Below are 72089 nucleotides of genomic sequence, written 5' to 3'. Positions count from 1 at the left end.
CAGGTCACAAATGACACTACGAACCTACAGTCACTTTTGGAATTCCATTCTGAGCTTGATATCAAAATTTTCACTATCGGTTGAAATCGCTGAAAAACTAACTTTCGCCAATTCAAGTCTAAATCTACTAGAGACCTCCAAAACACATTCTGAACGCTCTCCTAAGCTCTAAATCACTCAACGGAGCTAACAGAGTCAACTGAATTCCACTCCGGATTTGTCTTCACACAGTTCCGACTACGGTCAAATTTTTAAGGCTTAAACTCACAACTATGGAATAAGTGTCCTAAAACTCCCTGAATTCCATAACCAATCACTCCGGCAAATTCCAAAAGCAGAAACAAGTGTGGGGAAAGCAGATATTAGGGGATCGATGCTCTAATTCTCAAAATGACTGGCTGGGTCGTTACACCCAAGGGCTCGGGTGAGTTTCGGATATGCTACGAGATGATTTTGAACTTAAAAAATCTGGTTTTTGAGCTTCTGCTGTCATCTGGTGCATTCTGCTTAGCGATTGCGAAGCCATTCCTGCGATTGCGAAGAGAAAATTTAAGCCGTGAGTTTTACTCTTCGCGTTCGCGAAGATAGGCACGCGAATGCGAAAGCGAAAGGCTAGCTCCCAGTGCACTATGAACGCGAGCTCAAATCTGCGATCGCGAAGAAGGAATGAGGTAGAAGCTGAAGCACCGAAATTGTGCTACGCGATCGCATAAACCTGTACGCATCGCGTAAGGCTGAGAAAAATTGTTCTCTGCGATCGCATGGCCTTATACGCGATCGCGTAGTGTTAAACAAACCTGGACAAATATTGTTCTACGCGATCGCGAATGAATTTCCGCGATCGCGATGAATAAAAATCTGAAAAAAATAGAACTTAAGTTGGGGAAATAGGGTTTCGACCCATTTTTAACCATTTCCAATTTTTGACCTCGGGTAAGGCGATTCTTGGGCGATTTTTACGGGAAAATATTGGGGTAAGTATTCCTTATCCTATATTGATTATATTTCATGATTCCATACTCATTTATATCTTGAATCCGTGAATTTATGGAGGAAAATCAGATTTTTATAAAATCTTCCAAAAACGAAAATTTAAGATTTGAAGGACCATTTGACATCGGAATTTGATAAATTTTGTATAGTTGGACTCGTATCAGAATGGGTGTTCTGATTTCGTAAGTTTTTTTCGAGATTTGAGACGTGAGTCCCACTATCGAATATTTAAATGAATTTTGGATTTTTATCCGAAAAATTATTAAATTCATATGGAATTAATTCCTACAATTCGTATTGAGTATATCGAATTGTTTGTGAATAGATTTGAAGCTTTTGGAGATAAATTTAAAAGGAAAAGTTGTGGTTGAGTAATTGATTGGAATTTGCAAAGCAAGGTAAGTGTCGTGGTTAACCTTGACTTGAGGGAATAGAACCCTTAAATTATTTTTTATGTGAAATGCATGTGAACGACGTATAAGCGAGGTGACAAGTGTCTATACGTTGTCAAATTAATTGTTTGCCTACTTACTTGAAAAATCATAAAATATTTTAAATCACGAATTAATTGTTATAAAAATTATTTCTCTCATATTCTTTGTCAAATATTAATTCTTGAATTCCTGCATTAATTGTTACATGCTATTTGAATTATGTGTCTTAATTGTTATTTGACATTTAGCATATTAAATATTAAACTGCCTATTTTCTACTTGATTTCCATAATAACTTGCTATTTGTCATTGTTTGTTTCATATTAAATCATAATTATTGTATGCTTGTTGTCTTATAATTTTATATTAATTGTTGCATTTATTAGAAAATTTCTTTTATACGAATTGATTGAAATGGATATATTGGAGGATCGGGTTGCAAGCCGCAACAGACTTATTAAAAGTTCATGTTGGAGAATCGGATTGCACGCCGCAATAGACTTATTTAAAAGTCAATATTGGGGGATCGGATTGCACGCCGTAACAGACTTATTTAAAAGTCAATATTGAGGGATCGGATTGCACGCCGCAACAGATTTATTTAAAAGTCTATATATACTTGATTGAAATAAATATATGACAGGCTTATTTAAAAGTCAATATTGAGGGATCAGATTACACGCAACAATAGACTTATTTAAAAGTCAATATCGGGTCGTGACAGTTGCAACATTGAATATAATGGTGTCTATTAAAGCAGAAAGAAAGCAATACGGTACCTACAATTCTGTGATTCATTTTATGTTCGTTTGATAACCAAAAGTTGATGCCTTGATCATTCAGTTTAATTAATTTCGTTTTCTTTTGCGGCTTTCATTTTTACAGATTATAATATTGACTTGAGCACAAGAAAATTGTCCTTTTCCAATTTGAATTTCTTATACAGATTCTTTAGGTCGTTATTAGGAGGGAGTAAAATCTCATCTTACGCTTTTAATTGTTTGAAACTAGAAGACAACATGTTTCCCCCATTTTGGCAGTTACCTTATTTAAATAGCCCAAACGTCTTTAAATATGATTAATCAACTATCCTCTACCATCATAATTGATATTAATTACTATTAATAAAATATATCCATTTGTGTGTTCTTTTGTGGCATCAAACTTTAATTATCCAATACTTTTCATTTAGTGCTTGTATAATATTGTTATCTTACTAGAGGTAACATATATATGCATGGTTCCTCTCTTGCATGAATACCTATTTATTTGTTGACATTTTTTGGCTTTCTTATTCTTCAAATCTCAAAAGTCTTTAAATACTATTACTAATACATGTACTTAATACTCCATAATTTATGATAGTATTTAAATAGGGATGGAATTGAGAAGATTGCATTAACTCCCCAGCATACTGTCATTATATATAAAAGTACATATAGTTAATATAATTTATGATAGTATTTGAATGTGACGCGAAGGCTTCACTTCCAAACGAGAAGATTGCATGCATATACATACATACATATATATATTCACTCGGCTAAATTTACAAAAATGTTATTTGGTGGATTCACTTTTTTACCGCGCAAAGCGTGAATAAGTTAACTAGTTACTTTATAATTCAACTTTAGAAATTGGTGATTTGACTCTAGGAATTGGTGATTGAACTGAACTAATAGGGAAAAGCTCACTCAGAATTCAGAACAGAGATGATTCTAGGATTTAAATCCTATGGGTTCAATTTTTGAAATTTTTAGCATCGAACACATTATATATTTAAAGTTATGGGTTCATATCTACTATTTTTGCAATTTTAATGAATTTTTACATATAAATTTTTATTCCGCGTCGAAAATTATGGGTTCAATTTCTATAGTCCCTCAAAATTTTAATAGTCCATATTTTTCTCTATTGACACAAAATGTTCCTCGGCCCAAATATATTATATCTAATAGCCCGAAATGTCTATTTTGTATATTTTTTTGGTCTAGTGACAGTCTATTTTGTATATATTTTATATAGTGACAGTCTATTGTATATAAATTGTATAGTGACAGTCTATTTTATATAATTTTTGTATAGTGACAGTCAAAATATATTTTGTATAGTGACAGTCTATTGTATATAAATTATATAGTGACAGTGTATTTAGTATATTTTTGTATAGTGACAGTCTATTTTGTATAGTGACAGTCTATTTAGTATATTTTTTGTATAGTGACAGTCTATTATATATAAATTGTATAGTGACAGTCTATTATATATAAATTGTATAGTGACAATCTATTTTGTATATAAATCCTCTTAATGATTAGCAGGACACAAATTTTATACAGTTTTTGACGTTTTGGGCGTTTTCCCTAATTTCACGATTTAGTTTCGAATTAATTAGTTAAATTAGTTACTTGTAGTTATATTTACATTATGCAATTAATTTGAATAGATTCGGGCCATTCGGAGTTGGATACTCGTGGAAAAAGCGTGGTATCGAGTTGATTTGAGCGGTTTGAGGTAAGTGACTTGCCTAACCTTGTGTTGGGGACTTTCCCCTTAGGATATTTTGATATTATTTGATGTGTGGGCGCCGTGTACGTGAGGTGACGAGTACGTACACGGGCTGTTATTGCAAAAATCTCGTTTATCCTTTTTAAATCATAAATTATTTTCTCTTATTAAATTGCACTAATATGTTTAATTGTTTAGCATAGACTAGAAAAGCATGCTTATATGTTTTAACTGCCTATTTGATATTCTGTGCGCCATGCTTAGTTAAATCCCTATTTTCCTTATATGTGGTTAGTGTAAACTGTATAATTCGATGTCATGCATATCATTTATCTTGTATTGCATATTTAAATTGGGACTACAGACGTATTCCGGGAGATCCCCTTGTCTTGCATATTTAAATTGGGACTACAGACGCATTCCGGGGGATCCCACTGTCTTCTATATTTAAATTGAGACTACGGACGTATTCCGGGAGATCCCCATGTCTTGCCTATTTAAATTGGGACTACACACGCATTCCGGGAGATCCCTCTGTCTTGCATATTTAAATTGGGACTACGGACGTATTCCGGGAGATCCCCTTGTCTTGCATATTTAAATTGGGACTACGGACGTATTCCGGAAGATCCCCTTGTCTTGCCTATTTAAATTGGAACTACAGACATATTTCGGGAGATCCCCCTGTCTTGCATATATATTTTGGGACTACGAACGTATTTCGGGAGATCTCTCAGCACTGCAGATTTACTTTGGGACTACGGACGTATTCCGGAAGATCCCCTTGTACTGCATAATCATTCGGAACTACGGGACGGTATCCCGGGAGATTTCACATTGTGTTTACCTTGTTCTGAGCCGAGGGCTCCCTTGACTGTAATTTTCGAGAAATTTTCCTTAGCTGTTTATCGAAAAAAGCTTACTTATATCTTTTGTTGTTTACTAAATTATATTTACTCCGGTAGGGCTTTGACCTGACCTCGTAACTACTCGACTGAGGTTAGGCTTGTCACTTACTGGGTACCATTGTGGTGTACTCATGCCCTTTCCTGCACATATTTTTGTGTGCAGATCCATGTACGAGCTATCAACCTCGGGGTTAGTGCGTGCTGCTGATTCTAGGAGACTTCAAGGTACTTCTGCTTGCGTCCTCAGATCCTCGGAGTCCCCTTATACTCCCTCGCATAGAGACTTTCTTTATTATCTTCGGACTTTTGTATAGAGCTACATAGATTATAGCAGCTTGTGACTTAGTGATATTTCGGGTCTTGAAAAATTATTTTGTATATGTCGAGTGGTACTACTTTTGGTTATTCACAATTTGCTGTTTATCTTTAAAACGATGTGTTTTCTTTACATTTTTCGTAATATTACGCTTACCTAGTCGTAAAGACTAGGTGCCGTCACGATACATTACGGAGGGTTAATTTGATTCGTGACATCGGGGCTCCAAACCAAACATGCACCCAAGTCCTAAAATATCATATAAACTTGCTTGCGTGATCAAATTGCCAAAATAATACCTAGAACTACGAATCAGACATTAAATCAAAGGAAGTTTACAAGAAAACTTTAAAACTTATATTTTCACAATCGGACGTCTGAATCACGTCAAATCAACTCCGATTCTCACCAAATTCGGCAGACAAGTCATAAATATTATAGTAGACCTATACTGGGGTCCGAAACCAAAATACGGACCCGTGGTCAATAAATCCAACATCAGTAATTTCTTAAAAATTATTAAGCTTTCAAGCTTTTAATTTTTCATTCAAATTCCATATCTCGGGATAGGGACCTCGGAATTCGATTTCGGGCATACGCCCAAATCCCAAATCACGATACGAACCTACTGAAACTATCAAAATATTGATCCATATTCGTTTGTCAAAATATTGACCAAAGTCAACTCAGTTGAGTTTTAAGGCTTTAGTTCACATTTTAATGCATTTTTCACATAAAAATATTCCGAAAAATTTTACGGACTTCGCATGCAAGTTGATGAGTGACAAATAATGCTTTTAAAGGTCTTATAATACATAATTAATTATTAGGTTTAAAGATGATATTTTGGGTCATCACATTCTCCACCTTTAAAACAAACGTTCGTCCTCGAACGAAGTTAGAAAAAGTACATGTGCTGGAGAAAAGGTGTGGATATTTACTCAGCATGTCTGACTCAGACTCCCAGGTAGATGCCTCTACTGGCTGACCTCTCCAGTGCACTCGAATTGAAGGATAACTCTTAGACCTCAACTGTCAGACCTGCCGGGCTATAATAGCCATCGACTCCTCCTCGTAAGTCAAATCTTTGTCCAATTGGACTAAGCTGAAATCTAACACATGGGACGGATCACCATGATATTTCCGGAGCATAGACACATGGAACACCGGATGAACCACTGATAAACTAGGTGGTAATGCAAGCCTTTAGGCTACTTCACTCACCCTTTCAAGAATTTCAAAGGGTCCGATATACCTAGGGCTCAACTTGCCCTTCTTTCCGAACCTCGTTACACCTTTCATAGGTGAAACTTGGAGCAATATTCTTTCTCCAATCACGAATGCAATATCATGAACTTTACGGTCGGCATAACTCTTTTGCGTACACTAAGCTGTGAGAAGTCGATCTTGAATAACTTTGACCTTATCCAAGGCATCCTGTACCAAATCGGTACCCAACAACCGAGCCTCTCCCGGTTCAAACCAACCAACTGGCGATCGGCATCGTCTTCCGTATAATGCCTCATATGGAGCCATCTGAATGCTTGACTGGTAGCTATTATTATAAGCAAACTCCTCAAGTGGCAAAAAATGATTCCAAGAGCCTCCAAAGTCTAGAACACAAGCGCGAAACATATCTTCCAATATCTGAATTGAGCGCTCTGACTGTCCGTCTGTCTGTGGATGAAATGTTGTACTAAACTCAACCCGCGTGCCTAACTCACGTTGTACAACCCTCCAAAAGTGTGAGGTAAACCGCGTATCTCGATCTGAAATAATAGACACGGGCACACCGTGAAGGCGGACAATCTCACAAATGTAAATTTCAGCTAATCTCTTTGAAGAATAGATAACTGCCACTGGAATGAAATGTGGTGACTTGGTCAACCTGTCCACAATGACCCAGACAGCTTCAAACTTTCTCTGAGTCCGTGGGAGCCCAACAACAAAATCCATAGTGATACGCTCCCACTTCCACTCAGGAATTTCTAACTTCTGAAGCAAACCACCATGTGTCTGATGCTCATACTTAACTTGCTGACAATTCAGACACCGAGCTACATATGCAACTATATCCTTTTTTTTCATTCTCCTCCACCAATAATGTTGCCGTAAATCTTGATACATTTTAGCGGTACCTGGATGAATAGAATACCTGAAACTGTGTGCCTCTTCAAGGATTAATTCACGAAGTCCGTCAATATTAGGCACACAAATACGACCATGCATTCGCAAAATTCCATCTTCCCTCACAACAACCTGTTTTGCATCACCGTGCCACACTGTGTCCTTAAGAACAAGTAAATTAGGATCATCATACTGTCACTCTCGGATATGCTCATATAAAGAAGACCGAGCGACAATGCAAGATAGAACCTGACTGGGTTCTGAAACATCTAACCTCACGAGCTGATTAGACAAGGTCTGAATATATGCAGCTAACGGTCTCTCACCAACCGGAATATAATCAAGGCTACCCATAATCACAACCTTTCTACTCAAAGCACCGGCCACCACATTGGCCTTTTCGGGGTGATACAAAATGGTGATATTATAGTCTTTCAACAACTCCAACCATCTTCTCAGCCTTGAATTAAGATCTTTTTGTTTGAACAGGTACTGAAGGCTATGATGATCAGTAAATACCTCACACGAGACATTGTAGAGGTAATGCCTCCAAATCTTCAGCGCATGAACAATGGCTGCTAGTTCTAAGTCATGAACATGATAATTCTTCTCGTGAACCTTCAACTGCCGCGACGCATATGCAATCACCCTACCATCTTGTATTAATACTTCACCAAGCCCAATGTGAGATGCATCACAATATACTGTATACGATCCTGAACCTATGGGTAATACCAACACTTGCGCCGTAGTCAAAGCAGTCTTGAGTTTCTGAAAACTGAACTCACACTCGTCTGACCATCTGAATGGGACACCTTTCTGGGTCAGTCTGGTCAATGGGTTTGCTATAGATGAAAACCCTTCCACGAACCGACGATAATAACCTGCTAAACCTGGGAAACTCCGGATCTCTATAACTGAAGTAGGTCTAGGCCAATTCTGAATAGCCTCAATCTTCTTAGGATCCACCTTTATGTCTTTTGCCGATACAACATGCCCAAAAAGGTAACTGAACCTAACCAAAACTCATATTTTGAAATTTTGGCATATAACTGGTTATTCTTCAAAGTCTGAAGCACACTCCGAAGATGTTGCTCATGCTCTTCTCGACTACTGGAGTAAATCAAGGTATCATCAATGAATATAACCACCAAAATAATACCAATAGGGTTGAACTCCTGATTCATCAAATCCATAAGGGTTGTTGGGGCGTTGGTAAGCCCAAATGATATTACTAGAAATTCGTAATGCCCATACCGAGTCCGAAAAGCTGTCTTAGGGACATCAGATACCCTAATCTTTAACTGAAGGTAACCAAACCTCATAATTATTTATCCGAATTAACGAGTCACATTTAACGCCACTTGGGCGGGCACCTACCTCGTAGGTTAAAACTTAATAATTACCACACGAAGTTGAAAAGTATGCACAGAGAATTTCATACAAAAACTTTCAAAAAAGCCTAACAAGCATGACTCCCTATTAGTACTATAGTATAAATTTAATTTCACAAGGGAGAATTTAAACACAAGAATTTTTATCATAAGGATCTCGTCCTTATATAACTTCCACCGCAGCTCATAGCCCGGTTTAAACATATCAATTTATTTTTAAAAATGCGAGGATCTCGTCCTCAGTTATGAATCACGAGTAATATGCACATTGTGCCAATCGAAACTTTCCATTTTATCCTTTTAAATAATTTTCGTTAAACAAAATCACAACACATAATGAACCCCATACCGGTAGGGCATATAATTTATAATTTGTAATTGATTATTCGGAAATTACATCAAAACTTACTAAAATAAGTACCAGAAAGCCATCTTTAGCCTCACAGCTCTTATTAGTGACCAACATGGAAAGATAAGCATAGTTGTCTCCATAGAATCTCCCAACATGAGTAAAAACATAAGTAGATTATAGAATTACGAAGCTCATCATAAGTGGAGCACAATAGGAGGACTCATCTCGATACTCGGAACCGAATCAAGTTAGGGAAATTATTCCTTTTTATTAAATCGAGGTCGTACCTGTAATGACACCATCTGATGTAGCGACCTCCGCCATACCATAAAACAAATATATCAACGGCTGGGTCTCCACCTCTAGGACGCCTTCTACTCGCATGTCCTCCACCCATAACTGGTCGTGTGGGTGGTGTAGTAACTGCAATAGGGCACGTAGCCTGAGTGATTTGATGAAATATGTCTCTCCCAAGTTTGGGACAATTTTCTCCTGATGTGCCTAGTATCACTGCATTCATAACAACCCCTTTGCGGGTTTGGCTGCTCATACTGAGTTTGTACCAGATAACTGAAATAACCATTGTAGGAAATTCATGTCAGTGGTACATTAAAAGAACTTACTAGAGCACCCCGAATAATCCGATGCGCGGACTGGGTTGGTTGACTGCCCGAGCCCCCGCCATTATTATTTATACTCGCAGAGTAGAATCCACTGAATCCTCTAGATCCTCGAGACATCTTGGTCTCCTTAGTTTCCTTTTTCCTCGCCCCGAACACGTTTTAATATCTTGGCAATTTCTACCACTAGCGGAAATGAAGTATCAGCATGTAGCTCCCGAATCGTACAAGATTTTATGATTATAATTGAGTCTTTTAATGAGTCTGTGGACTCGCTCTTTGGCTATAGGAAGCAAAGTAGAAATATGACGACTAACTTATTGAACTTGATGGCATATTATGACACCGTCATGGTGACCTGACGCAACTGTTCAAACCCTATGCGCCACACATTAAGGAGAGTCCGGGAAACAAACTCTTTCAAAAGCGTTTCTGAGAACTGAGCCAAGTGGGCAATGTTGTATTGGCTGGTCTGGCCTCTTCATAGGCTTGCCACGGACACTGTTGGAGAATTATCTTTCCCAAGGTCAATTTCTTCTTTTGTTATGCTGACTCAACACTATTGAGCTGACCCATTTTTTAACATACTCTTCGATTCTTCTTTGGGGTAACCCTTACACCTATTTATACACAACGATCACAAAAGTAGAGCTCCATACATACAAATCTTGGCACGAACCACACAGTCCAGAATCTCGTCAACCACTGTACTTCCTCCGAAGCACCCCCAAAATCTGCAACCATGACGTCCACGCTGAGTAGACATTCTGTAGATTTAAAGTTGTTTCTCTAACTCCTTTGGTACTAAAGTATAGGATTATTAAGTAGGCGGACATACCGCAAGTCCCAACCTTATCCTTTATAAAATCTCAGGCCTTAAACATGTGTAAATTTTTGGGGAGCCTTTCAGTACCACATATATATATTTTAGGCCAAAACTGATATAACACATGACCCCGCAATCCATCCATTGATTGTGGATTCCCCCCCACTCGACGCAAAGTCATAGTTCACCACGTTCGATGGTCCACAATATTAACCTTCACAGCTTGTATAAATCAACCAGATGCCAAGGTCCGTTGCACCCCCCACTTGATTCACTAAATGATCTCTTAATACGTCCGCATCTTCAGTCAGAATCACACATTGAGACAATGTTTGAGCATCTCTGGCTCCCTCGTAGTTCATCTGCGGCATCACGAACAGTCGACGCACAACTGATACCAAGTGCGCAATATCATATATTAGTGGATACAAAGAAATACGAGATATAGGTTTCAAGCAAAATCAATGTCGCACGATAAGGAATGAAAGAAGTGATATTATTCCTAAACTTCATAGCCTCTGAGAGATAAGTACAGACGTCTCCGTACCGATCCTTCAAACTCTACTAGTTTGCTCGTGACTCGTGAGACCTATGTAACCTAGTGCTCTGATACCAACTGTCACGACCCGAAATTCCCACCTTCGGACCATGATGGCGCCTAACATTTCACTTGCTAGGCAAGACAACATTAGAATAATTTTAACCAATTTTTAAACAATGTTTTTAAATTATTCATAAGAAATAAATAAATGCGGAAGTAAGGTCTGAAATATAGTGAATAATCCATAAAAATAGTGATGTCTAAATACCAGCCCAGAATTGGTGTCACAAGTGCACGAGCTTCTAGAATAATACAAATAAAGGTCTGAATAAAATAAAGTTATCTGGAAATAAAGACACATCGAAAGTAAAGTAGACGGGGACTTCAGAACTGCGGACGTTGTGCAGTTATACCTCAAGTCTCCTCTAGTAGCTGAAATCCGAGCAAGTCTATGGTATGCCGCTGGACCAACTCCGAAATCTGCACAAGAAGTGCAGAGTGTAGTATCAGTACAACCGACCCCATGTATTGGTATGTGCTGAGCCTAACCTCGACAAAGTAGTGACGAGGCTAAGGCGTGTCACTTACATTAACCTGTACGTAATATTAGTAACAACAACAAATAATAGAAATGAATCAGATAACTCATTTAGTATAATTCAAGCCAACTCAACAGTCATAACCAATTATTATTTCCATTAATTTTGTTGCAGCGTGCAACTCGCTCTCACAATATATTTATATTCAATTCTGTTGCAGGTGCAACCCGCTCTCCCAATATATTCCTTTTAATCAAGTCTGTCATATATTTATTTCAATCAAGTATATATAGAATTTTAAATAGGTCTGTTGCGGCGTGCAATCCGATCCCCCAATATTGACTTTTAAATAAGTCTATTGTGGCGTGCAATCCGATCCCCCAATATTGACTTTTAAATAAGTCCATCATATATTTATGTCAATCAAGTATATATAGACTTTTAAATAAGTATGTTACGGCGTGCAATCCGATCCCCCAATATTGACTTTTAAATAAGTCTATTGCGGTGTGCAATCTGATCTTCCAATATTGACTTTTAAATAAGTCTGTCATATATTTATTTCAATCAAGTATATATAGACTTTCAAATACGTCTGTTGCGGCGTGCAATCTGATCCCCCAATATTGACTTTTAAATAAGTCTATTACGGCGTGTAATCCCATCCCCCAATATTAACTTTTAAATAAGTCTGTTGCAGTGTGCAACTCGATCCTCCAATACGGACTTTTAATAAGTCTGTTGCAGCGTGCAACTCGATCCTCCAATACGGACTTTTAATAAGTCTGTTGCGGCGTGCAACCCGATCCTCCAATATATCCATTTCAATCAATTCTTATAAAAGAAATTTCCCAATAAATGCAATAATTAATATAAAATTATAAGACAACAAGCATACAATAATTATGATTTAATTATGAAACAAACAATGACAAATAACAAGTTATTATGAAAATCAAGGAGAAAATAGGCAGTTTAATATTTAATATGCTAAATGTCAAATAACAATTAAGACACATAATTCAAATAGCATGTAACAATTAATGCAGGAATTCAAGAATTAAAATTTGACAAAAAATATGAGAGAAATAATTTTTATAATAATTAATTCGTGATTTAAAACATTTTATGATTTTTCAATTAAGTAGGCAAATAATTAATTTGACGACGTATAGACACTTGTCACCTCGCCTATACGTTGTTCACATGCATTTCACATAACAAATAATTTAAGGGTTCTATTCTCTCAAGTCAAGGTTAACCACGACACTTACCTTGCTTTGCAAATTCCAATCAATTACTCGACTACAACTTTTCCTTTTAAATTTGTCTCCAAAAATTTCAAATCTATTCACAAACAATTCGATATACTCAATACGAATCATAGAAATTAATTTAATATGAATTTAATAATATTTCGGATAAAAATTAAAAATTTATTTAAATATTCGACAGTGGGACCCACGTCTCAAATCTCGAAAAAACTTAAGAAATCCGAACACCTGTTCTGATACGAGTCCAACCATACAAAATTTATCAAATTCCGATGTCAAATGGACCTTAAAATCTTAAATTTTCGTTTTTGGAAGATTTTATAAAAAATAATTTTTCTTCCATAAATTCACGGATTCATGATATAAATGAGTATGGAATCATGAAATATAATCAATATAGGATAAGGAACACTTATCCCAATATTTTTCGTGAAAATCGCCTTACCCGAGCTCAAAAATTGAAAATGGTTGAAAATGGGTCGAAACCCTATTTCCATAATTTAAGTTCTATTTTTTACAGATTTTTATTCATCGCGATCGCGTAGAACAAAATTTGCCCAGGTTTGTTTAACACTACGCGATCGCGTATAAGGCCATGCGATCGCAGAGAACAATTTCTCAGCCTTACGCTATTGCGTACAAGTTTATGCAATCGCGTAGCACAATTTCGGTGCTTCAGCTTCTACCTCATTCCTTCTTCGCGATCACAGCTTTGAGCTCGCGTTCGGAGTGCACTGGAAGCTAGCCTTTCGCGTTCGCGTGCCTATCTTTGCGAACGTGAAGAGTAAAATTCACGGCTTAAAATTTTCTCTTCGCGATCGCGAAGCACAATGCACGAGATGACAATAGAAGCTCAAAACCCAGATTTTTTAAGTTCAAAATCATCCCGTAGCCTATCTGAAACTCACCCGAGCCATCGGGGCACCAAACCAAACATGCACCCAAGTCCTAAAACATCATACGAACTTGCTCACGCGATTAAATCGCCAAAATAACACCTAGAACTACGAATCGGAATCAAATCAAAGGAAGTTTTTAAAAAAACTTTAAAACATATTTTCACAACTGGATATCCGAATCACGTTAAATCAACTCCGATTCTCACCAAATTTAACAGACAAGTCATAAATATTATAGTGTACCTATACCGGGTTCCGAAATCAAAATAGGGACCCGGAGTCAATAAATCCAATATCATTAATTTCTTAAAAATCATTAAGCTTTCAAGCTTTTAATATTTCATCAAAATTTCATATCTCGGACTAGGGACCTCGGAATTCGATTTCGGGCATACGCCCAAGTCCCAAATTACGATACGGACCTACCAGAACTGTCAAAATACTGATCCAGGTCTATTTGCTCAAAATGTTGACCAAAGTCAACTCAGTTGAGTTTTAAGGGTCTAGTTCACATTTTAATCCATTTTTCACATAAAAATATTCCGAAATTTTTTTACGGACTTCGCATGCAAGTCGAGGAGTGACAAATAGTGCTTTTCAAAGTCTTAGAATATAAAATTAATTATTAGATTTAAAGATGACATTTTGGGTCATCACAGTAACCTTCTCATAATCAGGAAAGTGTCCGTTCAAATTGCTACTGTTATTATAATCAACTAGTTAATTTACCCGCGCTTCGCGCGATAGTTAAAGGAAAATCAAAATATGAAAAAATAACAATTGTTAGAATTTTTATTATAAAAAAATTAATCCTTACTAATCAACGAAGCAACAATAATTGTTAATTTCAAAGTCATCCTTAATATTTATTCTTGTTTTTTTTTTAACCAAAAATATTAAATTTATGAAATAACAAAGTAAGTATCATGTTTAAAGAAAAAAAGTAAGTCTCATCAAGTCTATTCTATATCTCAACATCATTCAATGAATGATCAGGGAAGTAGTAAGATCAGCTTTATCTTTAATTTGCCTATTCTCCAGTATAACAATATCAATTGTTACTTTTTTTTTTTTTTTTTTATCATTTTATATCCAAAGCCACATAGCTAATAATTAATTAGGCTTTGTGTTAGGTGTGTATAAATAGGGGTATTTTCACTTTTAGTCCGCGGCAGAAACTATTTATATTTGGTAGCCGAAAATGTGTATAAAATTTGTATAATTTTTGTATATAACATACAAAATATATATATATATATATATATATATATATATATATATATATATATATATATATATATATATATATATATATTCGGTTATTACTTTTACAGCGGCTATACAGTGTCATTTTTCCGTATAAATATATGAAAAGAAAAATTCCCCTCCAAAACAAAAGCAATAAGTCAAATTGTACCTGACGCAATAAAGGAGTTTTCATATTTGAATTTGTTTACCCACATGTGAAATAGAATTCAATAAAGCATGAGTAGCAAGTAACCTAGAAAACAAGGCCTTGGTGAATTGTGAATATGTAAAGAAACATATTAAGATTCAAATTAATTCCCTCCAGATATCAAGGTTTAAAATCACAAAAATAATTATTACATCCACTTCATGTTAATATTATTAAAAAGAGATTTTTGAGTTTTAATTTGAAAATAATGCTATAACCTAAAGAACTTTAGCCTAAAACCTGCATATATGATATGATATGTAAGATTAAGGAAAAAGAACAACTGCAATGCATAATTACCTGTTAGCCATATCTCATAAACTAATATCTGCACAAAAAAAAAAAAAATTATTTGCAAAAATAATAAAGAAATAAATCAAAATCCGAGAGTGTGGAATGGGGGCGTAAACCATGAACCTTTAGTCTTTTAGTATTTTATAAATTTATAAAATAAGATATAAATAAATAAAAAATCTGAAAAATATGTCCAGGATTTAAATTTTTTTGATAAATTAAGAATATATATATATATATACACACACACTAATATGTACACATACTAATATGAGTGTAAACATATTAGCACATATACTCTTCTAGTATATTTAAAATAGAGTTAATATAAACACAGTCAAGAAACTATAAAAGAAAATATAAGACTTACTCTCGGAGAATTATTTAAAAATGAAAGATAGAACCAATTAAGAACTGACAAAGTTAAACAATAAAAATATACCTTAATAAAATAGAAAGATGAAGAAAAGGAATTAACAAAAATATATACATGGTATCATGAGTGAACACCATCGTCGTGATATAGGGCAGTGAAATATGGTCTTCTTGCTTTTCCAATGAGCCCCTTTTGAGAAGAAAATTAAAAAAAAAAAAAAAAAACTTTCTCACTTCATATAAGAGGGATTTCATCTTCTTCCCCAAAAGTTTGTTCACTTATTTAAGACCCGTTTGACCATAGATTTTACCAAAATAAATTTGGATTTTATTTGGCAAACATATGTTTGGCCATAGATTTTGCCTACATTTTGGCAAAATCTCAAATCCCAAATCCCAAAACCAGCTCAATAGTTGGTTTTGGGCCAAAATATCACTATTACATTTTTTAAAAATTGTCCCAAACTTTTATATTTTATAAAAGAGCCCACCATTTATTATTTTGTAACAATGTTGCTTCGTCTTCTCGGTCACCTGATAGTGTATCATGTAGTTCATTAGAAAAATGATAATTTTGTATCAAATTTATTTATGTTCAGGACTATGGTTTGCGATAATATAATGAATGTTATTGATAATTGTACTGTTGGGTATTTGTGATAGTTTTTAGAACTTGTGGGTATAAGTCATGTTTCATGTTTTTTTAAAATAAATTTGAGAAATATATTTTGAAAACTGATGTCCAAACACATTTTCATCTTCAAACCAAACTTCATCAAAATCAGATTTTTAGAACAAATTTGGGAATTTATGACCAAACGCTAGCTAAGAAGTCAAAATTCATATCAAGCAAATGAAGAGCCTTGTGAAATTGCAGATAAACTCTTACTACCCAAGGCGAGATAATTCTTCTCTGTTGAGTATGTTCTTTGTGCTGCACTTGACGAAAAGAAAAGTAGGGTACTGAAAAAATGGGATAAATAAAAAGATTATTGCAGCTTTTAATTACTATCATTATTTTCATAATTGAAACTGCCATATATTTTTTACAATTGCAATGGTTGTATCCTTTGTATTTAATGATGAACCGTTACATTCTTCAGTCATAATTCTTAATTAAGAGGTGTGAGTTGTGGGGTGTGAATTTTTTAAAAATAAGATATATAAAAGAAAAAAGAAAGGAAAAGTCAAAAAAGGAGAATAAAGATAAATAAAATTCCTACACTATGAAGTATGCCACGTCACATTTTTCATTCCCAACTCTCTCTCTATATATATTGTTGTAACTGCTCTCCTCTTTTTGGATGAACACGATCTTTCAGAAAATAAATTTTAATGTTCAATGGAAGTTTTATATAATTGTAATAGAGAACATAAATCTATATCTATATTATTATAAAAGCAAGAATACAATACTGGTTTACAAAAATAACCTTATAATATTAAGCATAATAACTCATAATAAAGAGTCGACTTTGGTATTACGGAATTATTCTTTGTAGATATTTTCGGCAGAATCAAAATAATATTTCTATGTCATGCATTACATGCAAATATCATATCAGAGAGGCATGATATTGTTAGCAATAATAGCAAGTGATGTACTAACAAAGATTTTATTATGAGGCCACCCACTTTAGATTTGATATACCTCTTCAAACAACTTAAATAACCATCACAAATATATCAAAGGAGAGCAATGGTGCTAAATTTATAAGTAAAGCAAAATTGATAATATGGGATGAAGCACTTATGGCTTTGGGAGGTAATTTCTGTCAAGTACTACCAGTAGTTCCAAAATCGACAAAAGCAGGGACGGTAAAAGTTAGCTTGCCAAAGTTATACTTCTGGCCTCAAACGAAAAAGATTCAACTGATAAGAAGTATAAAGTAAGAAAAGATCCAGTATTCAGTATCTTCTTGCTTCGTGTCGGAAACGAAGAAGAGCATCCAATAAAAAGATGATCTGGTTCTTACTGAACACTTGGTTATCAATCTCAATGGTAATAGTAGTGCATTTAATAAGAGAAATATTTTTATCAATAGATTAAAACGCAATTTGTACAAATCGCATGATAGAATTAAAAAAATATCTTAGCTAGCGGAAATAAATATGTTGATCAACTAAATAAAATATTGATTGCAAAAATTTATAGTAAAAACAAAATGTTTTTTAGTTTTTAACTCAGCAGAAAATGATACCAATAATTACTACCAAGAAGAATAATTAAATATTTTAATACCAAATGGCCTTCTACCAAACATGTTTGTTGTCAAGTTTCTTATTTCTTACGGATGTTAGTATCACCGTAGATATAATAGACTAAGTTAAAATTGATCTTCCATTGTATTTAGGTTAATTTTGAAGAAAAATATGTCTGTCATGCTACTGAAAAACTTAGATACGCCGAATAGCTTATGTAATAACACATAGATGGTATATAGAAGTTTTGACAATAACGTCATACATGCAAAAATTATGATACTGGTCAATGTGCTTCTAAGTATATTTTTATCCTCGAATTCAACTTTCATCTTCCGAAACTAAGGAATATCCTTTTAAATTTGTGTGAAAATAATTTATAGTATGTTTATGTTTTGCAAATATAATAAATAAAGAATGATACACTTTAGTATATTAGTTTAATTAGTCCACTTTAGATTTGACAATAACGTTATACATGCAAAAATTATGATATTGGTCATTGTGCTTCTAAGTATATTTTTATCCCTGGATTCAACTTTCGTCTTCCGAAATTAAGGAATAAAATTTGTGTGAAAATAATTTTTAATATGCTTATGTTTTGCAAATATAACAAATAAAGCACGAGGACAAACATCCCAATTATTGGACTATATTTACCGCAATATGTTTTCTTGCACGGACAACTGTATGTTGCACTTTCAAGAGGGATATCAAAATTAACAACAAGAGTATTGGTTAAGGCAAAGCAATCAAAGCATTAGGAGGAAACATACACAAAAAAAATATTGTCCACAAAGAAGTGTTGGTTAAGATACCATCAAATTAAATATTTTTAAATTATTATACATAATTATCTAACTTACATGACAAAATTTATCATTTGTGTAAGTTTTGATGATGTCCTTTTATTTTAAATTCATGTATTATGCTAATGTAATAATATTTTTCGGCATTTAGATGATTGTTTTATTATTATACATAAAAATTCTCTTATTAATTAAATTTTATTGTTCATTCATATAAATAAATGTTTAAATCATCACGTGCTATTATTAACGTGCAACGCACGTTCATAGATACTAGTAAATGAAAAAAATTGGATAAAAGCCAAAAGTTTAGGAAAAAAAGATGGAAAAGTGACATTGTATAGCCACTGTAAAAATAATAGCAAAACAAATGTATAAAATTTGTATATATATACATTCTGTATGTTATATATAAAAAATATACAAATTTTATATATTTTTCTACTACCAGATATAAATAGTTTATGACGTGAGTTAAAAGTGATAATACCCCCCAAAAGATAATCCCTTCGTTCACTTTTACTTGGCATGTTTTGACTTTTCACGCCCCTTAAGAAACAATGATTGACATGATAATTTTACCACAATAACCCTATTAATTGATACTCAATAACTGAACCCAAAATCCCAAATAACTTCCGAAGAAAAAAAATACTTCAAAGAACAAGAGAATAAAAGATGACTTTAGTGGACTTTTGTGTTTAACGAAAGCTAATAATGAAGAGTTCTCCGTGAATTCCAATATTATGCATTGAAAAGTTACAATTGACCGTTATTTATTCAAGAAATGTTGGTTAATGAATTAAGGGTAAAATAGGAAAAAAAATTATCTTCTCTTGATATGCGTAAAGTGACAAGTAAAAATAAAAATTTCTAGTATATCTCCCAGGTAAAAGTGAACGTAAATGACAGTCATCATCTATGGAAGATGCCACATCACCTCTCCCATCTGCAACTGATCAAATAGTTAGGAAACCGAATTTTTGAGTTCACTCTCTCATTTTTGAGCTCTAGACTCGGTGGAGGCGATTTGGAGAAGGGATTTCTCTTACAAACCTTGTGTATGTGATTCTAATCTATTTCTAATCATATCTCATCAACATATTATCAATTGAAAAGAGATTGTTGAAAGAAATTTGATTATAAGAAAATTATTAACAACCGTGCATCTAAACAAATTAGAAGAATAGACTTCAAATATATATATCATACCTTTTTTTTTAAAGAATATTTAGGACTCAGATTAAACTCTAGCTTTACACATGTGTTTGAGCTGCTCCTGCTTTTGAGCAATATCTTTTCACTACCCTCATCCATGAGCCATTCTAGCAAATGTGAAGGTTGTGAATTCTAACTAACAAATCATGCCAAGTTTATATTTAGCCTTTTAAGAATTATGGTAGTGGGAAAAAAATAAAGCAAGACTTTATTGGCATTTAATTTGACAAAGAAAATTACTTATCTAAATCAGCCATGTTGGAGGAAGTTTAAGTGCGTCTAACTTTGTCAAAGCTATTGATCTATACCAGCCATGTTCGAGAAAATATAAGTTCGATCGTTTGTCGTAATTCAGTCTTGTTTGGATTCAATTAGCCTCAAAGCGATGTTTTTGAGTGAGCTTTTCCCATTAGTAATTAGAACTAATTCTTGTACTTGGTATTATGCCCACGTTTCCAGTTTTTAATTAGAATTAGTTAACTTATCCGCACTACGTATAAAGTGAATCCACCAAATAACGTTTTTGCAAATTTAGCTGAGAGAGAAGAGTGCCTGCACGCGCACACATATAATATATATATATATATATATATATATATATATATATATATATATATATATATATATATATATATATATATATATATGAAAAAAAATCACTAAGGAATAATCACATATTAGAACTAAAATAGGAATAAATCTAAAAAAAGTACTTCTCAATTCCATCCCTATTTAAATACTATCATAAATTATGGAGTATTAAGTACATGTATTAGTAATAGTATTTAAAGACTTTTGAGATTTGAAGAATAAGAAAGCCAAAAAATGTCAACAAATAAATAGGTATTCATGTAAGAGAGTGCCAATGCATATATGTTACCTCTTGTAAGAAAAAATTATGCACTAAATGAAAAGTATTGGATAATTAAAGTTTGATGCCACGAAAAGAGCACACAAATGGATATATTTATTAATAGTAATTAATATCAATTATGATGGTGGAGGATAGTTGATTAATCATATTTAAAGACGTTTGGGCTATTTAAATAAGGTAACTGCCAAAATGGGGGAAACATGTTGTCTTCTAGTTTCAAACAATTAACAGCGTAAGATGAGATTTTACTCGGGGTGTTCATGGTTCGGTTTGGATCGCTTTTTCTCTAAAAAGAAACCAAATCAAGTAATTCTGTCTTTAAAATATTGGAACCAAACCAAACCAATTAAGTCGGTTTTTTATCGATTCAGTTTTGTCGGTTTTTCGGTTTTTTCATTATTTATCGATTTTTTTCTTAAATATGAGACATACATTACCAAACGCATATTCCGACGACTACATTTTCAACATAACACTATCAAATCAATTGCTCTTTGAGAAATCTATCATTTAACAAGATATATTGATGATAATTGAATCAAATAGTGATAAATAATTTAAGTAGTCAATTAAAAATCGATTAATTTTAACATGAAATAAATTCTTGTAATTAGGAAAAGAAAACTACCAATCAAACTTGAATGTAAAGGCAAAGAATTAGATTATTAAATAGCAAAGAACTAGACTAAAAATATAAATGACTAATATGTACCATAAAATTTTAGAAACTTTATATAAAAATATACATATATATAGGTGTAATAATAAATTTAAATAGCTACTTTTATAGTCAGTTTGAGTCGGTTTTTTCGGTTATTTTTTGATTAAAACCAAAATCAAAACCAAACCAAATTTGATCGGTTTTAAAATTCAAAATCAAAACCAAACCAAATCTAAAAAGTATCGGTTTTTTTGGTCGGTTTGGTTCGATTTTTCGGGTTTTTATGAACACCTCTACTCCTAATAATGACCTAAAGAATCTGTATAAGAAATTCAAAATGGAAAAGGGCAATTTTCTTGTGCTCAAGTCAATATTATAATAATCTGTAAAAATAAAAAGCCGAAAAAGAAAACAAAATTAATTAAATTGAATGATCAAGGCATCAACTTTTGGTTATCAAACGAACATAAAATGAATCACAGAATTGCAGGTACCATATTGCTTTCTTTCTGCTTTAATAGACACCATTATATTCAATGTTGTAACCTTCCCATAATCAGGAAAGTGTCCGTTCAAATTGCTACTGTTATTATAATTAATTGTTGTAACTGATCCCCTCTTTCTGGAAGAACACGATCTGTCAGAAAATAAATTTTAATCTTCAATGGAAGTTTTAAATAAATGAAACAAATAGTATAAGGTTGTGACTTGGACTATGTCCATGTTTCCTTTTTTTTTTTTCCCTTTTAATCGGAATGACAATAAAAAAAGAATGACTGTGTCAACTCTTTCTTAAGGGAAGCAGAAAGGAAACTCCAGCAATATAATATACTTGACCCAAAAAAAGAGAGACGAGTATTAGAGAGAGATGTCTACGGACACAATCATCAAAGATGAAGATTCCTTTGTTTCTAATACTGATGCAATCATCTATGCTGCTTCTGATATTTCAGGTTGGACTCAAAGCCTTATCTCCGATCCCAACATTCCTAATTCGTCTAATTCGACGAGTGTAGACGATCTCCACTGCTGCTGCTGCTGCTGCTGCAAGTGCAAGTACTGATGATGATTTGATTGCGTCTTTTGATAGGTCTAAGAATAATAAAAAGAAGAGTGATCAGCAAGAGATAAAAATATTTAATGTTGATTTCAGGGATCTTTCTACAGTTGTTGTTTGCAGTAATAAAGATGATGAGGAGGATAAAGGATCAGAGAGCAATAAAAGGCTGAAATCTAGCGCTGAATCTGAATTTGATGGCGGTTTATTGGCAGAGATTGGTGGGGCTGCTAATAAAGAAACTAGCGTTAGGCTTGTCAATAATCTAGACACAGCGGATGCGCTTGTCAGGGACATAAGAATCAGGGGCGGATCCAATGTTATTAAGAATACTTAGCGATTTCACAATCAAGGGCGGAACCATGAGAGAAAGGTATGACTTATTTGCACAAGCTTTGGATAGAAGTATTCACGGAATGAATGCACAGTATATTAATTAGTCAAAAAAAAAATAATTACGACTCATCCGTAAAGCAAGATGACTAATTTCCTGATAATGCAACCTCATAACTCAAACAATTGGTAAATTTCATAAATGGTCACCTAAGTATGATCTTTTTCCATCAAATTTGTATAACTTTGTTTTCTCACTCAAAAATTATAAAACTTTCACTAACTCACACAAAAATCATAGTGATCGGAAAGCACAATATTTCGGTAGTATTTTCTTATTCCACATTTTTTATTTTTTATTTTTAGTCTAATAAATAATAACCCAATTAAAATAGGAGAAATATATATTTTTAATCGTTCCCAAAAATAATAGCCAATATATATATATATATATATATATATATTATGGCTAACAAATGTAATTAGTTTCGGTACCGGTTAATTATATATATTTTTCTTAAAATAAAAATGACCCAAGTCAACTTACCCAATACCTATATACATAAATTAAAATAATATTAAAAGTAAAAAGTTTGGCATAATTACAAGATACAAAAAAAACGTTATGTATCATTGTCGCCGGAACTCGAAGGGAGAGATGGATCTATATTTCCCCCGGTAGAGGAAGGCAGATCCGCTATCGGTTCAGGGCCTTCATCTTTTTTAGTCTCCCTTTCGATTCCCGAGTACTCGGAGCCAGTACTCGAGGAGTCAGTCGCAGCGAGCCGAATAAGAAAATTTCGACGAGCAGATAACTCCAGTTCCCGGGCCTGAGCAATACAATTGTCTATGTTGGTGATGCCCGCTTTGTCCTCCTCCAAGGTCTTCCTATTCATATAGATATACGACATATGTCTTCTTGAAGACAAGGTAATCCTCTTGCTCTTGGAGTTTGGCTTGAAGTTTATCGATTTTGGCCTGAAGCTCTTCCCGTTCAGACTTCATAGCACGAAGGCGGGTGTCGATCTCAACATTCGTAGTTGAATGGAGCCGGTTTTGGTCCATAGCCCGCTTAAGCCTATCTTCTATTCGGACCCTATTTCTCTCGACATCATTGGCCTCCTAGGTCTTAGAGCTTAAGTCTGACTTCAAATTATTAAATTGCTCCTCGAATGCAGACTCGCACTCGGCAGTAGCAAGCACAGATAATTTGCAAGCTCCACCAGCTTGGACAAAAGATGGCACTCTTTCGCAATCGAAAGAGTGGTCTTGTCCTTCCTCGAGGTATCTGGGGAAGGGGTTGAATAATCATGCCCCAAATTTCCGTGGTTGGAAGACCGGGAGGGAGAATCATCCTTTTCTCGATCATCTATTATTAGTGGAGGAGATGCAATTGGTGCTGGTGGCGAAGGAGTAGTAGGTATCGATGGGCGTGAAGTTGTTAGTGTGGAAGGATGAGAAGTAGCTGCGGCAAGAACAGTGATGATTGTTATTTGTTCAATGGTGGGAGGCAGAAGAGGCTCGGGGTCCGAACTCCTTGAACTTGAAACAACAATGGGGGTCGGGAAGAGAGAATCAACATTCTTTACCAGGTCTATCTCACCCCAAAGTGATTGGGTTTCCTCTGCGGCCGAGTTTTGAAGCTCTCCCGGCTGAGCATTCGGTTGAGCTGACGAAAATCCTTTTTTCCTTATAAGGGAAGCCTGTAACGACTCGATCAATCGTTTTGTGTAATTGCTCCTTGTCACCACTGTTAATGCTTCACATATGTGAGTTTACGCTTTTATGACGTGTAGGGTTGATTAGTTTCGTTCTGAGAAGCTTTCGGGTTGATTTGGACCCTTAATTATAGACTTGCAAGTTTAAATTTGAAAATGTTCACCAAACTTTGACTTTTGTGAAAACGACCTCGGAACCTGTGTTTTTACGACTCCAATAGTTTTGTATCGTGATTTCGGACTTAGGCGTATACCTGGAATTGATTTTGGAAGTCCGTAGGTTGATTTGTGTTGATTTACCGAAATTTGGCAATTTTAAGTTGGAAGTTTGATTGTAGGTTGACTTTTAGCTATCAAGCACGGAATTTGATTTTGCGACTTGGAATAGGTCCGTTATAGCATTTAGAATTTGTCTGCAAAACATTTGGCGTCGTTCGGAGTTGATTTGATAGGATTCAGTCGCTTAGTTGAAATTATATAAGTTCTTGTAAATCTCTTTGAAAATCATGTGTTTTAAAGTTCAATTCGTAGTTTTAGATGTTATTTTCGTGTTTTGATCGCGCGAACGAGTTTGTATGATATTTTTAGACTTGTGTGGATGTTTGGTTGGGAGCCTCAAGGGCTCGCGTGAATTTCGGACGCTTAGCGAAATGTGGTTGGAATTAAAAGGTTGCTGGTTTTCTATACATGCCTCAGATCTCGCAATTGCGAGGTTTGAGTTCGCATTTGCAAAGGTAGGCCTGGTCTGTTGGGCTCGCATTTGCGAAGTCTGTTGGGATGGGCTAGGATCACAATTGCGAGGGCAACAATGGTCGCAAATGTGATCCAATCTTCGCATTTGCGAAGAGTCCCTTAAGTCTTCAGTTCCGCAATTGCGAGGATTTATTTGCAATTGCGACATTTTCAAATGATCAAATAGTTAGGAGACGGGATTTTTGAGTTTATTCTCTCATTTTTGAACTCTAAACTCGGTAGGAGACGATTTGGAAAAGGGATTTTCTCCTACAAAATGTGGATATGTGATTCTAATCTATTTCTAATCATATCCCATCATCATATCTTAGATTTTAATATCAAAATCATGTGAATCAAAGTAGAAATTTATGAAACTTTGTCAAGTTTTTGAAAAAAAAATAAAAAATTGAGTTTTGAGAATCGATTTGGACTCGGATTTTGAAACTAATCACATATATGAACTCGTGGGGTCATGGATAGACGAAATCTACCATTAGACCCGGGTTTCGACGGCGGGCCCTAGGTTGACTTTTGTTGACTTTTTGAGAAAAGTGTGAAAATCTTAATCTTATCTATTGTAATTGAATTCCCTAGCATTGTTTGATGTTATTGAGTCGATTTGGTTAGATTTGAGCCATGCGGAGGCGGATTGTAAGGAAAAAGCTATTTTCGAGTGTTGAATTGGCCTAATTGAGGTAAGTGTCTTGCCTAACTTCGTGTGGGAAAACTATCCCTTATGATTGGTATTGTTTGATTCAATTATGGTAAGTGAAATCTGTGTACGCAAGGTGACGAGTGAGTACACGAGTTATACGTAGTATTTGACCGACTTAGGCTACTTAGACTATTTCCATGCTTTAATTGAAATGCTCTATTATGTTCTAATTCCTCATAGTCAAATTATCCTTAATTGTGTTAGAATATCCTTAAATGCCTTAGTTGATTGTTTAGTATTTGTTCCACATCCTACTTACTAAATTACTCCTATGCTTTAGTTGAACTTGTTGTCTCCTTTATTGTCAAATGATATTCCTTCATTGTTAATTATCATTGTTGAAGTAATTATTTATGTTATCCCTTTACTTGTTGAATTTCATTATTTGAGATTCATTGTTAAATATTATCTCTTTAATGTGAAGTTAGTCTTATCCAATATTGTAGTTATATATTATTTATCTCATTGTTAAGTTATTTGGTGTTGAAGTTGTGGAAGTCGTTAATATGAGGCGATGTTGGTTATTGTTGAAACATCCATCTTGTTGAGCATTTTTCATTCATTCATTGTTGTTGTTGATATTCTCGTATATGTTGTGTTGGAGCCATGAGCTATTATTGTGAAAACATTGATATTGTTGTTGTTGGCAAGTTGTATTATATAGGCACTTGTGGTGCGAACTGTTATTGTGATATGATATCTACGCGCATGCGTCGGTATAAGGCTTGGGTTGATGTGCATGCGACGGTATAAGATGGGACTTATCTACGTGTTACTTGTAGGGGAACTACGTGTATCCACTAGGTGTCATAAGGTGCACTAAAGTGCATGTAGCTATTTCGGAAAAATTATTTTCAAAACCTATTTTTCAAATGTAAGGCTAACTCGGCGATATAAGGAAAAATTGTGATTGAAATTGAGAAAAGTGAGTATGAGGCGGTACCTCGGTTGTGATTATTAATTATACGAGGCGGTACCTCATTTTTGATTTCATTATACACGAGGCGGTACCTCGACATGATTCTTGCTGTTTATTTCACATTGTAAAGTATTTTAGTGGGATATATATATGTTGTTTCAATCCTTATTGTTCTATCAGTTGTTGTCCGTACATGATCTTTGTAGTCCTTTAGTTGCTTATTTTATGCTATTTCTATTGTTGATTTTCCTGTATTTGATCATGCTATCATCTTGTTCCGTATTAGTTGCTTTCTTACTCTCCATTTTATATCCGTATTTTATTTTTACTATCTATTTTATAGCCTAGTAGGTGTCTTGACATGGCCTCATCACTACTCTATTGAGATTAGGCTTGATACTTATTGGGTACCATTGTGGTGTACTCATACTATACTTTTGCACATCTTTTGTGCAGATCCAAGTACGCATGCTCGTGCCGGTAGATAAAGATTCATGCTAACTGTTTTATCGGAGACTTCAAGGTATGCATGCTCGGTGTCCACAGGCTCGGAGTCACCTTCCTTTATCCTCATTTAATGTTGTATTTACTTTTAGACAGTGATGTAGTAGTTACTCTTGTTATACTCTATAGATCTTATGACTTGGTTCCACCGGTTTTGGGGTATGTAGTATGAGATTCGGTTTTCGGAAGTTTTTTTTATCTACTGTTCAGTTATTTTCTGCCATTTTGTTAATTTATATCTGTTCAGTTTTCATGATTGTTAGGCTTATTAAGTCGTAGAGACTAGGTGCCATCACAACATCCTACAGAGGGAAATTAGGGTCGTGACAAAGCCTCTTCGTCACTGGCTTCCCCTTCATCAACGAGGACAACTGTGGTAGGCTCGGATGGCATTTTCCTTGCTTTCTTCTCTTGAGCCCCAACCGAGGAGGAGCATCTTCCCTTCGATTTCTTGAGTTGGGGACTCCGAGAAGGGGCACCCACACCGAAAGTAGATCCGCGAGCTCCGCTTCGGACAAGGGCATTTTGAAGTACCCTCCTGGCCTCTTCGGGGTCAACTAAGGCGTCGACCTTGGGACAAATGACAGAGCCCCTTGGGAGTCCTGTATCAGACCAAAAATAGAGTTAGCAGTTTGATCACGTAGATTTCTTGTATTCAAACAGAATTAACAGAAAGAACTTACCGTGATGTTTGGCCTTCCAACTGTATTTAGGGGACATCTCCTTCCACCGTCGGGATTCTGGAGTTGTGATGTCCAGAATATTCTGAACCCATTGGTCCAAGCACTAAACACGTGGCGGTTCCCGCCGAGTAGCTCAAGCAGAAGAAACATGAAAATCAATGACAACATGAAGCAATCTTTTCACGGAGGAAGGAGGTGAATAACTAAAAACTTACGAAAGTGATTCCACGACTCGAAAAAAGTTAGAGTTATGGCCGTAATAATGTACCTAGTAGTAGTGATGACGAATCATTCTATCAACTGGCGATTGTTGTCATCATCTACGTTGGTGAGAATAACGTGGTGTCCATGCTTGTTAAAGTTTATTACTCCCTATCAAAAAATTTTGGGAGAGTAAAGATTCATCATGTGTGCAAGGGTTAGGATTTTCCCGGTCTCCTTGCACAGTTGGCGAAGGCAGGCTACCATTCACCATATAGATGTGCCTACTTATGCTAAGCGGATCTGATACCAATGGCAGAACTCCAAAATTATTGGGTCAAGACCTTCGCTCGACCCCAAAGAGAATGGACGCAAGGTAAAGGGATACGTATAGACATACGAGAACCCCTCCTTGGTGAAGGTAAACCACTCTATCATATCCGGGGCGAGGATTTCAAGATTGGGACAGTTGCAATCCTCTTTCCAGTTGGGATACTGGAAGGGAAAATGGAGGAGGGGTACCTTCTAATTGACCAAGTTTGTGAAGAGGAAGTAGGAGCCTTCTCTTGAAAGTCGTTCGTGGTGTTGAGATGATGTGATATGATGGTGCTAACAGTGGGAGGTTCAGAATCGACTTTGACCTCCTTGTCCTTGTTTTTCTTCGGACCTCCCCCGTAGATAAGACCGATGTTACCGGAGAAAGCGGTGTAAGAAGCCATGGTAATAAAAGGTTAGTAAGATTTTTGCTGAGAAATTGAACTTTATAAGAGGGTTTTGACCGATGTTGCCGGAGAAAGCGGTGTAAGAAGCCATGGTAATAAAAGGTTAGTAAGATTTTTACTGAGAAATTGAACTTTATAAGGGGGTTTTAAGCAAATGCAGAGAAGAAGAAAGACTTATGAATGTTGTGAAAGTGAAGAAGTAATGATGAATGGCAGAAAAGTTATAGATGGCAAAAATTGTGGTCATGATTACTTTGAAAATTAGAGAAAATATTTGCTAAATCGTGGGGCAACACATGTTCAGGGTATTAAATGCGAGAAGACGTGCGTCCTTTCGAGCGTTAGAGCCTTTTCAGGAACTTTTCTGCCAAGAAAGGCATCTTCACCAACTTTCCGGTAACACTAAGATATGTCACCGGAAAGTAGGGAGACTATCTGTATGGGGTAAAATTGGTTTATAATGAATGGTCGAATGGTAACATGACACGTGAAACCGAAGATAGACAAAATGCAAGTCAGTTAATAATCAATACCGGATACAACGAATGTAATCGATATCGGATAAATCCCGAAGGGAGCGTACATAGTCGATGGGAAAAGATCAATGGTTTGTCATAGGGTAGCATTCAATGAGGGAATATTTACTAATATTAAATAAGCGACCGTTGCAGAGAATATTTGCTATCTGCCATTACACGTTCATCAATGACTCTTTTATTATCATTAAAGAAGAGCTTGATTCTAGGATCTTGTTTCCCTAGATAAAACTATAAATAATAGGCTCAATAGCCATTGTAAGAAGGGGAAGTTTACTCATACAAAAAGCTTTATTTTATTACTTTTGCTCTCAATTAAACAACTCCATTTGTAACTTATCGTTACTTTCACTTTTATCCCCGGAGGTATTGCGTTCGGAGACAGGCCTGTCATCTTATTCAATTTCAATTACTAATCTTAATATTAATTTTATCTCTTCGTTATTTTTGTATCAAATCAATTCGATTGTCTATAAATCACGTAACAAATTTAACTGTACCGTTTTACTGGTAAAAATTATATTCATAATATGTTGTGAAACAATCAATAGTTTGTGATCAACGTGAAATTTTTGTCAAGAAAGGTTCCAGGATTTTAATGACTATTGAAATAACACTTGATTGGTGGAAAAAAAGGAAAGAAATCAAGATTCAATTGGCAGTAAAATTACTTCAGCCATGTAACTAACGTCCAATTTTTTTCGAATCAAGTCTTCACCTACGCATGACATGTTCCAGGAAATTCAGTGTCCAACTTTTCTCGCAATTTTAGTTTTGTTTGGATCACTATCACTTTTCCAGTAGAGAGTCATTTTGTGTTGGCATAAGATAAGCACAGGCTGATATAAAATTTAAAGTTTATGGGTTCAAATTTATATATAATAACAATTGGGCTCATAGTCTATAGATATTTAAAAAAAAGTTTAATATATATACAAAGTCTAATGCATTGCGCATTGATAAATAAAGACAAATTAAAGTTGATCCTTCGAGTGACGTGTCTGAAATGAAAGAGAAATTTCATGAAATGACAAAAAGAAAAAAGAAAGTTGATAAACTGCTTATGTCAATATCTCAATCTTTTTAAACGAAGATAAATTTACCTCCAGCAATTTATCACAAAAAAAGAAAAGAAGATGAGTTATAGAGAGATGTGTCTTTGGACACAATGATGGATCAGATTATCAATTAGAAACACAAAAAGACAATGCATTCAGAAGGTTTAGATCAGATTTCTGCCCCAAAAATGGTAGATAATACATGTTGAAGAGATCCATCACTTTCCCTTTTTTCAGAAACTTATACATGTTTAACAAATCCAGGTTCCTCACATGATTTCAGAGAGAGAAGACTAGAAAGTTTAATCATAACTTGAACCCCGAAAAGTGCACCTTCGAGGTGTCCATAGAAAAACAATTCATTAGGTATCTCGTCAATGCTTTTAAGGGATTTTGCATTTAATCAGATAGTACCTACAGTTGGGAGTAATTAAATTATGAGTAAATTTTATGGGTTATCATTCAATTTTGTGTTCATTATGCAAAAATAATTTTTTTTAATTTTATTACGTAAAAGTCATTCATCTTTTAATCTTTTATGTTCATTACCCAAAAGTCATTTTTATTTCTTTTGTTATACAAAAATTATTTTAATATGCTCTAGTTATCACAATAATCACTTTGATCATATTTTACAAATCATTCACTTGAAAAATCTATTATGCCATTGACATTATAAGTCATCCCATTTATGTAATACCTTATGTATTATATGCTATATAATATACTTTTACCCAAGTATTTTACTTATAATTAAAATAACTTGATATTATTTTATTTATTATTTTTATAATATATTTGTACATTTAATTTACTTAACATTAATGTTCAAGATACATAAGTAGCTTTATTAAATTTGTCAGTAATATTACCGTGAACAAATCTCAAGTCCACGTTCTTAACCAAGCTTAATAAAATATTTTTAATGAAAATTATAAAATCAAAGCATACAGATTTATCAGCTAAACCATACTCATTAATCAAATAAATAAAATACCCATATTTAGTATAATGACACATCATAATAATACTTTTCAAATAAATAATATTAATAGATAAAGCTTTAAAAATATTAATATTTAACATAAATATCTTTGATTTTTTTAAAATTTTTTTATTGACTGTAAAAAAAACTATCATTTGTTAAACAAATCTGTTTGTTATTATTTCAAATAAATATTAAAAATAAATATTTTTTTATATTTAAAATATGTTCATGTTTAAATATGATTAAACAAAGTGAGTGCCATGAAAAAATATTAAATGTATGAATATATTATAAAAATAATAAATAAAATAATTTAAAGTTATTTTGAATTATAAGTAAAATCCCTAGGTAGAAATATATTATACAGTATATCATATATAATGTATTACAGAAATGAGAGGATTTATAATGTTAAGGGTGTAAAAGATTTTTCAAGTAAAAGTATTATAAAATCTGGCCAATGTGACTTTTGTGATAAATAGAGCAAAGTAAAATAATTTTTGTGTAACAAAAGAAAGAAAAGTGACTTTTAGGTAATGAACACAAAGTTGAATGATTTTTACATAACAAAAAGAAGAAAAATAACTTTTGTGTAATGAACACAATGTTGAATGATCATCCATAAAAATTTTCTCCTAAATTAGAGGAGAGTTAAATTTGAATTTGCTTTATGCTACTGTCGTACAATCTATAATAGAAAACAAATTATTAGATATTGTGTTAAATAAAGTAGTCTCAAGTCATGATGTGATTAGAAATTCATTAGATTACATAAACAAGAAATACAAAATGTACAATTTTAAAGTCGTCCAAGCATCTAATTAACGGAAGGAAAAGACTTATTATCGAAAAGAAAATCTATGATGAATTTCAATTTTTAATGTATTATTTTCACATCTAACCAAACGTTCAAAACCACACACATTTATAATAATCAATATTCTATTTAATTGCGATTATATTACATGAATTATAACTTTAAATTAAAAAATAAATTCAAAGTGCTTAAATTAAATATAGAACATTAAATATTTAGATCCAAACAATAAATCTACCATTAAAAAAATTGTACTAAATCGAACCTCATCAATCATTTGAACTCTTAAATTAAAAAATCTATTACAATATGATGTCCCTTAAAATCGAAACGATATAAAGAAGATTAACACAAAGGATGACATGCAGGATGACACACATCGAAAAATGATCAAAATTCTTTTTTTTTTTAATTTAAAAAAATTACAATTCAGTTCATCCACAAAGTAGGATTAGTTACGCTATTAAATAGGAAAAATGACATTGTATAGCCGCTCTGAAAATAATAGTCAGAAAAAATATATATTTTTTGTATATATATATATATATATATATATTTCTGTATATTATATACAAAAATTATATAAATTTTATACATTTTTTTCAGTTAACAGTTACTATATATTTGCCTTATTAAATACGTATATCAAGCTAACACTTGTATTCTGAAATTGATATTATTTGTTTTCTAGTTCACCACAATTTCAAGTTGATTTTAATTACTATATAATGAAGACTTGACTAATAGAACACAAAAATGAAGACTTAATTGGCAGTTGTGAAGAAAATATCATGAGCGCCATGTTCTCTTCATTGGCAGAGGGGTCACTGTCGCTTTTCGTCATTCCGCGTGACAGATAAAGTTTGATAATCAATTGCTACTATTTGTATTTCTTATTAATCAAATCTTCCTCGTCAGAATAAGCGCGTTGATAGATAATCAAGTACTATTATTTATACGTATCAAAGGTAGATAACAAATTAATAAATGGACACAATTTAAGCGATACCTCCAGCAAATTAATCAAGCCTCACTCTTTTTAGCAATTTATCACAAAAAAAAATTAGGAGATGTCTATTGTGTCAGATGAGGAGTCCTTTGATTCTAATACAGACGCAATTATCTATGGAAATTCTGATCATTCTGGTGAAAGCATGATCTCAGGTCCCAATATTGCTTTGTCTTCTGAATCTTCCACGAGCGTAGACGACCACCACCAGCAGATTTCTACGGCTTCTGATGGTGGCACTGATGATTTGATGACTGTATCATCAAGTTCATCTTCCAAGTTTACGAATAATAAGCAAAGTGAACGTCAAGAGATTATGATATTTAATGTTGATTTCAGTTTGCAATAACAGTGATAATGAAGTTGGCAAGATTGAACAAAAAGTAAATTTAAATTTCTGTGGGAAAAGCGTGAGCGAAGTGGAGAATGAAGATGAAGTTATGATGAAGAATGAGGTGAATAGAGAGATAATGGTAGCTCCATTATCACCTTCAAGTTGGTCTTCAATTTGGGATTGTGAAGATGGAAAGGGTATTTTTGAAGTGCCACCTTTGTCACCATGAAAGAAGGTTCTTCTTCTTCTGTTAATAATAATTAAACCTTCTTCCACTAGAAGAGTCATTCCACGTTTAGAGGAGCGCGTCGATAGATAAAGTTGAACTATTACAAACGACTGAAAGCGAAATTTCTTGGAATAACCATAAATAAAAAAAATAAAAAATTTGACTATGCAAGACCTCACTCCAGCAATTTATGAAAAAGAAAAGAAAATGAGTTATAGAGAGATGTCTATGGACACAATAATGGAAGACGATAGGGATTCCTTTGTTTCTAATACTGATGCAATCATCTATGCTGCTTCAGATCCCAACATTCCTAATTCGTCTAACTCGACGAGTGTAGACGACGACCACCACCACCAGATTTCGACAGCTGCTGGCGGTGGTACTGATGATTTGAACATTATATCATCAAGTGCATCTTCCACCGAGTCTAAGAATAATAGTAATAAGCAAAGTGATCAAGAGATCAGAATATTTAATGTTGTTTTTAGACCAGTTTCTGGGGCTTCTGTAGTATATTTACCTTCTTCTTTTTCATCGCCAACTCAACCCCAAAACAATCTTCAACCAGATTATCAATTAGAAACACAAGAAGACACTGCATTCAGAGGGTTTAGATCAACTTTTGGCCCCAATAATATCCCAATAGCTGCAAGAGATCGTAGTCAAAGCATGCTGAATCGATCCATCACGTTTTCAAGAAACTTATACCTGATGAAGATGTCAGAACAGATGCAGGTTAACCACCAAATGACCACAAATGGTAGTTACAAAATGCCAGTGAGAAGAGACGCAGAAGGCCTAATGATATGTTTCAACAATGGCATCTTTGCTCCGAGCGGAAAGGATCGTGATTTCTTTCAAACGCAATATATTACTTCAACCAAAAAAAGAAATCATTTAAGAAATAAGGAATAATTGCAGGATGAAACCAACTTGTTATAGTTGCCTAAATAATTGTAGTGTTGTCGAAAGTAGGATTACCAATAGTGCTAAACTGTAGGCAAAAGTGCTTACTGGACCTAAATTCAAGGAGTTGGGCTGCAAAAGTGGAGGAGCACACACCAGAAGCTGCTGATCCTTTTTTGCACCTGTTTTGGATTCTATTTTTATTTTTTAAAGTTTGCAGTTCTTTTATAGTTAACAGTAGACTTGTTTAGCATGTTTTTAGCAGCATTTTATTGACACTCAGTCACTAACTTCATGTATTTAAGCAAAGGTTTCTTATATGTAGCTCGAAACACTAAGCTCCCGCTATGTGCGGGTTACAGGGAAGGGCCGGACCACAAGGGTTTATCGTACGCAGTCTTATCCTACATTTCTGTAAGAGAGTTTTTTCTCGGCTCGAACTCGTAAACTCCTGTTAAAATGGTATGGTATGTCAACAACTTTACTTTCTTGATCAAAGCTTTCTTAATCAATGAAATGTACCACTTTGTCCAAGTCAAATTTACTTTCCTCGGCTTCTAAAATCATATAACACATCTCTAGTAGACGTGGCAAAATCAAATCACTTTTTTGTAACCAGCTCAAGTGTAAACAGGGTTAGATGATGACCCTGTTATTAATTTGGTCTTTTTAGAAAGTGTTATTGATGGATCATATTTTCATTGTGGGAGCCGTTAAAACAGTAGACTTCATAGCCCTAGGAAAATAAAATGACTTCATTTCGCACTCGTCAAAGATCGATATTGATCTGCATACATGTTCGAGGAAATTCAACGTCAAACTTTTCTCGTAATTTTAATACTTTGTATGGGTCCCACTTTTCTCAAAGTGATGTTTTTAATTGAGGTTTAATCAACGTTCAACGCTTCATAAAGTTAGATCACCAATTAGTGCCATTCTTTTGAAGTATGAAAGTTACATTCCATGAAATTTCTTTGAATGACGAAACAAATAAAAGAAGTTGACTAAGTCCAGACCACACTCTTTTTAAGCAAAGCAGGAAGCTAAGTTAACTCCAGCAATTTATCCCGAAGAAAAAATGAGTGTTGGAAATCTGTCTATGGACACATTCAGAGAAGACGGCGAGTCCTTTGTTTCTAATACTGATGCAATTATCAACGGCACTTCTGATATTTCAGGTTTGACCTTAAGCTTGATCTCAGATCCCAATATTCCTAATTCGTCTAATTCGTCGACGAGTGCAGACGACCACCTGCAGCAGATTTCGACGGCTGCAGGCGGTGGTGGTGATATGATTGTGTCAGGTGCAACTTCCAGGATATATAATAGTATTGATTTCAGGGCATTTTCTAGGAATGTTAACGCTGCTTGCAATAATTACAGCGATAAAGTGGCCGAGGAAGGATCAGAGAGCAGTAACAGAATGAGATCTCGGGATGGTCTTGAACTTTGTTTAGGTTTGAGTATCGGCAGTGAGGCAGTGAACGAAGAACTACTTGTCAAAATCTTAATGGCTTGTGGCGAGGCAGTCCAACGAAACAACCTAAATCTAGCTGATGCATTAGTCAGGCTCATAAGAGAACATGCAGTTTCACAATTTGGACCAATTAAAAAAGTGGCAACTTATTTCGCTGAAGCTTTGGATCAAAGGATTCATGGAATGAATTTAGAAGATATTATGGAATTCTCTTGTTACACGGACAACCTCATGCAGATGCGCTCCCATGAGATTCGTCCGTACCTCGAATTCGCCTATTCCACTGCCAATCGAGCTATTCTTGACGCCTTTGCCAATTCTAGTAGAGTACATATAATTGATTTCAGCTTGAACCAAGGTCCGCAATGGCTAGCACTTATGCAGGATTTCGCTTTACGTCCTGGCGGTCCACCGGCTTTTCGGCTCACTGGAATTGGCTCACCACAGCCTGATAACACCAATGCCTTACGACAACTCGAGTGGAAGCTCGCCGAGTTTGCTGATATATTTGGCGTAGAATTTGAATTCCGTGAAATCGTGGTCCATTCTTTAGCCGATGTTGATATTGCCATTTTGGATATTAGGCCTAGTAATTACGAACAAGTGGCTGTGAACTCTATTTTCGAGCTTCAACATCTGTTGTATACGCCAGGCGAAGTCGAGAAGGTACTCAATTCAATCAAAGAGATGCATCCGAAGATTGTGACCATAATCGAAGAAGAAGCAAATCGAAGTGTCTTTATGGACAGGTTTAACGACGCATGGTCTTACTATTCAAAAATGTTTGACTCGTTAGAGAACTCAGAGTCAATTGATCAGCACAACAGCGGTGACTCAAGGTTGGTGCATGAGTGCCTAGGTCAGCAGATCAATAACATGGTGGCTTGCGAATTAGGAACTGAGCGAGTTGAGACGCTGAGTGAATGGCGAGTGAAGATGAACTCAGCCGGGTTCAACCCGGTTCAGCTAGGTCCAAGCACGTACCTACAAGCAACCATGATTTTGGCCTTGTTTCAAAATAGGGATGGATATCGGGTAGAACAAAATGATGGGTGTCTTACGTTGAGTTGGCATGGTCGGCCACTCATTTCCACCTCTGTTTGGCAGCTTAATTACGCCGCCGAGTCTAGGCTAGTCAGTTATGTATGAACTCGTTATTCTCTGTTTGAATAACTTTTTAGAGGAAGAACGTATTTCTTTGGCTAATTTAAAAAGATCCTTCAATTTACCCTACTTCGCCCAGAGCCAATATATGATATACAAGTACTCTTAGAGTTTGGTTTGGAAACAAGTTTAGGCAAGAATTATAATATAATGATTAGTAATGGAGAGTTTAGGCAACAATCTTTTTATGCTTATGTTACAATGAAGGTTAAAAAAATGCATCAGTGCCTCAGAAAGTTTCTAAAGTAAATTTATTTACAAAATAAAAAGAAAAAGTTTATATTCATTGTTATTCAATCATTTGCCGGTGGATCAGTCGTGTGGACCTTGTGGTAATGGTATCTTTTTGAAAAATGTTGATACAACTCGTATGCGAGTGAAAAAAGAGACTTGATTGGTTAAAGAAAAAGGATGCAAGACTTGATTGGATATTAACAAGAAAATTATTTATCTACATGAGCAGACTGCATGTTCGAGGAAGTTTAACGACCAACTTTTTATTATTATTTCTTTTTTCGTGCAGTCCAATTTTTGACCAACCAACACTTCATTAATTAGCAATAGTATAAGATATGAGTATATATTATATATACATTAGACATTTTCCAGGAAATTCAGTGTTCTCGCAATTTGTCATTGTTCGGGTCTCACGTGCCTCAAACATTGCTAATATTCCCTATTCGAACTATTAATATATAGTGAATTGACGTTATATTGAGATGGTGTTAGAGAGAGTCCGTATTTGAATCATATGTGATTAGCTATATAACCTTAATTATATAAATATTATTTATCTTCATCAGCCACGTTCGAGGAAGTTTAACGTCCACCTTTTCTCCAACCGCAAGACTTCATTGGCACTTGTCAAAGATCGATATTGATCTACATACATGTTCGAGGAAATTCAACTTCTAACATAATTTAGTCTTGTTTGGGTCCCTCTTTTTTCAAACTGATAATTTTAGTTGAGCTATATATTGTTTAATCCAAAAAATTATTTTTTAAGTCAGAGCAATATAATTAAATAGAATAATTCGGATTTCTTATAAATATACTTTCAACTATTCTCCAAAAAGGAGATATTCTTCTGACAATAGAAAATGATAAGAAAAATTTATGATTGACAATATGATTTAGAGATTTTTTTTCCTCGGGGGATACAAATTATGGAAGGGTGGGATTTAAATAATACTACTACTCGTAACCGTTTGCTTTGTTTAGCTCCTGTCTGTTACCATAATGATGGTCGTTACGTGATTGATTTGTAACGATTGAGATAATGATAACAAATAACGTGTAATCAGGGGATTGACGTATCCTTTCCTTACTTGTCGCCATTTATAATGACTTTAATTATCAGGCCGTAACTATTTTCATATGTTCAGCACCGAGACTAATAGGCATAGTGTACTCACGAATGTTTCCACTTTCTGTACATGTCCCACTTCATTAATTCCCTTGACACTTGTTGACAAAATGATTAAAAGAAAATAGTTATATAGTCATGTTATCTATTTTAAATGGGTTAGATAATGAATTTTTTAAAAATGAGTCGAATATGGATAAGAACCATATTATCCACTTAGAAAATGATTAACCAAATGAATAACTAATATGTTTAACTTTTACATTTGTAAAGTCTCAAATTGGAGGTTCCTCAAAATTGGAAGACTATGAATTCTCCCAAGTGATCATATTCAAGAAGACATGGATAATATGGATATCCATATTATCCGTCGGATAACCCATTTTTTATCCGTCTAAAATACGGGTCGGATCGAATAATTTATCCGTTTTTTGAATTACCCGTTTTCGACCCGCTCATATCCGATCCGACCCGCCCGTTTACCACCCCTACTTGTCATTACGACATTGATCCATGTTGCTAGTTATTTTTCACTAATACATGTATATTCTCAATTAGAAGCTTGTAATAAATATTAGAAAGTTGATCATCAACCATTCTTTACCGTATGAAAGTTACATTCCATAAACAAATGAAAGTGAAATTTCCCCGACTGACACAAAAAAAAAAAAAAAAAAAAAAAATTGACTGTGCGAAGACCTCACTCTTTTTAAGCAAAGCAAGAAGGTAACTCCAGCAATTTATCAACCGAAAAAGGAAGAAGAAGAAGAAGAAGAAAAGAAGCTGAGTTCTAGAGAGATGTCTACGGACACAATGATGGAAGACGATGAGGATTCTTTTCAATCTAATACAGATGCAATTATCTATGGAGCTTCTGATATTTCAGGTTGGACCCAAAGCTTGATCTCAGATCCCAATATTCCTAACTCGTCTAACTCGACGAGTGTAGATAACGACCACAAGCAGCAGATTTCAACGGCTGCTGGTGGCGGTACTGATTTGATTGTATCAGGTGCAGTTTCCAGGTTTAAGAATAATAAGCAAAGTGAACAAGAGTACTACTTGATTGGTGGAAAAGATAATCAAGATTGTGTCAAGACCTCACTCTTTTTTCGCGAACTAGGAAGGATGTTACTCCAGCCATTCAATTTATCAACAAAAAGAAAAAGACGAGAAGAAAAGAAGAGGAATTTCAGAGAGATGTCTATGGACACAATCAAGGAAGACGATGGGGATTCCTTTGTTTCTAATACGGATGCAATCATCTACGCCGCTTCTGATAATTCAGGATGGACTCAAAGCCTGATCTCAGATCCCAACATTCCTAACTCGTCTAACTCGACGAGTGTAGATGACCACCAGCAGCAGCAGATCTCGACTGCTGCTGGTGGTGGTACTGATAATTTCATTGTAGCATCCGGTGCATCTTCCAGGATATATAATGTCGATTTCAGGGTATTTTCTAGGATTAATGGTGTTTGCAATAACTGCAATGAAGACAAGGAGGTAGAGGAGAAAGCATCAGAGATCAATAACAGACTGAAATCTTGCGCTGGTTCTGAACTTGGTTTAGGTTTGAACATTGACAGGGCCGTGAACAATGAAACCAACATCAATATTGTCAACAACTATAATGTTGTGGAGGGTTCCAGAGTGAATGACTATTTCATCTACACTTCTGGAATTCAAGATTTTTCTTTAGATGGTGTTGAATTTTCAAGTGGCATTTGGGGTGATATCATTTCTATGGAGACATCTAACACCCCAGTATATAGTTCTGGATTTCAAGATTTTTATTTTCATAATGTTGAATTTCCAAGTGACATTTGGGGGGATCCCCCGTTAAATTATTGAAGTACTTTAGGATTTAAGTTATATGTACTGACTAACTTTTTATAGCATTAGTGTAATTTAACATGTTATAATCGGTTACACCTTCGTCAAAAACTTACATTGCGATAGGTCAAAGTTTTTATTTTATGCTGTTAAATTATATGTTGAATCCCTTAACTTCTTAGTATATTTACTTCTTTATACTTTGGCTTTCTTTAGTGAAAATTTTGGTTCTGCAGTTTATGTAATTATCTTTTAGATGACCTAATATTGTAAAAATTCGATACACTATACCCAATTATAATTCGTGTAAAACTTGTTCTCGAACCAAACCGCTCCTTTAATATACAAATCAAGATTAATTTACATTATTTTATCTCTATATGACAATCAAATTAACATAAAATGTTTTGCTCCTGATTTAAAGATACAAGGTTACCCTGCTTCGGTGTGTCCTGAATCAACGGTCTTCCTCTATTACATAGGAGTAATACTTTTACTAATATACCTATTTTTCAGCTGTAGCCATTGACATTGTCATAAAGTGTCTCTATTGGATTAAAATACGTTTTACAAAATGTTGTTATTGTGCTTTTGATTTCGAAATTGAGGACACAAATTCATGGTTTTTTCCACTCTCATTTTTCATTATATAGTTGGAGTCTGGATTTATTTCAATTTGAATCTGGCTGGCAATCTCTATTGAAGCCAAAACCAAACCATCCATTTGGTGATATAGTTATAAATCTCACATTCTTGATTTCGAGTCTCATCGTCAACAAAATGTTTTTACGTTCTTGACCAAAAAAAAAAAAAAATTATCTTTCAACATTTTGACATAACATGACATCAAAATTAAATTCCATCTAAGATTTCCTTTACCTCATCTAGAATAAAATAGATCTCGAGTTTTTCTTTTATCAAAGTAGTGATCGATCAGATGGCAGATCGTTACCTGGCCATTTTCTTTGTATCTCTTTCTTGTGTTTTTGGAGCATTTGATGCGAGTGCTGGAGATGTTGATCCATTATACAGGTAACATATTTGAGAATTTTACTTTGTGTTAGTAATGTTGTGAAAGAGTTCCAATTTTTCATTGTTCTTAGGTAGTGTAATATAGGTGCAACAGAAACCAAGTGGTCTTATTTGAATTTTGCATTTATCTTCACCACTGTCCTTTCTAAAACCATTTATTGTATTGTCTGAATAATCATGAATGCAGGGCATGTATTTTGCAATGTGAAAAAACTGGATGTGTTGGTGAAACATGCTTCACACATTGCAAATACTATATAGATGGTTCTTTCTCTGATAGCCAGAAAGAGCCCCTATACCGGCAATTGACACAAAGCGATTGCCCAAATGACTGCAAGTACCACTGCATGCTCGAAAGAGAAAAAGAACGAGCTGCACTTGGATTTGGACCTGTGAAATATCATGGTAAATGGACATTTAAACGAGTGTTCGGACTTCAGGTTTGTAATATTATGAGCCTTGGACCTATATATGTTTATGGGCCAAATCTCTATATTGGTTAACCTACATTGATCGTGGAAAGAGTTTTTACGCTCTCAGTTCATATTACTTAAGATCCTTTACTGATATATGCCTATTAATAAGAAGTGCAATCTTAACTTTCCAGGAGCCTGTTTCTGTTGCTTTCTCTGCACTTAACCTTGCAATGCATATCCAAGGATGGCTGTCCTTTTTCAAGCTACGATCTACGACGCTAAATAAGAGGATATCCTATGATTATGCTGGTCTGTGGCACATATACGCACTCTTGTCTGTGACTTCATGGTTTTGGAGTGTTGTCTTCCACAGTCGGTGAGTTCTAAATTGTTCCACGTTGATTTAGAGAATGAGTTGTTATATAGTCTCGGACAGTTCCTCGCCTCCTCAACTAGCTTTTGGACTTAGGTTAGGCCCAAAATCTATTTTCCTAACATCATGCTTTGTCATACTTACCCTTGCCTATCATATATTGGTTTCCTTATTCACCATATAATATCAGAGTCAGACTCATACTTATTCTTAGTATACCAAATGTTCAGTCTCATGTTATGTTATTTACCTTCCAATTAATCAGGCCTGGGCTTGCGAGGAGGAGGAGGTGTTAGATTGTCCCGCATTGATTGGTATAATTAGATATTGTCTCCTTATATAGTTTCGAACAATTCTCACCTCATGAGCTTGTTTTTGAGATAGAATTTGGCCTAAGATCCATTTTCTATTTTGTCATACTTACCCTGTTACCGGTGCTCATCATATTTTGGTTTCCTTATTTTCCAGATAGCAGGTTTTAGGCGTTTCTTTTGACCATATATAGTAATCTATTACTGCAATACGTGGCATGAAGTTCAATTCATTTTTTAGTGAAGTTAATATTGTTGTGGAATTGTATTAACTTGTTATCAGTACATTTATTGCAGAGGTGTGGAATTTACAGAAAAACTAGATTACTCATCTGCAGTGGCATTACTTGGATTTTCGCTTATAATATCGGTACTAAGATGTTTCAGTATAAAGGATGAGGCTACAAGAGTATTGGTTTCTGCTCCATTGCTTGCCTTTACAACCACCCATATTTTGTACCTGAACAACTATCAAATGGATTATGGTAATTTCCTCATCTCACTGTTTTAGTTTAGGGTGCAAAGTCATGCATTGAAAAGAAGGTGAACCTTCGCGTAACTAGTAAAGTTGTTGCCATGTGATCAGGAGGTCACATGTTCGAGCTGTGGAAATAGCATCTTGTGCATGCAGTAATGTATGGTAAGACTGCATACAATAGACCCTTGTGGTCCGACCCTTCTCCGGACCTTGCCCATAACGGGAGCTTAATGCACCGGACTACCTTTTTTTTATTTATTTATTTATTTTTTAGTCATGCATTGAAAATAGAATGTAGACTACATATTCTTATAAAACCAAGCACAACAGCATAGGAAGATATCAAGATAAAAGGGAAAGAATACAGAGATAATTATTGGGGTGGGCTGCTTTTTTGTGTCTAGTTAGACTATACTCTACACCACCAAGAGTTCTCGTGGAATAGTTGAGATCCTTTCACCTTTCAATCAGAGGTCTTGAATTGAGTTGTGAGAATAAAAAATCTAAGTAGAAAACGCTTTATTCCTTTTAGTAGGCCAATCCAAATTGAAATTGAATTAGTCGAATCCGTGCTTCGAATGTCGGGTGCCTAGAGGTGGCAAATGAGCAGATCAACCGGTCAAAGTTGGGTGGATCCAAATAAATAAATGGATCATGATCCAATATATCCAAAGTGTGCTTGAGTCACAATAGATTAGATTAAGATGGATCAAATAAGGGGTCATAACTCAACCCGTCCAACATGACTCAATCTCTCCTCTCTCTCTCTCTCTCTCTTTTCCTTCAAAAAGAGAACTAATGTATCGTTTTGAATTATTAGCTTAAAGTCTTCTAATTTACATAATTTTCAGTCTTCTAATTTGATTTTGTATGTTTGGGTCTCGATTGCATTATGACCTGTCCAGTTACATTATGTTGGCTCAGTTTAACACAACAGTTTAATGGATCATTTCGCGTTCAGCTTGTTGGGTCAAGTTAACAAATTGGGTCATAACTCAATTCGTTTAAACTTGCACGGTTTGTCTAGTTGCCAAAAAATGGATTGATTTGCCACTTCTTGTTGCTATGTTCTATGATTATCATTCTTTCCATTTGATATTTTACAAGTACTTATTTGGAATTTATTTTCAGGATGGAACGTAAAAGTTTGTGTTATAATGGGTGTTGCTCAGCTTCTGATTTGGGCAATTTGGGCTGGAATTAGTCATCATCCATCCAAATGGAAAATATGGACAGTGGTTGTTGGGGGTGGATTTGCTATGCTTTTAGAAATTTATGACTTTCCTCCATATGCAGGACTAATAGATGCACATTCTCTTTGGCATGCTATTACAGTTCCTCTGACTTATATTTGGTGGAGTTTTATCCAAGATGATGCAAAGTACCAAACAATTAACCCTAGTAAGAAAGTAGAATAATATTTTTTTAAAGGGTTGTATATCTTTTTGAGGTTGATTTAGGTAATATTAGTCAAGAGAGACTCTTTTTCATTTGTTTTTATTTCTTCATCTTAATTTTCAACTTGCAAGAAGAGGATTGCTTTCACAAGAAAAATAGAGTTTTCAATGATAAGCAGAGTTCCGTTATTTCTAACTGTGAGCACGTGATTTTTGCCCGATTAAAATAATCCTACAATATTCACAAATAGATCTTTTTCTTAATTGTTTTTTAATCTTCATAAGATTTTGTAGGAAATTTTGTTAATCAATTGTTTGCATTTAGTTTCATATTTAATATTTTAAAATCATGAAAAATACCATAAAAATGTTCAAAATTTCATGCATTGCATTTTAGGTTGTTATTTGCATTTTTAAGGTTAAGTTATTAATTAATTGCATTATTAAACAAAAATCACAAAATACCATAGGTTCTTGTATTTTTAGCTTTTAGTTTCGAATAATTAATTTTGCTTCCATTAGTTTTAGGTTAATTAATTATCTAAATATTAAAAATAATGAGTAGGTTAATTTTGCTAGAATCTAATTAGGATTTGTTTTTCAAAATTTGTAGATTTTTAAAATGAAAGAAAACAAAGAAAAGAGAGGCTTTGTTTGGTCTTGATTCAAATTGGGCCAAAATTTTTAAATTGGCCCAAAAACCCAAATCCGCCCCAACCCAATCCCCTTGACCCTTCATCTGAATCCAACCCGCTGACCCGTCGACTAACCCGCCCCACTCCCTCTTAATCTTGGCCATCCATCCACTTGGATCCAACGTTCCATGTTATTTACCCATGCCAAATATAATCTTCATTTCTAAAAGCTCCTAACCCTAATCTCCCTTACCCTAATTAGCTACACCACCCGCTCCACTCACCTCACTGTCGCGTCGCCACCACCCAAACCCACCAGAAAATTCTCTCTAACCATTACGTGCTCCCTCCTCTCTCCTATTTTTTGTTATTTTATTTTTATCTTGTTTGTTCAATTTTATTATTACCGTTGTGTCTTTTACTTTAGCTATCTTTACTATTTTTGCTGTTAATATTTTTCTTTTCTTTAGTATTTTTATCATCTTGTATTTTGGCCACGCTTTTCTTGAGTCGGAGTCTATCGAAAACAGACCCTCTACTTTATGTAGAGGGTAATGTCTACATACACTTTACCATCTCCACACCCCATTTGTGGGGTCATATTGGGTAGGTTGTTATTGTTGCTTGTTTTAAACTTGTTATAGTTACAATTTTAATGGTTCCTGAAGGTCTACTCTGTTGAGAACCATTGAGTTTAATGTTTGATGTCAAGGGCTAATTAATACACATAATTGTGCTTCACATTCTTTGATGCAAATTCTTAAACTTAGTAGTAGTTTGTATTTTATACACGTAATTAGAATAAGCTAAAGCCACGCAGTTTGTTATTTTTTGTTGTTTATGGCAGCAAAATGATTATCCAGCTTGTTTAGACAAGATTCTCAAAATTTAAACTTAGTAAAATTTAAGATTACTTACAAATTAAATTGTGACAATAGACCCAAACTGTAATATACTTGAAGTAAAGAAGATTGAATGACACAAAATTGGAATGATTTATTATTGAATATGGAAATTGTTACAATTTTGACTTTAGCAAGAAATGTAGAATTGTAATACTAAACTTCACAAGCTCATTCTAATCTACTTCCATGGCGGATTGTACCTGAAAGAGAATAGAGAGTGTAAGAGAGAAGAAGGATTAAGAGAGAAGAGAAGAGAGAATCGAAGAGAGAGAAGAGGAAGTTGGAAATACCAGATCATAACTGCCCAGCTAGTTGCCCCTAACGGTATTTAGTTAGAGTATGGAATAATCCTGGCCTTTGATCTTTATTAATCTGCCTTGAATCTCCACAGTCCAATTTATTATGTTGATCTCCAGATATAACCCTTTATTCCCTAATAAGCTGCCATGTGTCCCCTTCTACTAATAATATCAGATGCCTCATTTGTAACGCCACTTTCCTAATTCATCTACTTTCCTTCTCAAACCTACCCCAAACCCTTATTCATTACAATACCTTCCCGATTGAAACAGACCTTGTTCTCAAGGTCGAAGCCCAACAATAAAATTTGGAAATTGACTTTTAATGTAACCCAAATCCTCGCCCACGTTTCCTTTGCTGGGTCAAGATTTGCCCACTGCACCAATGTCGTGACCCCTGCAGCATTATTGACCTTCACCAGTCATCTGCTCAAGATTCCCATAGGTTGGATCAAGATTCGACCACTTGAGTCACACACCGGCGGCTACTGTTACACAGTAATGGTAGGACCCACTCTCTTCTTCAATTGCGAGACGTGGAACACTGGATGTATCTGAGATCCTGGAGGAAGCTCCAAACGGTATGCTATTGTCCATATTTTCTATAAGATCTTGTAAGGTCCATAATATTTAGCGCTTAGTTTTAGATTTCTCCTGACAGCTACTGTAGACTATCTCTATGGTTGGAGTTTAAGGTAGACCTAATTTCCGACCTCCAAAACTCTTTCTGTGCAGTTCTGATCTGCATAAAACTTCATTCGTACTTGAGCTTGCACCAAATTGTCCTTAAGATGCTTATGTCTTTGAGCTAAACAAGAACCGACAACAGTTTGAGTGGGGTATGGTAAATACCCCATAGGAATCTAGGGAAGGGAAACCCATAAAGAGCTTGAAAGGGTGAAATTTGTAGTACACTGTGGTAATTAGTGTTGTACCACCATTCAGCAAAAGGAAGCCATTTAAGCCACTTCTTAGGAGTAGAAGAGGCCATAGCTCTGAGGTAGGATTCTAAACATCTGTTGAGCCTCTCCTTTTGCCCATCTGGCTGTGGGTGATAAGCAGTAGTCATATTGAGTTTAGTACCCATAACTTTGAAAAGTTACTGCCAGAATTGACTAGTAAAAATAGAATATCTGTCAGTTATAATAGATTTGGGCAGCCCATGTAATCTATAAATCTCTTTAAGGAACAACTCAGCTACCTCCTTAGCTGTAAAAGGTGTTTCAAAGCTAGGAAATGCCCATATTTGGTTAGCCTCTCAACCACCACAAGAATAGCATCCTTCTGCCCTGAAGAAGGTAAACCTTCTCCAACATCCATGGCAATATCCTGCCAAGGCATGTTAGGGATGAGGGGGGCCCAGGAGAGAGGGGCAGCTACTAATACCCAATTTTGCCCTCATTTTTTTAAATATCATGTATATTTTCAAAATATCCTTTTTGCACCATCACCAATTTATAAGAGTCATATAAGTATTTTCTATAATTTATCATAATTTTTAAGGCTTTAAAACTGATTTTTTTGCATTTAAAATATTCAAATATGTATTAATCAGTACTTGTCCCATTTTTTCAAGTACCAATCCCCAAATCAAGTACCATCGCCTTCAATCTTCGAGATTTAGACAATATTTCGTCTGTATACACACACTACCAGGCCATATAAACCCCTATTTCCATGTTCCCCTCTAGCTCTGAACAATCATAGAAATTACTATTATTCTCTCACTCTCACTTGTCTTATACTACAGTCTTTTGGCCGGCTGAAAGTCAAGGCCACCAGAATTCGATTATCGGACCTTTCTCCATGTGAGCACTGCCCGGGTTTTATTCGAAATCCTTGGGAACTCTGATGCACTGAGATTCCTGGGTTTTACTGCTCTTCTTGCTTCTGACGTTTGAGATATTGTTGAAATTGTTCTTCTTGTCTACTTGTTTGTCAATTTGTAGTTGATAGGTACCTTTGGCCCTTGCAATTTCATTCTCTTTTCGTTTGAGTTCCTGCTTTATATATCTATGTCCCTAAAACTTTTGTGAATTAACATGCTATTATTTATATCCTTGTTTGCTCTGAGGTTGTTCTTGAGGCTCTATACTTCTCTAGTATCTGAACTTGCCTAATTTTAAACCTTGATTTCGGATCTCTTAAGCATATTTACGCTAATGTGTATGTTCGAATGCTTATTAATTACTACTCTTCCTAAGTTTATCCCCCTACTTTGTTCTACATTCTTGTGATAGATCATCTCGCGTGTTCTAATACCCTACTGAGACTAATGCCTAACTATGTTGTCGGCCCAAATATGGTATCCTGCTAATTGTGTGCTTTAATGTGTCTTACATGCCTAATTCAATCATGTGTTGTGTAATACTACTTACAACTTATAAGGTGAACTGCAACATCTCCTTTTACTTATGTGTGGTATGATAATCTAGTTTAATATGTCCCTTCTTACTTTGAATTCTGGCTTTCCTAAACTTGTTTAGTCTACTATGTTATGCTGATGCTTGTTGTTAATCTTGAGGTTGCCTCTCTACCTTGTTCTAGACTGTTATGTAAACCAAAATCACGCCTAGGGTTTATTCTAATTCCTGCTGAGTCATTCATGCCTAACTTGCTGCCTTATAACTTGTTCTCATGAAATTTATATCTTTATTGTGTGTTTGTTGACTTGACCAACTCTATATTCTTCGGTACTAGTTAAACCTTTTAAGAGTAAATATCATAACTAACCTCTCCTCCTATATATGGCCAACTAGTACCGGGTTCAATACTAGCCTATCTTGCTTCTGAAAATTGACGTGTCTCTTATATTGTGACTAATGTTCAGCATACTAAAGTTTTCCTCCTGCTCTATTAAGTAATTTCTTGATCTTGAACTTGTTTTGTTATGATGCTCATTTCATTAGGTTTTTCATGATAGACACTTTCATGAGAAGGTTGTGCTTTGCTTGTTTCTTGTCTGTGATTCTGCTAGACCCTCATCTAAGGTTCTATAGGTTGATTCTTAATCATGTTTCATTTTGAAACTCTTTGGAATAGTTTACTATCCTATGGTGGTCAATCTTGTCATTCTTAAACTTTCTTGCTGGAATTACAAGCATAAACTTGCCTTATATGTGCCTTTCAATTTAGCCTGTTCTTGTTTATATATCCTGGCTAGAGCTGTTATTAACTACAACTTTAAGAACTAAGTGTTTAAGTTGTTTAGTTAATTCTTTGAGTATTTTGTCACCTATATGGCTGAATTTGGCATGTGTTTGGGTAAGTAAGTTATTCGTGAGGCCTAGTATTGGGCCATACATATTGGGTTTGAGCATGGAACTCAGGTTGCTATGGTAAGCCAGTGTCTGGGTTTGCTGTTGTGCGAATATTAAGACCATTGAAGGCCTGGGGACATCCCTGTGTTATTTCTGTATTGGGCTTGTAATTGCCTCATTGGTCTTGTATTCATTCAAACTGTAATTTGTCATCATGTGTCATTTCTTCTTGGGCCTGTAATAACTTGTAAACAAATAGTTGGGGATTAGTAAAATGGGGCTTGGGGTACTTTATCTCTTGCATGAATGAGTAGAGATCATGCCTATAGGATTTTAATTATTTGTTTGTTCATCATGCCTCATACTCAGGAATTATCTGTACACATGTTAATCCCATAGAAAACATGACTTAGGGTCTTTATAATGACTTGAATGGTTAGAGAGAATGCCTATAGGATCTGAATTCGACTTGTCACACTTAGATATTATGTCTATAGGGGGTCAATACAAATAACTGAAACTGTATGCCTTGGTATACGTGACTCATCTAGATACCATGACTGTAGGCTCTCAACTTGAGTAACTAAAAAGTTGTTATTGCTGGTACTCTTTTCTTATTACACAACTCGCCTAGAAAGCATACTTATAGGGATAAATGAACGAATATGCGCTCTCAATGACTTCATTGCCAATTGCAAATCACTTGGAAATCATGTCTATAGGATGCTATTACTCACGTAGAAAGCATGAATCTATAGGATCTTTTAACGGAAATATGTATTAAAAATAGCTACTTCGTCAAAACTGGTTGCCTAGAAATCCTACCTATAGGACTTTATGTTAACTATTGAATCGCTTAATCATATAGACCCATGCATATAAGGTTGAACTACATAGCACGTTGCAATTCTAAAATCTGCCAATTATGGTTCTCGTCTACCAAATTCTGAACCCAATCATAACTATTTGCTTAATTACGTGCATCTGAGTCTACGCGAGGAGGTGAATTTGAGCCCTTTTGCGTTGTCTATGTGAAGTCTTATTTGTTTTTTATTGTGCGCCTAGTTTTTCTCATTTTGAGCAGCCTAAGAAAAGTCTAAAACTACCAAAGTAATAGGTCCAAAGCCTCCTGGACCATAAGCATGGGACAGGTAAAGCACACACAGGGCACGATTTAGAATTGAACTAGAACGCTTTTAGGTAAACAACTTCAAGATAGTAATTGGGTAGCAGGAGATGATAGTAAGTGCCCGCTGAATAATATAAGAAAGCCCTACCCTAAGGGAGTTGCGAAGTATTATTTATGTTGCACATAAGGTGATCCTTTAGGCTAAAAAACTTTGGACCCCCCTTCTTTTTTTATGTTCATTGTTCATACTTAGTCATTAAATATAGACCAACGCAGTTGTATCCTCTAAGACTTGTACTGATTATTTTTCTAGTTTAATTCTTGTGCTGTTTCTTTACAGTTGCTTGTGTTACAATAGAACCTTCACTTCCACATTTTTCTTCACTTATATGATCACCTAGCTTAATTATATCATGCACATAACGTAAATTTTGGCCGGGACCCACATTTATAGATCTCGAAGAGTGTCTAACACCTTCTCTTCGAGGTAATTTGAGCCCTTACCCGATCTTTTGGTGAGGTAGATTAGTCAAACAGAGTTATTTGTAAATAGGTGCCTTAACGCACCTTAAAATCATTAGGTGGTGACTCTTCTATTTTAATACCCATTTAAAAGAGTTATCACATGTCAAAATCCGCTTTCGTGAGAAAATGGGGCGCGACAGCATGGCGATTCTACTGGAGATTTACACTTAGGCTCTTACCATAACGAAGTTGACTTGTGCGGATTAACGGATATGTTTGATGACATGTACATCCCTTCCTCTATCTTCATTTATTTGCTTAATTTGCTATGACATGTACATCTTTTCCGTTATCTTTCTTTATTTGTTTAATTTGCTATAACATGTACATCCCCTCCCTTATTTCCCTTTATTTGCTATGACATGTACGTCCTCTCCCCATTTCTTTCATCTTGTCTAATATCGCTATATCATGACTCCCCCCTCCCTATTTCCCTATCTGCTTCATTATGTTCTCACACATTTTCATGAGTTAAACTGGCTTCTCTTTTGTCTTTCTTTTCTTTTCTCTTCTTTTTCTTCTCCTATTCATCTTTACCATATTATTTACTGTTTTATGTACTTTTATCATGCGAATACTTGACAACATGTTACTATTTCTGCATAAAGAATGCTCTGCATCATACTCCATTTATGCTTATTATCAACATAGCGATGCTTAATGAGTGTCCACGCTTTCCTAAAAAATACCCTTTTAAACCAAAAAGGATTATTTATGATAGACTAGTTGATTAGCGGTGCAGTAGACGGTCCCGTACCTTTCCCTCTCAAGTTGTCCACTTGAGAGTACCAGTCTAGACCTTTCTAGAAAACCACACTCTGATTTGAAATGTACATGCATCATGCTAAACCCAGTACCGATTTATACGTCATTGACGTAACAACCCGCTTAGTTGAACCTTGTCCAAAGTCCAACGGGATTTCCATAATCCTAAAGGACACCATCATACTATGTGTATTACTTGGAGAAACCGTGCCAACATGTTGATCATTATTGTGTAAATAGTCGAATCTGGAGGGGGAAAGGGCTACCCTTTATTTGTTTGCAAAAAATGAAGCATGGAATCCCTAAGTTCGGTATGGTCCAGAATGTCCCACCTCTGCTAATTGACTGGTGGAATGACCTTGCACCCTGTGACAAAAATCATGTGAGGAGAGTATTGGGTAACCTTCCATCTTTGCTGAATAGTCAACCAAACAGGGAACTGATTGAGGTTGCTACCATGTTCTGGGATGAGAAGAAACTGTATCTAAGCCGCATGTCCTTGAGACGGGCACTGGCGATCTTTGGAGGTACAAGAAAGGGAATACTTTGTTGTTGACCACCTGAAAAAGACTCCTGCCCAAATATCCATTTTGTCACTATTGCAAAATTCAGACGCAACAAGAATGCCTTGATGAAAGTGTTAAGCGAAGCTTATGTACCCGTCGGTATCACTAGCAGAGAGATGGCTAACATGGTTGGACAGGTACTGGTGAGTCATAAAATTACTTTTAACGAAGATGAATTACCACCAGAAGGGTTGAGTCACAATAAAGCATTGCACATCAGTGTGCAATTTGAAGACAAGTTCATTGCCAGGGTCCTGATAGATGGAGGTTCGAGCCTGAACATATGCCCGTTGACCACTCTAGTAAAGGCCTTCACGAGATATAGATGGGAATCATGAATGTGAAAGCATTCGATGGATCTCAGAGAGACATTATCGGAGAAATCAACCTTGATCTTAAGATGGGACCATCCTGGTTTGATGTCGAATTCCAAGTGCTAGATATATCTGCCACATACAACATGTTGTTGAGACGACCGTGGATATATGCAGCTGGGGCAGTTGCTTCTACTCTGCACCAGGTTGTGAAGTTCAAGTGGAATTATCAGGAGATGATCATTCATGGAGATGGAAGCAACCCTATCTATACCAACCAGACCGTTCCAGTCATCGAAAAATGGATAAAATTAGGAGGAGAAACATACTACCACATTGAGCGGGTGAATGCAATTGAGAAGGAAATATGGTGGAGCAATAAGATAGAAAGCATATTGTTGTGGATGGGATATAAATCGGGCAAGGGTCTTGGCCGAAAGCTTCAGGGAATCACAGAACCCATACGACCGCAGCATCATGACACGACCTTTAGGCTCGGGTATGAATATATCGTGCAAGAATATCAGGATTGGACACTGCCATGGTGCGCCGATTACTATCCGTTGGAACAACCCATACCACCGCTGCACCAGACATTCCGCCAGACTGACATGATATAGGGATCCGAGGAAGATGGGATTTTGGCCGATATGAGGAAACTATTTCTGGACGAGGAAGATATGGACTGCAGTGCAATTTTATAGGAGGGGGGAGGAGGAAGAGGAGGAAGACCTTACTATTTAGACAGTGGGAGAAGGAGTTGTTCTTAAGAACTAGACCTCCGCACCATCCCGGGCTCGCCGAGTACTTGGGTAGCCTGACAGAATTAGAATGACTTGTTTTAAAATTGTTTTTGAGCATTTAAGACATTTTTGTTTTAATAATTACTCGAGCCATCGAGTCGTACTTATTGATAATTTTAAGCTTTATTAATGTATTATTTCTTTTTGTATTTATTATTTTTCTACATTCTTTTCAGCGTAATTAATAGATATCCTAATGAACCTATGACTGTGACATGTAATGAGACAACGCAACATAAGGACAGTGATTCGGAAGATTTGGAAGATGATATAATACCTGAGGAAATTATCAAAGAAGTAGAGAATTCTGAGAATAAACCAAAGTCCAACTTGTAGGAAATTAAGGCAGTTAACTTAGGGGATTCTAAAACAGTCAAAGAAACTCACATAAGCATTCATCTATCACTGTCAGAGAAGGAAGAATATATTAGGTTTCTAAAGGAATATGAGGATATTTTCACATGGTCCTACGACGACATGACTGGGTTAAGCACATCCATAGTAGCTCATAAGCTACCCACCAACCCCAGTGTCCACTGGTGAAGCAGAAGCTCGGAAAATTCAAGCCAAATATGAGTCTGAAAATAAAAGAGGAGGTTACCAAGCAAATCAAAGTCCAAGTTCTTCGAGTGGTCGAATACCTGACCTGGTTAGCCAATATTGTGTCGGTTCCGAAGAAAGATGGGAAAGTCAGAGTATGTGTTGACTACCAAGATCTGAACAGAGAAAGTCTTAAGGATGATTTCCTGTTGCCCAACATACGCATATTGATCGACAACTGCGCCAAGCATGAACTCCAATCCTTTGTGGATTGCTTCGCAGGATATCACCAGATTTGGATGGACGAAGATGATGCCGAAAAGACAGCCTTTATCACACCATTGGGGATATATTGTTACAAAATGATGTTGTTTGGTTTGAATAATGTTGGGGACACCTACATGAGGGCCATGATGACCCTTTTCCACGACATGATACACAAGGAAATAAAGGTGTACATGGATGATGTTATCATCAAATCTAAAAGGAGTTCAGATCACATGACAGACCTGAAGAAGTTTTTCGATCGACTTCGAAAATACAATTTGAAGTTGAACCTTGCAAAATCTGCCTTCGGAGTCCCTGCTGGGAAGTTTTTGGGTTTCATCATCAGCCACCATGGTATTGAGCTAGACCCATCAAAAATCAAAGTTATTCAAGACTTGCCACCTCCAAAGAATAAGAAAGATGTGATGAGTTTCCTGGGATGCCTCAATTATATCAGCCGTTTTATAGCACAATCAACGGTGATATGTGAGCCGATCTTCAAGATGCTAAGGAAAGATACTGCAACAAATTGGACTGAAGAATGCCAGAAATCCTTCGACAAAATCAAGGAATATTTATCTAAGCTGCCCGTGTTGGTCCCGCCAGAACTAGGAAGACCTCTACTGTTGAATTTGTCCATGTTGGACGGAGCCTTTGGCTGCGTTTTGGGGCAACATGATGAAATCGAGAGGAAAGAGAAGGCGATATACTATCTAAGTAAAAAGTTCACACCTTACGAGGCCAGGTATTCTTTATTGGAGCGCACATGCTGTGCTTTGACATGGATAGCCCAGAAGTTGAGACATTATTTCTGTGCGTACACTACCTACCTCATATCAAAGATGGATCCACTAAAATACATCTTTCAAAAACCTATGCCTATGGGTAAGTTAGCAAAGTGGCAGATATTGCTAAGTGAGTTCGACATCATTTATGTGACTTATAAGGCAGTCAAGGGGCAAGCATTGGCCGATCACTTGGCAGAGAATCCCATAGACAGAGAATACGATCCATTGAAGATGTATTTTCCCCACGAGGAAGTGCCGTTTATAGGTGAAGATATTACCGAAACGTATGACGGTTGGAGGATGTTCTTCGACGGAGCAGCAAATTTCAAAGGAGTAGGCATTGGGGCTGTCTTAGTATTAGAAACCATTCAACATTATCCTGTATCTGCAAAGCTCGAGTTCCTGTGCACCAACAATATGGCAAAATATAAGTCCTGTATCTTGGGGCTCAAGTTGGCCATCAACATGAACGTTTAGGAGTTGTTGGTAATCAGAGATTCTGATCTAGTGGTACACCAGGTACTAGGAGAATGGGCTACCAAGAAAACTAAAATATTGCCATACTTGCATTGTGTTCAAGAGTTGATCAAGCGGTTCACAAAGATAGAATTCAAACATGTTCCAAGGATTCAGAATGAGTTCACAGATGCATTAGCCACCTTGTCTTCCATGATACAATATTCGGGCAAGAATTTCATCGATCCTATCTCAATAGAAATTCATAAGCAGCCAGCTTATTGTGCTCATGTTGAAGAAGAGTTTGACGAAAATCTATGGTTCCACGATATCAAGGGATACTTGGAGAAAGGAGAATACCCAGAGAATGCTACACACACTCAGAAGCGCACGCTTCGAAGATTGGCCAACCATTTCTTTTAGAGTGGAGGAATTCTGTATAGAAGGACTTCTGATTTGGGATTGTTGTGATGTGTCGATGCTAAGGAGGCATCTAAATTTCTCGAAGAAATACATGCCGGAACTTACGAACCTCACATAAGCGGTTTCGTTTTGGCCAAGACAATATTAAGAGCAGGGTATTTCTGGATGACCATGGAGACAGACTGCATCAAATATGTTCAAAAGTGTCACCAATGCCAGATACATGCTGATATGATACGAGTGTCGCCTAACGAACTCAATGTAATGAGTTTACCCCGACTTTTCTTTGCTTGGGCCATGGATGTCATCGGACCAATCGAACCCGCTGCTTCAAATGGACACAAGTTCATTTTGGTGGCCATAGATTACTTCACAAAATGGGTTGAAGCCACTTCCTATAAGGCTGTGACTAAGAAGGTCGTAGAGGATTTTGTCCGGGATCGTATTGTTTGTATATTTGGAGTACCTGAGTCAATTATTACTGTGAATGCCGCGAATATCAACAGTGATCTGATGAAAGTTATGTGTGAAACATTCAAGATCAAGCATCAAAACTCTACATCATACAGGCTAATGATGAATGAAGCCGTAGAAGCCGCCAACAAGAACATCAAGAAGATATTGAGAAGAATGGTGGACAACTACAAGTAATGCATAAGAAGCTACCTTTTGCTTTGCTCGGGTATCGTACCACAATTCGTACGTCAACTGGGGAAACTCCCTATCTACTGGTCTACGGTACTAAAGCCGTTATTCCCGCTGAAGTGGAGATTCCCTCCTTAAGAATCATACAAGAAGTCGAGCTCAGCGACGCAGAATGGATACGGAGCCGATATGAACAACTGGCTCTGATTGATGGTAAGAGAACGTAGTATGTTACAGTCGACTCTACCAGAATAGAATGTCAAGGGCTTTCAACAAAAAGGTTAGATCGAGGTAATTCGCACCGGGGCAATTGGTACTGAAACGGATCTTTCCACATCAGGATGAAGCAAAGGGGAAATTCTTACCCAACTAGCAAGGCCCTTACATGGTTCATCGAGTACTGACAGGAGGAGCACTTATACTTGCAGAGATGGATGGAGAGATATGGCCAAAACCTATCAACTCAGTTGCAATCAAGAGATATTATGTTTAAGATTATTTTGCACTTTTTATTTGATGTAACTTGAACTACACTCGACCTGATTCCCGTTTAAGAGAGGATACGTAGGTAGCCCCGTGGGTTCGGTCACATCATAATAAAATTTTCCTTTCCCTCTATGGTCAGAATCCATGGCATGATTGCAGTTCGTCAGATCTCATCATATCAAGGATCACCAAGAAGAGTATTGGCAGAAGTAGGCATACAAACTGGGACATAATTTTGAGGAGGGTCCTCAAAATTCCGAGTTGAGGAGGTTGCAATGTCTCAAAGTGTGTCATAGTCACCGACAAAATTATTTTATGCATTATCACATCTTTTTGAATAACTACATTTTTATGATTTGTCACAAATGCATATTTACAAAAATTTCATTTTGTAATAGCCAGATGTTTCCCAGGTTGACTCGAACAAGGTGTCAAGACAAGGAGCAAAGATGAAACGAAGAATCGAAGGCACGAACCAACCTTCCCCCCGAAACTCACAATTTTTCTTTGGATGAAGGCACGAGGGATATAACAAACACGTCCACAAACATATACATACAACAATATCACTATCATCACACTGACATACGTCACCAAACAAAAATGCGTCAAGCTAAGAATTATTTTTCCCTCTCACATTTAATCGTTGCTCTTCCTGCATAGGGCTAAATGTTGCCCTCATCATAGCATGAGACTAAGCTCTGTCTCCATTCTTTGCATAAGGCTAAGAACTGTCTTCCCTTGCATGAGACTAAGTACCGTCTCCACTACATTGCATGAGATTAAGCACTGTCTCCATCATCAAGGCTAAGCACTGCCTTTCCTTACATAAGACTAAGCATTGTCCCCATTCATTGCATAAGACTAAGCACTGCCTTCCCTTGCACGAGACTAAGTACTATCTCCGCTACACTGCATGAGGCTAAGCACTCCCCCCATTATCGCATAAGGCTAAGCACCGCCCCTTGAATGAGACTAAGCACAGTCTCCACTACACTACATGAGGTTAAGCACTGCCTCCATTATTGCATAAGGCTAAGAGCTGCCTTCCCTTGAATGAAGACTAAACACTGTCTCTGCTATATTACATGAGGCTAAGCACTGCCTCCATTATTGCATAAGGCTAAGCATTGTCTTTCCTTGCATGAGGCTAAGAATTATCTCCATTCTTTGCATGAAGTTAAGCATTGCCTCTGTCATTGCATAAGGCTAAACACTGCCTTCATTCACATAGGGTTAATCATTTCCCTCATTATCTATATAGGGCTAAGCACTGCCTTCATCTCACACAAGGTTAAGCACGGCCTTCATCTCACACAAGGTTAAGCACGACTTCTCTTCATTCTCGCACGTGGCAATTTCCTCTATCGAACAATCAACATTGCCACATCGTTGCATTTTATGGGCCGAAACATCGCCACATTGTCTGAAGGCATCATAGTCTGAAGGCATCATCCTCATAGCCCGAAGATATCATGCCATGGCTGGAGGATCTCTCAAAACTGCATATTATTATTCGAAGGCGTCATAGTCCAAAGGCACGATCCTCATGGCCCGAGGACACCATTTCATGGCCTATGAATCCCTTATCATATACTTCATGGCCCAGGACGTCATTGTCTAAGGATATCATCCTCATCGTCCAAAGACAATTCTCATGGTCCGAAGGGAATTTGCATCATGTTTAAATTTCCACACTAACTATATATATTCACGTGCATCGTGTTTTAAGTTTTGCAAGTAACTAGGGAGGTAACCATTCTACAAACAGGAGCAACTCTCGCTCCGTTTTCCGTTCACAACATTCACATCCTTCGATCATCTCAAACGCAACCGATGATCAGCAATTGATTATCCTTTATCCCGTAGCCGTTCAAATAGTCGCCTTATACATCTGTAACGTTCAAATTCGCATTCATAGCTCCACCTGAAATTATCTGTTTCTCACGACACTATCATATCCAAAAGATCCTCTTTTGAAACACACGATCACTCTTATAACAACTCCATCGATTTCGTTCGTCGTTGGATACAAAACTACACACGTCCTGATTCCCGTAATACCAGGGATATGTAAACAACTCAAGAACCAGGGTTCGTCCCCTTTTTTCAAAAACACATCATCCCCACTCATTTCGGAAAAAAATGGTCATCATTTTCTTTACCCGATACCTCTTTCATCATTCCCGGGTAAAGAATGGCAGTTGTTAATACCCAATTTTGCCCTCATATTTTTATAAATATTATATATACTTTCAAAATATTATTTTGAACCATCACCAATTTACAAGAGTCATATAAGTATTTTCTATAATTTTCCATAATTTTTAAGGCTTTAAAATTGATTTTTCTTGCATTTAAATTATTCATATATTTATTAATTGCTCCTCAAATTATTTGGTGATGACTCAATCATCCAAATGTATTATTTACACCCACATATATTCTTTATAATATTTTATTTCACTTTATATAATTATATTTTCATTTTTAACTATTTACACAGTTTTTGCAATGATAGCCTATACTTTACAATTAATTGTGTTTATTATTTTATTTAGGTTCAAAGTAACTTCTTTATGTCTTTACAGCCTTCATATACTATTTTCTAAAACATTTAGTTTCATAAATAATATTTTTTATTTATACAGCTATTTTATTAATTTATTTTTCTTTAATTCCAATTGTTTTAAAACCAGCCCAATGTTGAGCCAATTTTCGGACCAAAAATAGGCCCAAAACACTTAGCCCTTTCCCACAACCCAGACCAAACGACCCTTTTAGCCATCACTGTCGCGACCCATTTTATGACCCGCCCCATCTCCTTTTTAATCTTGGCCGTTGATCTCAAAGATCAACAGCCCACAAACTATCTCCCCTTTTTAATCCACCAAACACCTAACCCTAAAGACCATTTCCCCATTCCGCCGCCCCCAGAACCTATCGAACCTTCTTCCTCACAAACCCTAGCATCCGTCTTCCCCAATCTTCTCCAAATCCAATCAACTCATGGATTCTCTCTGCGATCTACTTGCCTTTTATGAATTATCTCGTTGTTTCTTACAAGACTATGGCATTACATAGTACTTGCCCCATTTTTGGCAAGTACCAATCCCCAAATCAAGTGTCATCACCTTCAATCTTCGAGATTTAGACTATATTTTGTCTATGTACACTCACTACCAGGCTATATGGGTCTGATTCAATAAGATTTTTGAATATTTGTGCTCTTCTTTTGAACAAGGGTTTACTCAATTTTCTCCAAAATTGATTTTGAGTGATTTTGTATGCTTCTCTTTCCTTATTTGTGTTCGATTGACAGTATTTCCTTATTTTGTGTGTTGATCTTTACTACTATATAAACCCCTATCATTTTGCACCATCACCAATTTATAAGAGTCATATAAGTATTTTCTATAAGTCATGGATTCCCTCTGCGATCTACTTACCTTTTATGGATTATCTCGTTGTTTCTTAACAGACTATGGTATTACATAGTACTTGCCCTATTTTTTCAAGTACCAATCCCCAAATCAAGTACCATCGCCTTCAATCTTCGAGATTTAGACAATATTTCGTCTGTATACACACACTACCAGGCAATACAAACCCCTATTTCCATGTTCCCCTCTAGCTCTGAACAATCACAGAAATTACTATTATTCTCTCACTCTCACTTGTCTTATACTACAATCTTTTGGCCGGCTGAAAGCCAAGGCCACCAGAATTTGATTATCAGACCTTTCTCCATGTGAGCACTGCCCGGGTTTCATTCGAAATCCTTAGGAACTCTGATGCACTGAGATTCCTGGGTTCTACTGCTCGTCTTGCTTCTGACATTTGAGATACTGTTGAAATTGTTCTTCTTGTCTACTTGTTTTTCAATTTGTAGTTGATAGGTACCTTTGGCCCTTGGAATTTCATTCTCTTTTCGTTTGAGTTCCTGCTTTATATATCTATGTCCCTAAAACTTTTGTGAATTAACATGCTATTATTTATATCCTTGTCTGCTCTGAGGTTGTTCTTGAGGCTCTATACTTCTCTAGTATATGAACTTGCCTAATTTTTAACCTTAATTTCGGATCTCTTAAGCATGTTTATGCTAATGTGTATGTTCGAATGCTTATTAATTGCTACTCTTCCTAAGTTTATCCCCCTACTTTGTTCTACATCCTTGTGATAGATCATCTCGCGTGTTCTAATACCCTACTGGGACTAATGCCTAACTATGTTGTCGGCCCAAATATGGTATCCTGCTAATTGTGTGCTTTAATGTGTCTTACATGCCTAATTCAATCATGTGTTGTGTAATACTACTTACAACTTATAAGGTGAACTGCAATATCTCCTTTTACTTATGTGTGGTATGATAATCTAGTTTAATATGTCCCTTCTTACTTTGAATTCTGGCTTTCCTAAACTTGTTTAGTCTACTATGTTATGCTGATGCTTGTTGTTAATCTTGAGGTTGCCTCTCTACCTTGTTCTAGACTGTTATGTAAACCAAACTCATGCCTAGGGTGTATTCTAATTCCTGCTGAGTCATTCATGCCTAACTTGCTGCCTTACAACTTGTTCTCATGAAATTTATATCTTTATTGTGTGTTTGTTGACTTGACCAACTCTATATTCTTCGGTACTAGTTAAACCTTTTAAGAGTAAATATCATAACTAACCTCTCCTCCTATATATGGCCAACTAGTACCGGGTTCAATACTAGCCTATCTTGCTTCTGAAAATTGACATGTCTCTTATATTGTGACTAATGTTCAGCATACTAAAGTTTTCCTCCTGCTCCATTAAGTAATTTCTTGATCTTGAACTTGTTTTGTTATGATGCTCATTTCATTAGGTTTTTCATGATAGACACTTTCATGAGAAGGTTGTGCTTTGCTTGTTTCTTGTCTGTGATTCTGCTTGACCCTCATCTACGGTTCTATAGGTTGATTCTGAATCATGTTTCATTTTGAAACTCTTTGGAATGGTTTACTATCCTGTGGTGGTCAATCTTGTCACTCTTAAACTTTCTTGCTGGAATTACAAGCATAAACTTGCCTTATATGTGCCTTTCAATTTAGCCTGTTCCTGTTTATATATCCTGGCTAGAGCTGTTGTTAACTACAACTTTAAGAACTAAGTGTTTAAGTTGTTTAGTTAATTCTTTGAGTATTTTGTCACCTATATGGCTGAATTTGGCATGTGTTTGGGTAAGTAAGTTATTCGTGAGGCCTAGTGTTGGGCCATACATATTGGGCTTGAGCATGGAACTCATGTTTCTATGGTGAGCCAGTGTCTGGATTTGTTGTTGTGCGAAGATTAAGACCATTGAAGGCCTGAGGACATCGCAGGCTTATTTTTGTATTGGGCCTGTAATTGCCTCATTGGGCTTGTATTCATTCAAACTGTAATTTGTCATCATGTGTCATTTCTTCTTGGGCCTGTAATAACTTTTAAACAAATAATTGGAGATTAGTAAAATGGGGCTTGGGGTACTTTATCTTTTGCGTAAATAGGTAGAGATCATGCCTATAGGATCTTAATTGTTTGTTTGTTCATCATGCATCATACTCAGGAATTATCTGTACACATGCTATTCCCATAGAAAACATGTCTTAGGGCCTATATAATGACTTGAATGGTTAGAGAGCATGCCTATAGGATCTGAATCCGATTTGTCACACTTAGATATTATGCCTATAGGAGGTCAATACAAATAACTGAAATTGTATGCTTTGGTATACATGACTCGCCTAGATACCATGATTGTAGGCTCTCAACTTGAGTAACCAAAAAGTTGTTATTGCTGCTACTCTCTTCTTATTACACAACTCGCCTAGAAAGCATGCTTATAGGGATAAATGAACGAATAAGCGCTCTCAATGACTTCACTGCCAATTACAAATCACTTGGAATTCATGTTTATAGGATGCTATTAATCACATAGAAAGCATGACCCTACATGATCTTTTAACGGAACTATGTATTAAAAATAACTACTTCATCAAAACTGGTTGCCTAGAAATCCTGCCTATAGGACTTTATGTTAACTGCTGAATTGCTTAATCATATAGAAACCATGCATATAAGGTTGAACTACATAGCACGTTGCAATTCTAAAATCGCCCAATTATGGCTCTCGTCTACCAAATTCTGAACTCAATCATAACTGTTTTCTTAATTGCGTGCATCTGAGTCTACGTGAGGGGTTGAATTTGAGGCCTTTTGTGTTGTCTATGTGAAGTCTTATTTGTTTTTCATTGCGTGCCAAGTTTTTCTCATTTTGAGCAGCCTAATAAAGGTCTAGAACTACCAAAGTAGTAGGTCTAAAGCCTCCTAGACTATAGGCATGGGACGTGTAAAGCACGCATAGGGCACAATTTAGAATTGAACTAGAACGCTTTTAGGTAAACAACTTCAAGATAGTAATTGGATAGCAGGAGATGATAGTCTGTGCCCGCTGAATAATATGAGCAAGCCCTACCCTAAGAGAGCTGCGAAGTATTATTTATGTTGCACGGGGTGATCCTTTAGGCTAAAAAACTTAGTTACCCCCTTCCCTTTATATGTTTATTGTTCACACTTAGTCATTAAATATAAACCAAAGCAGTTGTATCCTCTATGACTTGTACCGATTATTTATCTAGTTTAATTCTTATGATGTTTCTTTACACTTGCTTGTGTTATAATAGAACCTTCACTTCCATGTCCTTCTTCACTTATATGATCACCTAGCTTAATTATATCATCCACATAGCGTAAATTGCGGCCGGGACCCACAAGTGTGGACCTCAAAGAGTTCCTAACTTCTATTCGAGGTAATTTGAGCCCTTACCCGATCTTTTGGTGAGGTAGATTAGTCAAACAGAGTTATTTGTAAATAGGTGCCCTAACGCACCTTAAAATCGTTAGGTGGCGACTATTCTCTTTTAATACCCATTTAAAAGAGTTGTCACACGTCGAAACCCGCTTTCGCAAAAAAATGGGGCGTGACACTTATTCTTAACTCTTTGACAATTGTCACATTCTGAAACCCACATAAGGATATAATTCTTCATATTAGGCCTATAGAACACTATTTTAATCCTCTTGTATGTGCCTAACTGACTAGAATGGCCTCCTAAAGGAGTCTAATGGAGGGCTGCAAAAATTTTGCTTCTCAAGTATGTACCCTTGCCAATCCAAATCCTCTACTCATACAAGATGATTCTTTGATGTAAAGTGCATTTTGAATTGCTGCTAGGGTCTGTGATTAGCTCATTCAGTAGTTGTAGTGTTGTAGTGTCATGCTCATAACTCTGACCTATCTCATGCATCCACGTAGGCTCAGTAGCTGTAATGGCACATAAGGTAGGCCCATCTTATTGCCTTCTTGATAGGGCATCTATTACCTTGTTGTCACGACCTAAAAGCCCACCGCAAGCGTCGTGATGACACCTAGTCTCTAAGACTAGGTAAGCCGATAAGTAACAGTGATTAGGCAAATTTTAACAATGATAATTTGAATCAGAGTCTAATATGAATACTCAAACAAAAGCGTAATAAGCCTACGTAGCAATAATCATAACAACCTCACAAGATTTGGTAATACAGAATCACGAACTCTAGCTAAGTACATGGAAAGATCTCAAAGATAGAAATACAATACTGTTCAAATAACAAGCTGACAGTACAATAAAAGGAAAGAACTCCAAGGGATTGCGATGACCAAGCAGCTCTACCTTGAATCCTCGTGACCAATATGTTAACTCTGCCCGAGTTCGATATCTCTAATACCTGGCTGTGCACAAAAATGTACATAATTGTAGTATGAGTATACCACGATCGGTACCCAGTAAGTATCAAGACTAACCTCGGTGAAGTATTGACGAGGTACAAGTCAAGACGCTCACTAGACAAAAATAACATGTGCAGTATAGAAGTATAAAGCTAATATTGAAAGCAAAAATCAGTAAATGGCAACAAGAATCATCAAGTGATATAAACAGTAAAGCAATAAGAACACTGTGAAGTATCGTTAAAACCAAATAAGGAACACAAAGTACAACTAATTAATTAAGCTGTTCTAACACAAGATCCATAATAAAATCACTCTGTGATACCTCATCTCATAACCATAGGTCACGGGTCTCAATCCACCATCCTATGCTCATGGCACTTTGTTCCAACATTTCAAATCACTACTGCACAGACAACTCACATGCTAATATCTCAATCCGCCCGTCATGATCACGGGCTCATATTCACAATTCGCCCGGTGTGGTCACAGGCTCACAATCACAATCCGTACGGCGTGGTCATAGGCTCACAATCACAATCCGCCCGGCATGGTCACATGCTCATAATCACAATCCATCTGGCATTTCCACATGCTCAATATCAACATGAAAATCGATAATACAAGAACACATGGGCCTGATTAATAAATGTCAAGTTTCATACTCCTGAGGTAGTATACATGGCATGCTACAGTGTATGCCTGTGCGAGTGTACTATTGTAGCCCAAGTCAACAAGTAATATCAAAGACATCGAGTAGCTTATCGGAGAAACATAACAAATCACGTAAGGTGTATGACATGCACAAGGAAAAGCATACCATCACACGAAAATCACCAACACAATGTCCCCAAGCCATCACACATCATCCTTGACATTCCCACCCTTATCTCTCCGATAGCCACCCGTATCACTCCACCCTAACAATATCATTAGCCACCCGTATCACTTGGATAGACACCCGTATCACTCTGTATAATAACCATCCTTATTGCTCCGCCCAGACAATAACACAATAGCCACCCGTGTCACTCCGATAGACACCCGTATCACTCTGTATAATAACCATCTTTATTGCTCCGCCCAGACAATAACACAATAGCCACCCGTGTCACTCCGTATATTCAACAACAGTGAGATGCCACCCTTATGCCCCACATAACAACAATGGTGAAATGCCACCCTTATACTCCGCATAACAACAACCAAACCATACAATAATTCACATATGCTAACATCACGACAACACGACATATCAACTCGTATCACAAGTGCCCATAGGCCACAACCTTTCCAAAGATCTAACAATATCAATATTTTCACAACAAATAGCCCACGAATCAACACAATGTGTATAGAATCTAAATAACAACAAAATGAACGGGAAAGTAACTCAACAAGGAACAACACCCCCTTTAAACACAACTTCAATTAAAATAGATTAATAACTTTCGATAACCTCTATCCCAATTAATTGTTTAAGGATAAACTCAATAGTGGAAGTATTTCTATGAAATAGCAAACTTCAGATTCTAGTGTATGAATAGGCTAACAATGAAAGAGATGGCATGAACTAGTACTACGTTTAAATGCATGAGAATAACCCGGCAACAAAAGGACATCATGTATCAACAATTTCAACTAAGAGTAAATCCACAATAAAAAAAATCACATAATGATAAAAGTGATAACAATTTCAAATAAAGCATATATGAGCAAACTCGAAAAGTAAAGAATGTGAAATGTAACGACAACTTCAAATAAAGCATGTGATAGTAGACATGGCGAATAAAAGTTATAACATGTGGTAACAATTCCAAATAAGTACATGAAAGAAGCCTAAGAGTCTAAGTCGATCAATTTTCCACATATAAGACAGTACATACTCGTCACCTCGCGTACACGGCTTTTACATGACACAAATAGCACAAACGACTCAAATCCTGAGAGGCAGTTCCCCCACACAAAGTTAGGCAAGATACTTACCTCAAAGAAGCTAAACCGATACTCTAAAATGAACTTCTCATGTGAAATAACCTCCGAACGGCTCAAATTTAGCCAAAATAATTTTATATCATAAATAAAAACATAAAAAATAATTTCGGATAATAAAGCTTCGATCGTTATTGAAAACTAAAATGTCAACCCAAAAAGTCAACCCCAGGCATGCACCTCGGAACCCGACAAAATTCACAAACTCCGAACTCCCATTCTGATACAAGTCCAACCATACCAAAATTATTCAATTCTGACATCAAATCGGCATTCAAATACTCATTTTAAATTTTTAAAAGTTTATACAAAAATTCTCATTTTCTCCCATTTAAATCACTAATTAAATGTTAAAAAATAAAGATGGAATCACCAAATATATACAAATCCAGATAAAGATCACTTACCTCAATCCAAAGTGTGAAAATCACCTTCAAAATCGCCCAAATCCGAGCTCCATAGCTCAAAATATGATAAAATGACCAAGACCTTCGAAATAGAATACTTTAAACACTGCTCCAGAGGTACCCTTCACGATCGCGATCGCGATTCAAAAATTTTCCAGCATAAATTTTATCCTTCGCAATCGCGATGATCAAATTCCCATTATCCTTCCCAAACTCTTCTTAGACAGTCTATAGTGTAACATCCATAACTTTTTGTATAAAACTCTAAATGGCAAACGTTTGATTTTCTAAAACTAGACTCAAAGGGCTACAACTTTTATTTTTGGATCATCTCCAAATTTCTTATATATTACAAGATATAAGCTTCCAAAGTCGGGTCAGTGACAGTAGAATTTCCCCTACGCAATCACGAAAATACTTCCTCGATCGCGATTCACACTGCCCAAACATCAAATTTGCGCTTCGCGAACGCGTCCCAAAGTCCGTGATCATGACGCATACCCTTGTGGCCAAAACCCAGCAATAAAAACTTGCCTAGAAATATTCCGAAACCACTACAAAACTCACCCGAGCCTCTCGGGACCCCGTCCGAACATACCAACAAGTTTCGTAACATAACGCGGACCTACTCGAAGCCTCAAATCACATCAAAAAATATCAAAACTATGAATCACACCTCAAATCGAACTTAATGAACTTATTAACTTTCAACTTCTACAATTCGTGCCGAATCATATCAAATCAACCCGGAATAACCTCAAATTTCGCATGCAAGTCCCGAATGACATAACAGAGCTATTCCAACTCTCGGAATCGCAATCTGAGCCCGATATTCACATAGTCAACTCCCGGTTAAACCTTCAACTTTCAATTTTCGCTAAAATGCATTAAATCAACCTACGGATCTCCAAATCCAAATCCGGGCATATGCCTAAGTCCAAAATTATCATACGAAGTTATTGAAATCATCAAAACACCATTCCGGAGTCGTCTACACAAAAGTCAAACTTCGGTCAACTCTTACTACTTAAGCTTCTAAGACAAGAATCATCCTGAATCATTCGAAAACCGAACTCGACCACACACACAAGTTATAATACATAACACGAAGCTACTCGAGACCTTAAGTCACCGAACGGGACGCTAATTCTCAAAATGACTGGTCAGGTCGTTACATTCTCCCCCTCTTAAATAAACGTTCGTCCTCAAACGTGCCAAGAACCATTCTGAAGTCATCAAATCACTTAATGTACTCACCATACATATACTCGCGGGTGATCCCATATCACCCCAATCCATATAGGCCCGATAACACCATCTCAACTGAAAATTGTTCCTTCCACCCACACCGATAAGCCTTAGAACCAAATTGTTTTTCACCATCCATATCTTCCCAAAGACCAGATTCCTGCATAAACACATTGTATCAACCTCAAACAACTATCACAGCTCATGCATACGCCCACACGGTATGACCCCCCAACGTAATACATTGCACATATGCCCATAACATCTTTGACCACCATAGCTGCCCATAATCAAATCCAGCACATTAAACCTCATACCAGCTAGAACCATGTTCCAAACCCTCACAACACTGACAATGATGCAAGAAACATGAAGATACCATAGCCATTTACTCAAATCAACAAGTCACATCTAATTCCACCTAGGCACACACCTCGCAAGCTAAAACCCAATAAGTATAACACGAATATGACTGAATATGCAAAGAGAAACACATGAGAGAACTATCAAACCAACCCTACACGCACAACTCCCTATCAGTACCATACTATGTCAATTCTATAAGGGAGAATCAAAACATATGAACTAACCACAAGGATCTCATGCTAATATAACACCACCGCGGATCGTAGCCCGGTTCCAATATATCAAACCACATGAAAACACGAGGATCACATCCCTAGCCTTGAATCATAAGCAGAATGCACATCATACCAACCAAACCCTTCCACTAATTCAATGTCGCGAAACAAAATCACAACATGTAACGAACTCTTCATACCAGTAAAGCATCTAAATCACGAATCATAACCAAACCATCCTGAAATCACATCAAAACCTACTGTAATGAGTAACATAAAGTCACCTCTAGTCTCATAGCTCTCAATAGTGAACAAAACAAAACGATAGATGCATGCTACCACAATAGAATCTCCCAACAAAGGTAAACACATAATCATAGTACAAAATCACGAAACTCGCCTATATGTGAAGCAAGATAGGAGGACTCACCCCAATACGCAGAACCGAATCAAAATAAGAATGATGCTTCTCTTTAACAAATCAAAACCGTACTTGTAATGACACCATCTGGTGCAGCAACCTCAGCCCTACCATAAAAGCATATCAACGGGTTGGGCCTCCCCCTCTAGGGCGCCCTCTCCCCGCTTGTCCTCCATCCATAACTGGTTGTGCAAGTGGAGTAGCAACTAGAATGGAGCACGTAGCCTAAGTGCTCTAATGAAATCTGCCCCTCCCGAGTCTGGGACAATCTCTCATGATGTGCCTAGGATCACCACACTCATAACAACCCCTACGGGAGTGGCTGCTCATACTAAACATGTGCCAAATAACTGGAATAACAGTTGTAGGAACCCCGTGCTAGTGGTGCACTAAAAGAACTAACAGAAGCACCACGAGTAGTCTGAAGTGCACACTGGACTGGCTGACTGCCCGAGCCTCTGTCATGATGAGTCATAGATGAAGAGTAGAATCCACTAAACCCTCCAGAACCTCAAGACCTCTTGGTCTTCTTATCCTCCCTCTCTTCACCCTGAATACTCTCTAACATCCTGGCAATCTCTACCACTTGCTGTAATGGAGTATCAGTCTACAACTCCCGAGCCATGCTGAATCTAAGATCGTAACTGAGCCCCTCAATGAATCTACAGACTCGCTCTCTAACTGTATGAACCAAAGTTGGTGCATGACGGGATAAGTCACTGAACCTAATGGCATACTCTGACACCATCATGGTGCCCTGATGCAACCGCTCAAACTCTGTACGCCACGTATCCTAGAGGGTCTGGGGAACAAACTCCCTCAAAAACATCTCTAAAAACTGACCTCAAGTGGGTGGTGCTGCATCGGCTGGTCTATCCTTCTGCCACCACTGATACGCTGCTCCCGACAGCTAAAATGTAGCAAAAGCAACTCAGCTCACCTCTACAATACCCATGGTGCGGAGAATACGGTGACACTTCTCTAGAAATCCATGTGCATCCACGGTAGCTATGTCACTGAAAGTAGGTGGCCTATACCTCTTGAACCTCTCAAGCCTCGTCTGCTCCTCCTGTGATGCCCCTAGCCTGACCTCAGGCTGAACCGAAATAACAGGCTATACCGGCACCACACCCAGAACCTGACCAATGTGAGCATGCTGCTCTGGAGTACGGGCGGTGGGAGTCCGAGCTCCTTCCCCAATCTGCGAAGTAGTTAGTGCAACGGAGATCAATTCCGCCTGAGCCAATATACCAAACATGCTCAGGAACTGCATTAAAATCTCCTGAAGTCTGGGGGTAACAACAGGCGCCTCTAGTGCCTGTCCCCCAATCAGAGCTACTGGCGGCTCCTCAACTTCTACTCTGGAAGCGCGTGCCCCTCCTCGGCCTCTACCTCAACCCCGACCTCTCGCGGCTCTAGCACGGGCACAACTATTTGCTCAGCTGACCCGGTAGCGCGTGCCCTCACCATCTTGAGAGAATAGAGATACAAAGGCTCAAACCTCGAAATCAACAAATTCGCACGACAGGGCTGAAAGAAGTGGAATTTTCCTATTAGTTCTGTAGTCTCTCGAAGATAAGTACAGACGTCTATGTACCTATCCGCAAGACTCTACTAAACTTGCTCGTGACTCGAAAAACCTATGAACCTAGAGCTCTTATACCAACTTGTCACAACCCAAAAACCCACTACATGCGTCATGATGGAACCTAGTCTCTAAGACTTAGGTAAGCCAATTAGTAATAACGATTAGGCAAATTGTTAACATTGATAATTTCAATCAGAGTCTAATATGAATATTGAAACAAAAGCGTAATAAGCCTACGCGACAATAATCATAACAACCTCACAAGATTTAGTAATATAGAGTCTCGAACTCTAACTAAGTACATGGTAAGATCTCAAAGATCGAAATACAATAAT

The 72089-nt window shown here is 36.3% G+C and overlaps 2 protein-coding genes across 2 annotated transcripts; both read left to right on the top strand.

Moving 5' to 3' along the window:
* Positions 1 to 33435: 33435 nt before the first annotated feature.
* Positions 33436 to 37836, top strand: LOC107810430 (DELLA protein RGL3-like). The gene is made up of 2 exons (XM_016635211.2): positions 33436 to 35094; positions 36119 to 37836. The coding sequence occupies exons 1-2, from the start codon at positions 34344 to 34346 to the stop codon at positions 37711 to 37713; spliced, it is 2346 nt and encodes a 781-aa protein (XP_016490697.2). The 5' UTR covers positions 33436 to 34343; the 3' UTR covers positions 37714 to 37836.
* A 3675-nt stretch (positions 37837 to 41511) lies between these two features.
* On the top strand, positions 41512 to 45133 carry LOC107810428 (uncharacterized). Its single transcript, XM_016635209.2, has 5 exons — positions 41512 to 41962; positions 42150 to 42402; positions 42570 to 42754; positions 43360 to 43547; positions 44672 to 45133. Exons 1-5 carry the CDS (start codon positions 41868 to 41870, stop codon positions 44956 to 44958), a joined length of 1008 nt encoding a protein of 335 aa, XP_016490695.1. The 5' UTR covers positions 41512 to 41867; the 3' UTR covers positions 44959 to 45133.
* Positions 45134 to 72089: the final 26956 nt, after the last annotated feature.

Source organism: Nicotiana tabacum, chromosome 13, assembly GCF_000715075.1.
Source record: "Nicotiana tabacum cultivar K326 chromosome 13, ASM71507v2, whole genome shotgun sequence".
In the NCBI taxonomy this organism is placed as follows: domain Eukaryota; kingdom Viridiplantae; phylum Streptophyta; class Magnoliopsida; order Solanales; family Solanaceae; genus Nicotiana; species Nicotiana tabacum.
Note: the sequence above shows the minus strand (reverse complement) of the source record. Positions and strands in the feature narration are given on the sequence as shown.

Coding starts and splice junctions, on each gene's coding strand:
- LOC107810430 (XM_016635211.2), top strand. CDS start 34,344: ATGCAAGACCTCACTCCAGCAATTTATGAAAAAGAAAAGAAAATGAGT. Junction 35,095..36,118: donor TCATTTAAGAAATAAGGAAT/AATTGCAGGATG, acceptor ACTCTTTTTAAG/CAAAGCAGGAAGCTAAGTTA.
- LOC107810428 (XM_016635209.2), top strand. CDS start 41,868: ATGGCAGATCGTTACCTGGCCATTTTCTTTGTATCTCTTTCTTGTGTT. Junction 41,963..42,149: donor GATGTTGATCCATTATACAG/GTAACATATTTG, acceptor TCATGAATGCAG/GGCATGTATTTTGCAATGTG. Junction 42,403..42,569: donor AACGAGTGTTCGGACTTCAG/GTTTGTAATATT, acceptor TTAACTTTCCAG/GAGCCTGTTTCTGTTGCTTT.